Source organism: Hevea brasiliensis, chromosome 5, assembly GCF_030052815.1.
Source record: "Hevea brasiliensis isolate MT/VB/25A 57/8 chromosome 5, ASM3005281v1, whole genome shotgun sequence".
NCBI classification, from domain to species: domain Eukaryota; kingdom Viridiplantae; phylum Streptophyta; class Magnoliopsida; order Malpighiales; family Euphorbiaceae; genus Hevea; species Hevea brasiliensis.
The window spans coordinates 105,512,080-105,584,168 of record NC_079497.1 but is presented as its reverse complement, the minus strand read 5'-3'; the positions used below and the strand labels follow the sequence as shown (position 1 = coordinate 105,584,168).

The window sequence follows — 72,089 nt, the reverse complement described above, 5'->3', positions numbered from 1 at the left end:
ACATGACCTGGAGCTAGTAGCCATTGTCTTTGCCTTGAAGATCTAGAAACATTATTTGCATGGAGAGAAATGTTATATATACATAGATCACAAGAGCTTAAAGTATTTGGGTGCACAGAAAGAATTGAATTTGAGGCAGAGGAGGTGGTTAGAGCTGATAAAAGACTATGATTGTCTGATTGACTACCAACATGGGAAAGCTAATGTGGTGGTAGACGCCTTAAGTCGTAAGACCATGGTTAGTTTGAGAGTTTCACCTTTATCCATGGTACGTGGTTTGAGGGCTTTACATGCCAATTTGGAGATTAATGATGATGGGCAAATGGTAGCTACTTGGCAAGTGAAGCCAATGCTAATAAAACAAATTAAAACAGCCGCTTAAAATGATGATAAGTATGTGAAGTTAGTGGAAGAGACTCGGGATGGCAAGAAACTAGAGTTGTCGATGAATGATGAGGGCTTGTTGTTATATCAAGGCAGAATGTGCATTCCTGATAATGATGAACTGAGGCAGATCATTTTAAAGGACGCACATGATTCACCTTTTGCTATGCACCCTGGTGGAACCAAAATGTACAAAACCATGAAAGAGCACTATTGATGGAGGGGAATGAAGAAGGACATTGCAGAATATGTTGCTAAATGCCTAACTTATTAGCAAGTAAAGGCAAAACACCAAGTGCCAGCAGGGTTACTACAGCCATTGCCAATTCTCGAGTGGAAATGGGAGAGAATCACTATGGATTTCGTGATAGGACTTCCACGTACATAAAAGAATCATGATGTAGTTTGTGTTACTATTGATAGATTGACCAATTTTGTTCACTTTCTGCCAGTGAGGATGGATTATAATTTGGATAGATTGGCCAAATTGTATATTGATGAAGTGGTGAGGTTGCATGGAGTGCCAGTGTCTATTGTATCAGATAGAGATCCAAGGTTCACTTCTAGATTCTGGGGTAGTCTCTAAAAAGCCCTAGGAACTGATTGAACTTAAGTACATCATTTCATCCACAGACAGATGGCCAGTCTGAAAGGATCATTCAGATTTTAGAGGACATGCTTTGGGCTTGTGTGATTGAGTTTAAAGGTAGTTAGGACACACATTTGCCTTTGATTGAATTTGCTTACAACAATAGTTATCAGTCAAGTATTGGAATGCCTCCATATGAAGCACTGTATGGCAGGAAGTATAAAACTCCCTTGTGTTCGGATGAAGTGGGCGAGAGGAAGTTGATTGGCCCCGAACTTATGCAGCAGATGGAAAAAAAGATTAAGCTTATTAGAGACAGACTCAAGGCTACATCGGATAGATAAAAGTCCTACATTGATCTGAAGAGAAGAGATATTCAGTATTGTGTGGGTGATAAAGTATTCCTTAAAGTTTCTCTTTAGAAGAAGATAAGGTTTGGTAGAAAGGGAAAACTAAGTCCTCACTTCATCGGGCCATTTGAGGTTCAGGAAAGAGTGGGTCTGTTAGCATATAGACTTTCGTTGCTTCCGGAGTTAGAAAAGATTCACAATGTCTTCCATGTCTCCATATTAAGGAGGTATAGATCAGACCCCTCACACATTTTGCCAGTAGAAGAGATTGAAGTAAACCCAGACCTGACATATGATGAAGAGCATATAAGAATCTTGACACATGAGGTGAAGCAGCTAAGGAACAAGCAGATACCACTGGTCAAAGTGCTGTGGAACCATCATTCAGGCCAGGAGGCTACATGGGAGAATGAAGAGGATGTGAGAAGGCAACACCCACAACTCTTTAGAGACTGAGACCAGGTAAATCTCGAGGAAGAAATTTTATTTTTAAGGAGGGGAGAATTATAACATCCTGAACCTCCGGGCTCTAAATAGTATCATTTTTTGTTTGTGAATAATACTATTCAAAGTCACCTTGAGGACTAAAAATAAAGGAAAAATTTATTGAGATAGACACAATAAAAATTTAAGTGAACTAAAAATCTAAGGACTCATCGGGTATTATAAAAAAGATGGACTATAACCCGATGAGGGGCATTTTGGTCAATTCACTTCAAGAATTGATTTTTGACCAAATTGCTAATTTAATTAAGTGAAATTAAGGTATTGAATTATGAAGAAAATTTTTGAGGAAAAATTTAAGTATAAAGTGAAAAGAAAATAAAAGAAATGAAAACGTAAAATTTTAATCCCATTTTGACCTAATTAAAATTTTATGACCAATGGGCTTTGGACAACTCAATTAAATGAATTAAATAAATCAAAATTAGGGATAAATATAAAAGAGAAAAAAAAAACCCTCTTCTTCCCTTCCCATTCTTTGTCGCCCCACTCACTCTCTCCCTCTCTCTTTCTCTCTTCTTCTTCTTCCTTCTTCCACCATTGATCCCCTTTCCAAGCTTTTAATTCCCTTGAATTTTCTCCATAAATCCCATAACCCACTATAAGAAAACTTGATATTTAGTTTTGGTTGAGAGATTGAAACAAGAAAAAAAAAAAAAAGAAATTGGAAGAGAAATGAAGATTGGAGAAGTCACTATTGAGGTAAGTCGTTATCCTAGCTAAATTCATTGTGTATGCATGGAATTAAGGTTGTTTATGAGGTAATTAACTTAAGAAATTGAAGCATCATGCATAAATCTTGAAAGAGATTTTTGGCCAGGCATGGAAACCTAGGGTTTGATGTGTTTTAATTTAATTGATGATAAATTCAAGTTTAATTGAAGTAGTACACATGATTGGGGTAGTGAAATTTCATGAGATTTGCATAAATTGGAAAATGAAAGATTAGGGTTCATGAGAAATTAGGGCTTTTGTGTTATGTTATGCAATTGAGGGTTATAAGACCTAATTATGGTGTGAATTGAGTGTGAATTGACATTGGGTTGATGAAAGAAATTAATGGAATGGTATGGATTGAGAAAATTGCAAACTAGGGTTTTGGAGAATTTGGGATTTTGTGCCATATTGTGAAATTGATATTCTTATGTCCCAATATTTACCAATTGATGTACATTGAGTGTGAATTGAAGTTGGTTGTTGAGATGAATTGATGGATGGGTGGTGTGTTGAGTTGCTAAAATTCTGGACATTGAGTCTAGTGTGCTTGGCAGCTTATAAGTTGAGCTATACAACTCCAATTAGTGTGAAACTAATTGGAAATGAAACTTAAGACATAGGGCTAGAACTTTCATGAAGATATACTACCCAGAAAATGACAATAAGTTTCCCTAAATGAGCCTTGCATCTGGAAGTGACAACTCTGAACCATGCAGAATGACTACGTAAACAGTAATTTTAGAATTTTCATAACTCACTCTAGGAAACTCCAATTGACCTGATTCTTGAATCTATGGAAACCTAAGACATAGGAGAACATTTCACATGAAGAACTTAAGGCCAAATTATGAACTTAATTTAACCAAATTGCTAGATAAATTTGGATCAATAAATCTGCGTTGTACCAGAACCAAACCTGGAAATTCTGAATTTTTGCATACCTGACCAGTTTTGGTAAAAACACTATAACTTGGTCTAAAAAACTGCAAATGCAATGATTCTAAAGTCAAAATTCTCATAACACATAGAACTATAATTTTTGTGTTTTGACCAGAACCCAGATCCTAGAGCAACTTAGAGAAATTGTTAGGAAATATTAGGATGACAAAGCTGGAATTCCTGAAATCTAGCAGATTGGCCTTATGACCCCAACATGGTTATAGGTCATAACTTTATCTATAAAACTCCAATTGGAGTGATTCAAAATGGGTTGGAAACCTAAGACAGAGAGCTACAAATGGGTTGGAAACCTATGACCATATAAACAGTAAATATTCAAATGGGCATAACTCACTCTAGAAAGGTCAGAATGACTTGATTCTTGAACCACTGGAAAGGTTAAACATAGGAGCACATTTTTCATGAAGAACATAGAGCCCAATTCTAACTCTAACCTAACTAATTTGCTAGATTAATTTAGGTCAATAATTATGACCAGAACCAAAACCTATCCTGAAATTCTGGACTTTGACCTACCTTATCAGTTTTGGCAAAAATGCCATAACTCAGTCCACAAAACTGCAAATATAGTGAATCCAAAGCCAAAATCTCTATAAGATCTAGAACTACAACTTTAGTGTTTTGACCAAAATCTAGAACCGAATGAAACTTGGACAATTTGCTAGGACAAGTCAGTATTCCAAATTCTGAAATTGAACTATATAGCCAGTTGACCCCATAATAGTATTTATATCATATCTCCCATTAGGAAACTCTAATTGGGATGAGCCAAACTGTTTAGGAAACCTAAGAATCAGGACTCCAACTTTGATTGTAACTTTCCTCAAATTTTAAGTGTAAGGACCCTAAAATGAGAATCAAAGACACTGACCTAAACCTGAAATCCTGAAGGCATAGGGTTCAGGAGTCTAGGTCAGTTAATTGGCTATAACTCACCCTAAATAACCTAAAAAATTGTGATTCTTGAATTTGTGTGACCCTAAGACATAAGAGAACAACTCATATGAAGGACATTAGGCCTAAATATGACTGTAACATGTTCAAATGGCTAGACAAAGTTGGGATTCTAGAATCTGCCTACTTTTGGAATAGTAAAGAGTCAATGGACCAGTCTTGGAAAATTGATATAAATTGAGTTCTAAAACTCCAAATTGAGTGATTCAAAAAGAGAAATCAAAGTTTAAATATATATGAACAACTTTCATGAAGGAAATGTGGTCAAACAAACCCTACATATTAGCTAAATTGCTAGGCAAAAATAGGGGACAGAATCTGGGCCTAAAGAAAGGTTCAAGAAATTATTTGTTACATGATATATAAGTTACCTAAATGGTTTGCCAAATAACATGAAATTTGCTATAGAGCACTAATAGTGCATAACAAGAAATAATAAGTCTATAAGTATTTAATAACACTAATTTGCCTAAAGTATATCTAGACTTATGTATATAGCTTGGATCAATTGGTATACCAATTAGGGACTACAGATAGTAGTACTGCCCATATGAGCGATCATTGATAGATAATATATGTCTAATATGGTTATTCTACAGGCTTTGTGCCTGCCCGTTAGCCACTGTGCCTGATATGATTTATGGCTTTATGCCTGCCCGCTGGTCTTGTGTCTGACAGGACAAATGTATACATGATAAACATATGGATGTCTAACTAGTATATTTCTGTGTATCCAGTCTTTATAGTTTGTTATAGATTACTTGGGCACTGATATGAATTTAATAAGACTGGTTATGGAATAATTGAGTAGAAAAGATCCTGATAAACTTATTTGCTCCCAAAGTTCAATAAACAAGTAAATGACTCAAAATTCATGAAATAAACATTTTTATGAAATTATACATGGAATAATTATCTTTAATTAGTTAGTTTATTTCTATTTTAATTTATGCACCTATAAGCAATTCGCTTAGTGTGTTGGTTTACCACGCATAAGTATTAGAGAGCAGCAGCAGCAGCAGCAATAGTGCCCAGATAGAGATTTTATCAGATCTGCCATAGTGTGGGAGTCACCTCAGCAGTTTATTTTTGGTAGGGCCTATGTATACCTAGATTTTGTGTAACACCCTCCCTGTAGCAACTCCATACATTCTACTCTTTCGGTGACCGGTGTCGGTCTGGACAGTTAGAATGCCTGGAAAAATATTAAAACTAAAGTAAGAAATTATAATTAACTCAAATATTAACAAGAAAAATTTAGGAAAAATTTTAGAAATAAAATACAACCAAGTTAAATGAGCCTAGCGATGGGCAACCCAGTAAAAAGTTGCGATTCTTGCAACCAGGAGCCCTAGACCAGGGGAAAAATTCATAAAATAATTTTTAGGACTCCAAAGAAGGGTCATTGAGGTTCCTATGGCATTAGAATGCCAAGAAAATGCTTAGAAAAATTTTTCAATCGGTACAGACAATTTTAGTCTGTTAAGCCAAACAGAGGGCATTTTGGTCATTTTGCCTTCGGAGGTGATTTTTGACCAACTTGTCCAATTAAGTAAATAAATTACATGATATAAAATATAAATAAATATTGCTAAAAATTAAATTAGAAATGAGTAGAAAAAAAAGAAATTTAAAATAAAAATTGGACTTATGACATAAGCCATGATGTCATAAAGTTTAAATTAAATTTACAATAAATTAAAGTGCCAACCAATGGGAGCTTGACAAACATTTTAAGAAATAAATAAGGATAAAAAAATAAAAAGAAACCCAGATTGTTTCTTCCCAAATTTGGGCAGCCATCTTCTTCCTCCACCATTGAAGAGCTTCTCTCTCTCTCTCATGCCAAACCTTACCTTTTCACCATAAAACCCTAAACTTTCTTCACTAAACCTCTTCCTCACACCTTTAACCATCTCTAGGCAGCAATTAGAAGAAGAAATTAAGGAGATTTATAAGCTCAAGTTAGCTCCCAAAAGAGGTTAGTGCCAATTCCTTCTAGAAATTTTATGTATATCATATGTGGAGTAGGAATTAAGTGTGGAAATTAAGTGAAATTAAACAAAAGTTGCATGATTAATTTTTACCATTTTTGGCAGCCATGGACTTATGAGAGTTTTGATGATTTTTTTTTTTTTATTAAAAGAGTATATAAGCTGTCCTTTGATATGAAATTAACACTTAGCACCTTAAATTGTAAGTAAATGGAAGAATAGAGAAATTGAGAATTTAGGGTTTTGACCAAATTGAGGTTTTACTCCTATAATGATATAGGAACATTTTAATGGTCATTTAGTGACCATTTGGTAAGTTTTAAACTTACTATGAAGTGAATTGAGTCATTGGATGTTGGAAAGGGTAGGCTGCCTTGTGTGCTGCAGTCTAAACTCTTAGAGTCCAGTGTGTTTGGAGAGCCTTAACTGAACTTGTGTAGCTCCAATTGGTGGAAGGATAATTGAAGGTGAAACTAGATATGTAATGCCACAATTTTGGTGAAGAAACCCTGCCCAGAAAACCAAACCAAGTTGACCTAAAAATTACCCTAATCCAAGTGACTTGCATTCTGCCTGGGCAAAATGACTAAATGAACAGTGTTTAATCATTTGGTCATAACTCAATGTAATAAGGTCCAATTGACCTAACATTTTACCAGAAAAAAATTTGAGATATAGACCTACAACTTTCATGAAGAAACCTAAACCAAAATTTGATCATAACATGTTCAAAAAGTGACCTGTAGTCACTACACAAAACACTGTAGATTTGGTTAGTCCAAAAAATTTGGAAAGTTTTCAATCTGGCCAGTTATGGTGTTTAGGCCATAACTTGAGCTCAAAAACTCCAAATGGAGTGATTCAAAAAAGAAAATGTAACCAGAAAAAATAAGGAACAACTTTCATGAAGACAACTTTTCCAAATTCCTACTGTAAAAATGACCAATGGAACAGTAAACACAAGGCTTGAAATCTGAAAATTTTGAACAACTAGCACTAAGCTTAGAAATGGTATTGCAACCAATACCAACAACTTTAGAATGCAAAATGTGGTATGTTGGGAGTATTAGAACCAATGTACCGATTGCCTATGTAAAAGTCAATATTTTAGTTGACTAATAAAATGAATAATAACACCTAAACTTAAATTTCAAGAATTGTATAATTTAAAAGTGTAACATGCCCTAGTACACCTAGCAAGATTGGTTTGGATAGGTTGGCATACCAATAGGGTTCAGTTAGCAGTACTGCACATGGCATTATGCCATTCTGTGATTTTATAGCTTTTAGCCATTCTGACATTGTGTTGATACTTGGCCTTGTGCCTAATGTTATTACAGCTTATTAGTTGTTCTGTTGCACACCTGGAGATGCATATGTGACTGATGGTGTGACGGCCCGAGATACTAGATACCCAATACCAGTTTACGCGTTTATCTAGTCCAGTCATCCAGTATAGGTTACTTGGGCAACCAAAAATGGAAGTGGATAAATTTAATGAAATTATGAATATAACAAGTACAAAATAAATAAGATTAGTACTAATGATCGAAAAATTGTCTGCATAAGACATCAAGACATGCACTGCATGTAACACCCCGAACCTCCGAGTTATGAATAGTACTATTTTTAGTCTGTAACTAGTACTATTCAAAGAACTCCTTGAGGACTAAAAATAAATGAAAAATTAATTGAGATAGACACAATAAAAATTCAAGTGAACCAAAGGCCTAAGGATTTAACGGGTATTATGAAAAAGAAGGATTATGACCCGATGAGGGGCATTTTGGTCAATTTATCTCAAGAGTTGACTTTTGATCAAAATGTTAATTAATTTAAGTGAAATTAATGAATTGAGCTATGGAATAATTTTTTTTAGGAAAAGAATTCAAGTATAAAGTGAAAGAAAAATAAAAATAAATAAAAATAAAAATTTAGAATTTTAAGTCCATTTTGACCCAATTAAAATTTTAGGACCAATGGGCTTTGGACAACTCAATTAAAATTAATTAAATAAATAAAAATTTAGGATAAGTATAAAAGGAAGCCATCTTCCTCCCTCCCTCATTTAGTTGCCCCCCACACACCTCCTCTCTCTCTCTTTTCTTTCTTCTCTCTTCATTCTTCCACTTTCAACCTCTCTCAACCCTTGATTTTCTCCACTTTTTCTCCATGGGTTTTCTATCTAATTGGTAGAAAACATCAAATTATCTTTCATTGAGAGATTAGAAGCTACGAGGACAAAAGAGTTAGAAGAAATTGAAAATTAGAAGTGGTCACTTGAGGTAAGCTTCTTTTCATGTTAGATTAGTTGTATAAGTTTTGAATAAAGTTAATTTATGATGAAATTTCATGAGAAATTGAAAGGAAACATGCATGGAACCTAAACTAGGGTTTTGGCTAATATGGGAAAAATTAGGGTTTTGATGTATTTTAGTTAAATTGATAATAAATCTAAGTTAAATTGAAGTAGTATGCATGATTGGGAGTAGTAAGATTTCATGGGATTGCATAAATTGAATTATGGAAGATTAGGGTTCATGGAAAAATTGGGCTTTGGTGCTAGAGAGTGAATTTGGTATGTGTAGTATTAAATTATGATCATTTGAGGTTTATTTAGTTTGTATTGACATTGGGTTGATGAATAGAAATAACAAAATGGTAGGATTAGGGAAAATTGCAAACTTTGATGTTTGAAAATTGTGAGTTTTGTGTTAGGAAGTGCCATTAATGTGTCAATGCTAAATTATAGTGATTTTGGGTGAATTAAATGTGAATTGAGGTTGGTTAGAGGGAACAATTTAAGAAATGAAAAATTGAACTTAGGGTAGAATTTTGCACACTGAATTCAGTGTGTTTGGAAGCCCATAACATGAGCTACACAACTCCAATTGGTGTGAAACAAATTGGAAATGAAACTTAAGACATAGGGCTAGAATTTTCGTGAAGATACCCTGCCCCGAAAATAACCTTAAGCTACCCGAAATGAGCCTTGAAATGGGAGTTAAAATTCTGGAACTTGTAGAATTTGACTATATGAACAGTAAATTTTGCATGGCCATAACTCTCTGTAGAAAATTCCGATTTAGGCGATTCTTGAACCAATGGAAACCTAAGACATAGTAGAACATTTCATATGCAGAACTTGATGCCAAATTATGGACTTAACCCAATCAAATTACTGAGCAAAATTGAATCACCGAATCTGCAGAAATTTGGAAATCTGCAGATTTACCATATGAACAGTAAACTTTGCATGGCCATAACTCTCTCTAGAAAACTCCGATTTAGGAGATTCTTGAACCGATGGAAACCTAAGACATAGTAGAATATTTCTTATGAAGAATATTAGACTAAATTATGGACTTAACTTGATCAAATTGCTGAACAAATTTGGATCAATAAATCTGCTAGAACTGAATCTGCAGGATGAACAGTGACGTAAACAATAACCGTGTTTTGGTCATAACTTGAGCTACACAACTCCAAATTAGGCGATTCAAAAAGAAAAATAAAGTTAAGACCTAGATGAAGAATTTTAGTGAAGAATATCTCACCAAATTATGATCGAAAATAGGTAAATATTGGGTTCAAAGATTGGGGCACCAGGTTATCCAAAACCAAAACTATCTAAAATTTGCAAAGCTAATTTGGGATGCCTTAGACATTCATGTAATGAGTTCTTGGCAACAATTGAGATGCGTATTGAGACATTCTATTTGTGTATTTTCAGTAGAGAAAGAGGTTGGGACGGACAAGGAATAGTGAGTAAAGAGAAAGGAGAGCATTGAAGGTTTGTGCACAACTAACCTTTTCTTCATTTTTAAACTTGTAAATTGCTTGGAATGTGTTAAATTGAATGAGTGTGCTTTGAACAAGTTTACTTTGACTGAAATGTGATTTTTCTCTTGCATTTAAGAAATTTGGGTGTTACCACCTTTATATGGATATTATGATGAATTTAAATGTGTTTATTGGTTTATAAATGTGATTGTTGAGTGGAAAATTTTTGGAAACTATTTTGAAACCATAGTTAGCATGACAGTCCCTTTCGGAACTCCCTAGTAGTAACGGCTACTTGGGGTTGATAATTGATATTGATTATGTCTCCCATTAATAACGGTTAGTGAGGTAAGACTACATGAGTACTCATTAGCTAGCTGGCCCTTCCCTCATTAATAACGGTTAGTGAGGTTGAGATTGCTTTGTCGTGGTGTACAACATGGCACTGATCGTAAAATTTTGTGTCATGGCCTAAACTGTGTGTTAATGTTGGCAACACTAATGATTTGTGAATTGTGATTTATGAAGTGTGATTTCTCATTTGAAATGTTATTCCAATAAATGGCCTTTATGGACTTAGAACTATTGTGAAGTTTTCATGCTTAAGAAAAATGTGATTTATCATGCTTTGACAAATTGTGTTTTACCTTAAGTTTTAAATTTATTAGTTGTACACCACTGCGTGATATACTCAGCGATAGCTTCTTTATGCTGTCGTAGGTAAGGGAAAGGAGAAGGCTGTCTAGTGAGAGACATGAAAGCAGCATTTTGGTATTGTTTGTGGGTATTTACGTTAGGTGAACCCTTGTGATTCCTTTGGATGTATTTTGTACCTATATGTATGCATGTACGAACATTGAGCAGCTTGTACTTAAAAACACTGCATTACTAAAGTATTTTGAGTTTGTAACTATTTTGTATTTTACTTTGAGACTTATGAAAATGTAACTTTTGTAATATTTAGTCTATCATTATTTCCAATGAATATTTACATGGAATTTTAACTATTCTCATGCAGTTTTCCGCAAAAGAATTGATAAGGTAAAAAGCTATGGTTTGTTTTAAAATCCTTTATAGCATAATTAATGGGTTTTCGGTAGGTGGAGTTCGGTAATTCATTAGGTATGCTACGGGAACATGTCGTGCCTTGCAAGGGATAAGGTGTGACACTGCATATTTATTTTCTGTTATTTCTTTTTATTTTATTATTGGCACCACTAAGCATTATTGCTTAGGGCGTTGCTTTTTACCATGCGTAGGTTCTGGAGACACTGACTAAGAGCCCAGTATACCACAGACTGGGTGAGATCTTCTGCAGTCTACATAGTATCCGTGTCACCTCACCGTCATCAGTACATTGGTAGGACACTAGGTTTTGTTTTGGTATTTTGTAATTAACTTTTATTTTCTCATATGTACACTATCTTGAAAACTCCTGAGGGTAATGAGATCATAGTTGTGGGAGAAAGGACAGATTTCTTGCCCAATGACATCTCAGCCATAGTGGCAAGAAAACTGATGAGAAAAGGCTGCGAAGCCTACCTAGCACATGTTGTAACATCCCTATTTGTATAGCCTGGTATATTGCACTGTTCCGGTGACCGGTGTTGGTCCGAACAATTAAAGGGATTAGAACCATACTTAAGACAACTAGAGAAACTATAAACACAAATAATTAGTAATGTTGAATTAGTTTGTAATGTGTTAAAATGAAATAAAAATATGGGGAGGAACAAACTAAATTTTCTGGCAGCTTGGGAGGAGTATGGTTTGCATGAATATGATGCAATTGAATGAGTTTAGAAACTTTACTTAGTTAAATGATTAACATTTAAACCATTAGAAGTAGTTAAAGGCATGAAAATGATGAGTTAGGGTTTTCAATACTAGGGTTTATGAACCAAAATTTGGAGAAATGCATAAATGGCATGTTGGACCTATTGTGAAGTGAAATAATGGTCAATTATGACCAAATAACTTGTGTGGGAATGATAGGAAACTAAGTTAAATTCGGAGGTAAATGGTCATGCTGCTGGCAGCATGACCAAACCCACTTTGAAGGACCAAAACTCAAATTTTACAAGTCCAATTGATATGCCACCAATTGGAGATGAAAATAGACATAAAATAGCACAATTTTCATTAAGGAACCATGGCCAAAAACTTACCAAAACTTGGTGAAACAATTGACCAAAGTGAAATGAGAGCAGGCTGCCACTGCACCAAACTGACCAAATGAACAGTAACTGTTCATTTGGTCATAATTCGAGCTAGACAGGTCAAATTGACCTGAAATTTTACCAGAAATCAGATGAGACATAGATCTAAAACTTTCATGAAGAACACCACCCCAAATTATGCCATTAACCCATTCAAATTATTGAGCAAAGTTAAGTTACCAAACCTGCAACTTTGCAGATTTTCAATTGAGCAGTAATGTTTGGATGGCTATAACTCTCTCTAGGAAACTCGGATTTAGGCGATTCTTGAACCGACGGAAACCTAAGACATAGTAGAACATATCATATGGAGAAAGTTAGACCAAATTATGAACTTAACTTGATCAAATTACTGACCAAAATTGGATCAAAATCTGTCAGAACCCAAAATACCAGTATGAACAGTGCACGTGAACAGTAAACTTATTTTGGCCATAACTTGAGCTACAAAACTCTGATTGAGGTGATCCAAAAATGAGAATACACTTAAGACAATAAGGAACATTTTCTATGAAGGAAGTTTTGTCAAATTCCAACAGTAGATCGACCAATGGAACAGTGCAACTTTGAAGCACTAAAACCGAAAATTGGCAATTTTGCCAAAATGACCTATGCATTGAAAAAGTGACCAAAACCAACAAGTTTAATGACCAAAATGTGGTATGTGGGTGAAGTTGGAGTTCCCATACCTATTAAGCCTTAGAAAGTCAACTATTTGACTTGAATAGTGCAGTGAATAGTAACCCGAAACACAAAATTTAAAGAACGTCGAATTTAGCACGTTAGAGCTAGGTAATTGTGAAGCTAAATTTATTTTGGATTTATATTAAGTTATAGTACTGAAACATTGTAAAATTGTGTATTTCAGTTGAAAAGAATATCGGGAAGGAACCCGAGGAACCGAGTCGAGGCTAAGGGACGACTCGTTTGAGGTTTGTGCACAATAAACCCTATTTAAGCATTTTATCCTTGAAAAATTGATTTAGTACGCATTATGAATTTATGAACTTTTGTGTTGCCACCTTGTGACCAAATTATAACTTTGGAAATTGATTTGATTTTTGTATGCAATATTTGAATGAAATGTTTGAAATGGATTTTTGATTCACACTTAGCATGACAGTTACTTATTATTCCTCCTCCATTTATGGGGTTGAGATCGTTTATTTTCCTCCCTCTTTGGCTTGCCAGTTGAGGTTGTAGATCGAATGAGTACTCATTAGCTAGCTAGCCACCTCCCTCATTGACTTTGATTAATGGGGTTGAGATTGCTTTGTCGTGGTGTACAACACGGCATTGATCGGAAATTTTGTGTCATGACTTAAGTTGTGTATGACTTTGGCAACACTGTGTTATGAAATTGTTTGACTAAACTGTGTTTAATAGATTATTTGACAAAATGGTGTTATTAGGAACTTTGATAATTGTTGAAATGTGTTTGAGAAACATTTGAATTGTGTTTGGCAATGAATGATTTAATTATTACATTTTAAATTTTTATTGTGCACCACTGAGTATTTTTATACTCAGCGATAGCTTATTTTTGTCATGTGAGATAAGAGCAAGAGTGAGTCTTTGTTAAAGTAAAGTGAGGACTACTCTGACCATTTTGTACGGGTATTATTTTATACCCTTGTAGATAATCTTGATGTAAATATAAAAATGTTGTATGTATCAATGTAGTTGAGCAGTTGTAAATAAATTGTAATAATATTATTTTGGATTTTCTTCTGTAAATTTAATATTTATATTTATGAATTTCTCATTTTATGCTTGTGAATGGAGATATTAAATATTTTGAGATGAGAAATCTTGTTTTGTATTGTGAAATTATTTTGAAGTGTGTTGAACTGAGTTGATTGAGTTATTGAAGGTTGAGAGTTGTGAAATATTTTTGGAAGTGTTTTTTTTAGGTAATTGAAGAACTGTTTACTCCAGTTTTCAAACAGAACTCTGTCAAAATTTTTATAAAAATTGCGGCAAAATTTAAAATGGACAAAATTTTTACTAGTATTTAAGCTTGAATAAATGATTTTTAATTCTCACTAAAATGCTCACTACTTCCAAAATGTAAGAAAATTATTTTAAAATCCCTTGTAGGGTACTTAATGAGTTATCGGTAGGTGAAGTTCGGTAGTTCATTAAGTATTCTACGGGATCATGTTATGCCTTACGGAGGGGTAAGGTGTGACATGTTTTAGTGGTATCAGAGCATGGTTTTGCAATAAATTTTGACTATGTATGTGAATATTTCTTTGATAAGTACAACTGCTCAAGTGTCTTTAATTGATACATATGACATATTTACATCATGAATATGCACTAATGGAGGTTAACCTCCTTGTGTTTGATCTCAGGAAGTAGAAAATTGTGAAAAACGGAATGGAAGGAGGAGACCATTCCGAAGAACAATCTGTTGAGGCTGAGGTTCAAGGGGAAGCCCCAGCACTCCAGAATGTGAGTGGGTAAGCCACTCCAGCTCCTGCTCTAGCACCGCAGTTTCGTGCTCAATTTGTACAGCAGATGGCTGCCTTCTTTCAGCAAATGGCGAGCAATGTGCCACCCCAAGCTCAGATGCCAATACCTGTAGCCCAACCACAGCCCTCAGCTCGGCAGTATGAAAAATTGATGAAATTTGGGGCCACTGAGTTTAAAGGCACTGTGGATCCACTGGAGGCAGAACAGTGGTTGGAAAGAATGGAACGAGTTTTCAGGAAGCTACGATTATGCTGAGAGGAATTGAAGTTTGAGTATTGTTTCCTTGTTGCAAGGATGCGTTTGAATGGTGGAAGACCATCCCCACACTGGTTGAGCCACTGTCGACATGGACAGACTTTTGAGGAGTTCCGGCGTAAATGGATTCCCGATGCATATGTGGATATGAAGTTGCAAGAATTTTTGAGTTTGAAACAAGGGAACCGAACTATAGCAGAATATGAGAGAGATTTTTCGAGGCTAAGCCACTATGTTGGAAGCTTAGTCTCCACCCCCAGAGACAGATGCAAGAGGTTTGAGTTTGGGCTAAGGCAGAGTCTGAGAATGCAAGTTGTGGGTTTCAGACATCAGAATTTTGCTGAATTGATCTCACAAGCCTTGGAATTAGAAAGGATAGAATCAGAAGGGGCAATGAAGAAGGGTTCACAAGAGAAAGAGAAACCTGAAAAGACTACTGAACAAGCATCTGGAAGTGGTTCTGGGAAGAGGAAACAGTTTGGGGGATCTAGCTCTTGTAGAGGCAGAGGCAGATTTTCTGGCCAAAGACCACCCCGGTCTGGTCAGCAGACCCAGTAGGCACCCCGAGGATCTCTATCGGTCTGGCAGTGTGAAACGTGTGGTAGAACTCATGGTGGGGTTTGTTTCAAGGCTATTGGTGCATGCTTTAATTGTGGAGGAAGCGGACATTTCGCTAAGGATTGCACTAGTCCGCGCCGGTCTGGATCTTTCACTACATCTGAAGGATCAGCCCAAGTCTCTGCACCCCGAGGGTCACAGTCAGCTGCTAGAGGCAGAGGCAGAGGTAGGGGTCCTGGTAACACCCCTAGAAGTCAAAGCACTGTTAACTAGCCAGTACCTAGTGGCGCACCAGTTAGAGTGTATACCATGCGTCAGGGGGAAGAGGCTGAAACATCAGACGTAGTAGCTGGTATTTTCTCCATCCTTGACCAAGATGTGTATGTGTTATTTGATCCTGGCTCCACACATTCATATGTTAGTGCTAGTGTGATGTATTCTACTGCTATTCAGTGTGTACCAATGGACTATGATGTGCTAGTAACTAGTCCATTAGGCCAGGAGGTCAGGGTAAATAGGCTATATAGGGACTGTCCTTTGGTGATCCAAGGACACACTTTTTTGTCTGATTTAATTGAAATGCCCTTCAGAGATTATGACATTATCTTGGGCATGGATTGGTTAGCCAGGCATTATGCTATGATTGACTGTAGACTGAAGACAGTCACTTTTGGTCTTCCTCAATATGGTGATGTAGTAATACATGGGGAGAGGCAGTTATTGCCTTCAAACATCATTTCAGCTGCACTGGCCAGAAAAATGAGTAGAAAAGGGTGTGAGGCGTACTTGGCACATGTGATAAACACCCAAGTGGGGAGTCCAACATTGGAGGACATTCCTACTGTATGTGACTTTCCGGATGTATTTCCTGAAGAATTGCCAGGATTACCTCCAGAAAGAGAAGTGCAGTTTGAAATTGATGTTATGCCTGGTGTGGACCCAATCTCCATAACACCATACAGAATGGCACCTGCAGAATTGAAAGAGTTGAAAGTGCAGTTGCAAGAACTGCTTGACAAGGGCTTTATCCGCCCTAGTGTGTCACCTTGGGGAGCGCCAGTGTTGTTTGTAAAGAAGAAAGATGGCACTCTTCGTTTGTGTATTGATTATCAGCAGTTGAATAAGGTGACAATAAAGAATAGATATCCATTGCCCCGTATTGATGACTTGTTTGATCAGTTGAGGGATGCAGCTGTGTTCTCCAAAATTGACCTAAGATCAGGTTATTATCAGCTGAAAGTACAAGAGCATAGTATTTCTAAAACTGCCTTCAGAACCCGCTATGGCCATTATGCCATTCGGGTTAACTAATGCTCCGGCTACTTTTATGGATCTGATGAACACTATCCTCAGACCATACCTCGACCAGTTTGTTGTGGTATTTATTGATGATATATTAGTCTATTCGAGGAATGCAGAAGAGCATGATAGACATCTGTGGATTGTACTGCAAACTTTGAGAGAGAAACAGCTATATGCCAAATTGTCGAAGTGTGAATTTTGGCTGAAGGAGATATCCTTTTTGGGGCACATAGTATCAGCAGAGGGTATTAAGGTAGATCCTAGCAAGATTGAAGCTGTCCTTAATTGGAAGCCACCCAGAAATGTCACAGAGATTCATAGTTTTCTGGGTTTAGCTGGATACTACCGTAGATTTGTGAAGGGATTCTCCATGTTGGCATCTCCATTGACCAAGCTGCTTAGAAAAGATGTAAAATTCCAGTGGACGAATAAATGCCAACAGAGTTTTGATGAATTGAAAAGATGTTTGACAGAGGCTCTAGTCCTGACTTTACCCACACCGGGTAAAGAATATACAGTTTACAGCGATGCTTCTCATAATGGGTTAGGTTGTGTGTTGATGCAAGATTGAAATGTCATTGCCTATGCATCACGCCAGCTGAAACCGCATGAGAGGAATTATCCGACACATGATTTGGAGCTTGCAGCCATTGTATTTGCTCTTAAGATCTGGAGACATTATTTGTATGGGGAGAAGTGTTATATCTACACAGATCATAAGAGTTTGAAGTATTTGGGCACCCAGAAAGAGTTGAATTTGAGACAGAGGAGGTGGTTAGAGTTGATAAAAGACTATGATTGTCTGATAGACTATCAGCCAGGGAAAGCTAATGTTGTGGCTGACGCTCTAAGTCGCAAGACTATGGCAAGTCTACGGGTTACTCCTTTGTCTTTGGTACATGAGTTGAGGTTATTACATGCCAGTTTAGAGATTAATGATGATGGGCAGGCAGCAGTTGCATGGCATGTACAGCCAGTGTTGATTGATCAGATCAGAATGGCTGCTCAGAATGATGAAAGGTATCAGAAGCTGTTGGAAGAAGTCCGGCAGGGCAAGAAACCAGAGTTCTCAATCAGAGATGATGGTTTACTGCTACACCAGGGTAGAATATGTGTTCCTAATGATGTTGTTTTGAGGCAGATCATTTTGAAGGAAGCACATGAGTCTCCTTTTGCCATGCACCCTGGTGGTACAAAAATGTATAGAGGGCTAAAGGAGCATTACTGGTGGATGGGTTTAAAAAGAGATGTGGCAGAGTTTGTATCCAAATGCCTGACTTGTCAGCAAGTAAAGGCAGAGCATCAAGTACCAACTGGGTTATTACATCCACTGTCAGTGCCAAAATGGAAATGGGAAAGAATAATGATGGATTTTGTAATGGGACTTCCAAGGACACAGAAGAGTCATGATGCAGTAGGGGTCATTATTGACAGACTGACTAAGTCTGCTCATTTTCTGCCAGTCCGAATGGACTACAGTTTAGACAGATTGGCCAGGTTGTACATTGATGAGATTGTGAGACTTCATGGAGTGCCAGTATCCATTGTATCAGATAGAGATCCTAGATTCACTTCTAGATTCTGGGGTAGTCTGCAGAGAGCCCTAGGAACTAGATTGAACTTCAGTACTGCATTCCACCCACAGACAGATGGCCAGTCTGAGAGAGTAATTCAGATTTTGGAGGACATGCTACGGGCTTGTGTAATTGAGTTTGAGGGTAGTTGGGATACACACTTGCCTTTGATTGAGTTTGCTTACAACAACAGCTACCAATCAAGCATTGGGATGCCTCCATATGAAGCTTTGTATGGCAGAAAATGTAGAACCCCGTTGTGTTGGGATGACGTGGGTGAAAGAAAAATGATTGGACCCGAAATTGTTCAACAGACTGAAGAGAAAATCAGGGTGATCAGAGATCGACTTAAAGCTGCATCAGACCATCAGAAGTCCTATATTGATTTGAAGAGAAGGGATATTGAGTATGCAGTGGGTGAGAAAGTTTTCCTCAAGGTTTCTCCTTGGAAGAGGATTATGAGATTAGCGAAAGGAAACTAAGTCCTCGTTTTATCGGGCCATATAAGGTTCTGGAAAGAGTGGGTCCTTTGGCATATCGTTTGGCACTACCTCCAGAGTTAGAGAAGATACATAACGTCTTCCATGTGTCGATGTTGAGGAGGTATCGATCAGACCCATCTCATATACTACCAGTAGAAGAAATTGAAGTGATTCCAAACCTCATATATGAAGAAGAACCCATAAAGATTCTGGCTTATGAGGTGAAGCAGCTACGGAACAAGCAGATACCATTGGTAACAGTGCTGTGGAACCATCATTCGGGCCAAGAAGCTACTTGGGAACGAGAGGAGGACATGAGGAAACAACCCCCACAGCTGTTCAGAGATTGATACCAGGTAAAATTTCGAGACGAAATTTATTTAAGGGGGGGAGAATTGTAACACCCCTATTTGTATAGCCTGGTATATTGCACTGTTCCGGTGACCGGTGTTGGTCCGGACAATTAAAGGGATTAGAACCATACTTAAGACAACTAGAGAAACTATAAACACAAATAATTAGTAATGTTGAATTAGTTTGTAATGTGTTAAAATGAAATAAAAATATGGGGAGGAACAAACTAAATTTTCTGGCAGCTTGGGAGGAGTATGGTTTGCATGAATATGATGCAATTGAATGAGTTTAGAAACTTTACTTAGTTAAATGATTAACATTTAAACCATTAGAAGTAGTTAAAGGCATGAAAATGATGAGTTAGGGTTTTCAATACTAGGGTTTATGAACCAAAATTTGGAGAAATGCATAAATGGCATGTTGGACCTATTGTGAAGTGAAATAATGGTCAATTATGACCAAATAACTTGTGTGGGAATGATAGGAAACTAAGTTAAATTCGGAGGTAAATGGTCATCTTTGTGGCAGCATGACCAAACCCACTTTGAAGGACCAAAACTCAAATTTTACAAGTCCAATTGATATGCCACCAATTGGAGATGAAAATAGACATAAAATAGCACAATTTTCATTAAGGAACCATGGCCAAAAACTTACCAAAACTTGGTGAAACAATTGACCAAAGTGAAATGAGAGCAGGCTGCCATCTTGCATTAAATCGACCAAATGAACAGTAACTGTTCATTTGGTCATAATTCGAGCTAGACAGGTCAAATTGACCTGAAATTTTACCAGAAATCAGATGAGACATAGATCTAAAACTTTCATGAAGAACACCACCCCAAATTATGCCATTAACCCATTCAAATTATTGAGCAAAGTTAAGTTACCAAACCTGCAACTCTGCAGATTTTCAATTGAGCAGTAATATTTGGATGGCTATAACTCTCTCTAGGAAACTCGGATTTAGGCGATTCTTGAACCGACGGAAATCTAAGACATAGTAGAACATATCATATGAAGAAAGTTAGACCAAATTATGAACTTAACTTGATCAAATTACTGACCAAAGTTGGATCAAAATCTGTCAGAACCCAAAATACCAGTATGAACAGTGCACGTGAACAGTAAACTTATTTTGGCCATAACTTGAGCTACAAAACTCCGATTGAGGTGATCCAAAAATGAGAATACACTTAAGACAATAAGGAACATTTTCTATGAAGGAAGTTTTGTCAAATTCCAACAGTAGATCGACCAATGGAACAGTGCAACTTTGAAGCACTAAAACCGAAAATTGGCAATTTTGCCAAAATGACCTATGCATTGAAAAAGTGACCAAAACCAACAAGTTTAATGACCAAAATGTGGTATGTGGGTGAAGTTGGAGTTCCCATACCTATTAAGCCTTAGAAAGTCAACTATTTGACTTGAATAGTGCAGTGAATAGTAACCCGAAACACAAAATTTAAAGAACGTCGAATTTAGCACGTTAGAGCTAGGTAATTGTGAAGCTAAATTTATTTTGGATTTATATTAAGTTCTAGTACTGAAACATTGTAAAATTGAGTGTTTCAGTTGAAAAGAATATCGGGAAGGAACCCGAGGAACCGAGTCGAGGCTAAGGGACGACTCGTTTGAGGTTTGTGCACAATAAACCCTATTTAAGCATTTTATCCTTGAAAAATTGATTTAGTACGCATTATGAATTTATGAACTTTTGTGTTGCCACCTTGTGACCAAATTATAACTTTGGAAATTGATTTGATTTTTGTATGCAATATTTGAATGAAATGTTTGAAATGGATTTTTGATTCACACTTAGCATGACAGTTACTTATTATTCCTCCTCCATTTATGGGGTTGAGATCGCTTATTTTCCTCCCTCTCTGGCTTGCCAGTTGAGGTTGTAGATCGAATGAGTACTCATTAGCTAGCTAGCCACCTCCCTCATTGACTTTGATTAATGGGGTTGAGATTGCTTTGTCGTGGTGTACAACACGGCATTGATTGGAAATTTTGTGTCATGACTTAAGTTGTGTATGACTTTGGCAACACTGTATTATGAAATTGTTTGACTAAACTGTGTTTAATAGATTATTTGACAAAATGGTGTTATTAGGAACTTTGATAATTGTTGAAATGTGTTTGAGAAAATTTGAATTGTGTTTGGCAATGAATGATTTAATTATTACATTTTAAATTTTTATTGTGCACCACTGAGTATTTTTATACTCAGTGATAGCTTATTTTGCTGTCGCAGATAAGAGCAAGGAGAAAGCAGCAGAGTGAGCTGCTGTTAAAGTGAGGACTACTCTGACCATTTTGTACGGGTATTATTTTATACCCTTGTAGATAATCTTGATGTAAATATAAAAATGTTATATGTATCAATGTAGTTGAGCAGTTGTAAATAAATTGTAATAATATTATTTTGGATTTTCTTCTGTAAATTTAATATTTGTATTTATGAATTTCTCATTTTATGCATGTGAATTGAGATATTAAATATTTTGAGATGAGAAATCTTGTTTTGTATTGTGAAATTATTTTGAAGTGTGTTGAACTAAGTTGATTGAGTTATTGAAGGTTGGGAGTTGTGAAATATTTTTAGAAGTGTTTTTTTTAGATAATTGAAGAACTGTTTACTCCAGTTTTCAAACAGAACTCTGTCAAAATTTTTATAAAAATTACGGCAAAAGTAAAATGGACAAAAATTTTTACTAGCATTAAACTTGAATAAATGATTTTAAATTCTTATCAAAATGCTCACCACTTCCAAAATGTAAGAAAATTGTTTTAAAATCCCTTGCAGGGTACTTAATGAGTTATCGGTAGGTGAAGTTCGGTAGTTCATTAAGTATTCTACGGGATCATGCTATGCCTTACAGAGGAGTAAGGTGTGACACATGTGGTGGATACTAGGCAGGCTAAGCCAGATCTATGTAACATACCCACAGTAAAAGACTTCCCAGATGTGTTCCCTGAAGAATTGTCTGGCTTGCCACCAAAAAGGGAAGTTGAATTTACTATTGAGATACTGTTGGGTACAACCTCAATCTCTATTGCTCCTTATAGGATGGCACCCACAAAATTGAAGGAACTGAAAATCCAGTTACAGGAGTTACTGGATAAGGGGTTCATACGCCCCAGTGTGTCACCATGGGGAGCTCCAGTGCTGTTTGTAAAGAAGAAAGATGGGACTTTGAGGTTATGTATTGATTACCGACAGTTGAATAAAGTGACAGTGAAGAACAAATGTCCGTTGCCTAGAATTGATTATCTGTTTGATCAGTTGAAGGGAGCAGGAGTACTTTCCAAAATTAATCTCAGATCAGGATATCATCAGTTGAGGGTGAAGGATGCAGATGTGCCAAAGACTGCATTCAGGACCCGGTATGAGCATTATGAGTTTCTGGTGATGCCCTTTGGCCTAACAAATGCACCAGCAGAATTCATGGACCTTATGAACTGTATCTTCCATCTATACCTAGATCGATTCGTAGTGGTCTTTATTGATGATATTTTGGTGTATTCCAAGACCAGGGAAGAACATGATGAGCATTTGAGGATTGTTCTACAAACCCTGAGAGAAAAGAAGCTGTATGCTAAGTTGTCCAAGTGTGACTTCTGGTTGGATGAAATTGCATTCCTTGGACACATAGTGTCAGCAGATGAGATTAGAGTAGATCCCAAGAAAATAGAAGCAGTGATGGAATGGAAGCTTCCCAGAAATACAACTGAGATTAGAAGTTTCTTGGGGCTAGCTGGGTATTACAGAAGATTTTTGAAGGGATTTTCCTTAATAGCTGCTCCAATGACCAAGTTGTTACACAAGAATATCATATTTAACTGGAATGACAAATGTCAGACCAGTTTTGAGAAGTTGAAGGCTATGTTGACAGAGGAACCAGTGTTAACACAGCCAGTATCGAGAAATGACTTTTGTGGTCTACAATGATGCCTTTCATAATGGGTTAGGGTGTGTATTGATGCAAGAGGGGAAGGTGGTTGCTTATGCTTCCAGGCAGCTAAGGCCATATGAACAGAATTACCCTACCCATGATCTAGAACTTGCAACAATTATCTTCGCACTGAAGATATGGAGGCACTACTTGTATGGTGAAAAGTGCTACATTTACACAGACCACAAAAGTCTGAAATACTTGCCAACCCAAAAGGAGCTCAACCTTAGACAAAGGTGATGGATTGAGTTCCTAAAGGACTATGATTGTGTAATTGACTATCATCCTAGGAAGGCAAATGTAGTTGCTGATGCTTTGAGCAGAAAATCCATCACAACTTTGAGATCATTGAATGCCCATCTATCTTTGGCTCGAGATGGAGCTATTTTGGCTGAGTTGCAAGTGAGGCCAAACCTGCTACAACAGATTTTAGATGGGCAGAAGGTAGATGAGAAACTAAAGGCTATTATGAGCAAAATCCTAGAAGGGAAAGAAACTGACTATGAAGTGAAAACAGATGGGTGTCTATACTACAAAGGAAAATTATGTGTACCAGATAATGGGGAATTGAAGGCCAGTATTCTAAAAGAGGCACACACTAGTGTTTATGCTATGCACCCAGGAAGTATAAAAATGTATCATGATCTGAAGCTTTAGTATTGGTGGCCTGGTATGAAGAAGGACATAGCTGACTATGTGACTAAATGCTTGACATGCTAGCAAGTCAAGGTAGAACATCAAGTTCCATCGGGTTTGCTACAGCCTATATGCATACTTGAATGGAAATGGGATCGGGTCACCATGGATTTTGTAAGTGGTCTACCTCTCACCCAGAAGAAGCATGATGCAGTATGGGTGATAGTAGATAGATTAACGAAGTTAGCATACTTTCTGCCAGTTAGGACTGACTACTCACTGGAGAAGTTAGCAGAATTGTATATCAGTGAGATAGTTACACTGCATGGAATTCCACTTTCCATCATATCTGATCGAGACCCAAGGTTTACATCGAGATTTTGGAAGAAATTGCATGAATCCTTGGGTACACAACTCCACTTCAGCACAACTTTCCATCCTCAGATGGATTGGCAATCAAAAGAGTAATCCAGGTAAACAATTGAAATCAATTGAACTAATACAAATATTGAACTGAAATGATAATAATAACATGAAATATATAGCAGGTCCTTGAGGATATGCTGAGGAGTTGTGTCATTGAGTTTGAGGGAAGTGGCATAGATACCTCCCACTGACAGAATTTGCATACAACAATAGCTACCAAGCTAGCATCCAAATGACCCCGTATGAAGCATTGTATGGGAGAAAATATAGAACTCCAGTGTACTGGACTGAATTGGGTAAAGATAAACTGGTAGGGCCAGACCTGGTGAAACAGACTGAGGAGAAGGTAAAACTAATCAAAGCTAATCTAAAGGTTGCCTCAGACAGATAAAAATCCTATGCCGACCTGAAGAGAAAAGAAATAGAATATGCGATTGGCGATAAAGTGTTCCTCAAGGTGTCACCGTGGAAGAAGGTACTGAGGTTTGGAAGAAAAGGTAAATTAAGCCCTAGATTCATTGGCCCATATGAAGTTATTGAACGTGTGGGTCCAGTGGCCTACAGGCTAGCTTTACCACCAGAGCTGGACAAGATCCATAATGTGTTCCACGTATCTATGCTAAGAAGATACCGCTCAGATCCTTCACATGTTATCTCCATGGAAGAAATTGAAGTACACCCAAATTTGACATATGAAGAAGAACCCATACGGATCCTGGCTCGGGAAGTGAAAGAGTTGAGGAATAAGCAAATTCCACTGGTGAAAGTGCTTTGGAGGCACCACAACACCGAGGAGGCAACTTGGGAAAGTGAAGAGACAATGAGGCAACAGTTCCCTCAACTATTTGCATCAGGTAAATTTCAAAGACGAAATTTAAATTAGAGGGGAAGAGTTCTAACACCCTCCCTGTAGCAACTCCGTACATTATACTATTCCGGTGACCGGTGTCGATCTGGATAGTTAGAACGTCTGGAAAAATATTAAAACTAAAGTGAGGAACTATAAATAATTCAAATATTAACAAGAAAAATTTAGGAAAAATTTTAAAAATAAAATATAACCAAGTTAAATGAGCCAGTGCCCTAGCGATAGGTAACCCAGTGGGAAGTTGCGGTTCTCGCAACTAGGAGCCCTAGACAAGGGGAAAATTTCATAAAATAATTTTTGAGACTCCAGAGAAGGGTCATTGAGGTTCCTATGGCATTAGAATGCCAAGAAAATGCTTAGAAAAATTTTTCAATCTGTACAAACAATTTTAGTCTGTTAAGCCAAACGGAGGGCATTTTGGTCATTTTGCCTTTAGAGGTGATTTTTGACCAACTTATCCAATTAAGTAAATAAATTATATGATATAAAATATGAATAAATATTACTAAAAATTAAATTAGAAATGAGTAGAAAAGAAAAGAAATTTAAAATAAAAATTGGACTTATTACATAAGCCATGATGTCATAAAGTTTAAATTAAAATTTACAATAAATTAAAGTGCCAACCAATGGGAGCTTGACAAACATTTTAAGAAATAAATAAGGATAAAAATATAAAAAGAAACCAGATTGTTTCTTCCCAAATTCGGGCAGCCATCTTCTTCCTCCACCATTGAAGAGCTTCTTCCTCTCTCTCATGCCAAACCTTACCTTTTCACCATAAAACCCTAAACTCTCTTCACTAAACCTCTTCCTCACACCTTAAACCATCTCTAGGCAACAATTAGAAGAAGAAATTAAGGAGATTTATAAGCTTAAGTTAGCTCCCAAAAGAGGTTGGTGCCAATTCCTTCTAGAAATTTTATATATATCATTAGTGCCAATTCCTTCTAGAAATTTTATATATATCATATGTGGAGTAGGAATTAAGTGTGAAAATTAAGTAAAATTAAACAAAAGTTGCATGATGAATTTTTACCATTTTTGGTAGCCATGGACTTATGAGAGTTTTGATGATTTTTTTCTTTTATTAAAAGAGTATATAAGCTGTCCTTTGATATGAAATTAACACTTAGCACCTTAAATTGTAAGTAAATGGAAGAATAGAGAAATTGAGAATTTAGGGTTTTGACCAAATTGAGGTTTTACTCCTATAATGATATAGGAACATTTTAATGGTCAGTTAGTGACCATTTGGTAAGTTTTAAACTTACTATAAAGTGAATTGAGTCATTAAATGTTGGAAAAGGTAGGCTGCCTTGTGTGCTGCAGTTTGAACTCTTGGAGTCCAGTGTGTTTGGAGAGCCTTAACTGAACTTGTGTAGCTCCAATTGGTACAAGGCCAATTGGAGGTGAAACTAGATACATAATGCCACAATTTTAGTGAAGAAACCCTACCCAAACAACCAAACTAAGTTGACCTAAAAATTACCCTAATCCGGGTGACTTGCATTCTGCCTGGGCAAAATGACCAAATGAACAGTATTTATTCATTTGGTCATAACTCAGTGTAGAAAGGTCCAATTGACCTGAAATTTTACCAGCAGAAAGCTGAGATATAGACCTACAACTTTCATGAAGAAACCTAACCCAAATTTTGACCATAACATGTTCAAAAAGTGACCTGTAGTCACTGCACAAAACACTATAGATTTGGTCAGTCTAGAAAATTTGGAAAGTTTTCAATCCGGCCAGTTATGGTGTTTAGGTCATAACTTGAGTTAAAAAAATCCAAATGGAGTGATTCAAAAAATGAAATGTAACTAGACAAAATAAGAAACAACTTTCATGAAGACAACTTTGCCAAATTCCTACTATAAAAATGACCAATGGAATAGTAAATACAAGGCTTGAAATCTGAAAATTTTGAACAATTAGCACTAAGCTTAGAAATGGCATTGGCAACCAATACCAACAACTTTAGAATGCAAAATGTGGTATGTTGGGAGTATTAGAACCAATGTACCTATTGCCTATGCAAAAGTCAACATTTTAGTTGACTAATAAAATAAATAGTAACACATAAACTTAAATTTCAAGAATTATACAATTTAAAAGTGTAACATGTCCTAGTACACCTAGCAAGATTGGTTTGGATAGGTTGGCATGCCAATAGGGTTCAGTTAGCAGTACTGTACATGGCATTATGCCATTCTGTGATTTTATGACTTTTAGCCATTCTGACATTGTGTTGATACTTGGCCTTATGCCTAATGTTATTACAGCTTATTAGTTATTCTGTTGCACACCGGGAGATGCATATGTGACCAATGGTGTGACGGCCCAATGTACTAGATACCCAATATCAGTTTACCAGTTCATCCAGTCCAGTCATCCAGTATAGATTACTTTGGCAACCAAAAATGGAAGTGGATAAATTTAATGAAATTATGAATATAACAAGTACAAAATAAATAAGATTACCAATAATGATCGAAAAATTATTTGCATAAGACATCAGGACATGCACTAAATATTTATTTTCTGTTATTTCTTTTTATTTTATTATTGGCACCACTAAGTATTATTGCTTAGCATATTACTTTTTGCCACGCGTAGGTTCTGGAGAGACCGACCGAGAGCCCAGTAGACCATAGACTGGGTGAGATCTTCTGCAGCTCTGCATAGTATCAATGTCACCTCACCGTCATCAGTGCATTGGTAGGACACTAAGTTTTATTTTGGTACTTTGTAATTAACTTTTATTTTCTCATTTGTAATTAAGACTTATTAATGTATTTTAGTATTGATGTAAATTATGAAAATTGTGTTTATGAATGAATAAGTAAATATTTATTTATGACTTTTATATGAATGAGAATGAGAGTATATATAAGAAATATTGGGATTTTGTTGATGAAATGGAGTTTGGGATTGATTGAAAATTTTTGAAGTGTTTTTCACAGGTTCCGAAGAACTATTTTCTCCATTTTTAGCCGGTACTCTGCCGGATTTTCTATAAAATTTGCGGAACCTCAAACAAATTGATGTTTTCCATAAATGACTTAAATAAATTATACTTCACCAATTGTACTTCATAACTATGATAAAAATAAATAAGGAAGGATAAAAAGGATTAAAATAAAATAGGGTATTCTGGTATACTGTGTGACATATCTTACTCGGCTATACTATAGACGGGTAAGGGGTGTCACATTTTGTATTTTGCTCATTGTACATAAATGGGACATGTAATTAAATTTTGAGATTGTATAATGGTTTGTAAAAATTGTACATAATTTTATATGAATGAAATGAAATGTATTTACTTGAAATGAATATGAGAAATTTATATGAGCAAATGATGATATGATATGATACATGAAAAAATAAGATGGATATGAAAATGTTTTAACAGGTGAATAGTAAAATCCACCAAACGCTAATAGAACAGAAATGACTCTGTCTGGGTCTCCACAAAAATAAATTGTGATAAAAAAAAATTTCAACACATGGGATAATATGAATAAATGAAATTTAAATTAATAATGTGCATGACAATACAAGATAGGGTATTCCGGCACTGAATGTGGCACGTTTTACTCGGCTACACTGTAGATCGGGTATGTCACGACCCAACCTATGGGCCGGACTGGCACTAGGACCTGGGCCAGCCTAAAGCCCCCGAGGCCCGTAGTAAGCCTTAACTATTCATTTACCCAACTCTAAGGCCCATTTGGGCCCAATTTCAAGAAAACAAACGGACAGAGTCCGGCCATAAAATGGACTTACCAACGGGGAGTTTTCGACTCACCCGACCTGTAAACACAATATATAGTCAATTGGGGAGCTCAGCTCACCCTCCACATACTCATCAACATAATAATAAATGGGAGCTCAGCTCCCTCATCCAATCCATCAAACATGCATATCATTAAACGTTTATAGGTCCAACATGAAAATAATATTACAGACCATAATCAAATAAATACTTCTAACACATGCAGAAATTCTAGGAGTTAATAAAATTACACAAACATTGATAAACAACCTGCGAGGAAAGGGAGCAGGTTAACCTCAAAAATATCCTCCTGTGGCTGAAAATATTGAACAGGAGTGAGCGTTCGACTCAGAGAGTAAAATATCAATTTTAACCATAATCTCTATAACTATCTAAATCTAATGCACCCTGTAGAGTGAAATGCAACATCCACATCATTTTCACATCATAACATCAAAAAGGTAATTTGGAGCACTCACGCACCCTGTAACATCAATCATAATATATGGGAGCTGATCCCCTATACAGCTCTCTTAAATCCAACCTGGTGCCAGTGAAGAACTCAGCTCGGACTTCCACTTAATAACCAAATCGGGGTCCCAGCGAAGAACTCAAGCCGTGTCTACCCCGAAGGACCGGGTCCCAGCGAAGATCTCAAGCCGTGTCTACCCGTCCTATCCATAGTCCACACCACATCACACGCACGCCAACGCACGCACACTGCTCCAAATTACCACAACAACATCCATGGCACGCTAACAATTATGAATGCAACATAAATCGTGCCTAGAGTTTAACTACATAAATATTTGCATATAAGTGATGCATGAGCATGCTTGAAAATATAATAATATCGAAATTACAATTAAAATTAATATTTTACTCACAGACTTGACGGTGGTCACTGAGGCGGCTGGGCGGAGGAAGAAGGCTGTCCCGGCTCACCTGACAATTATATTACAATTATTTAATACAATCTGACTCAATACAAACAAAGAAAAAGACCAATTACGTCCTAAGTCGTGCCGAAAATCCGGCAGAGTCTCCCCTATACCTAGGACCTACCCAACCTGCAAAGGGTTCAAAACACACTTCTATACTCACAATCCATATATTCACAGTTCAATCATATCACACAGCCCCTCCTGGGCCCATCAAATCAGTCATCCATCACAATACGCAAAATTTCAATTTAGTCCTTATTATTGATCATTTTTGCAAAAACTGCCCAAACAAGCTCTAAAAATTATAAAACTTTGCCCTGCGGTCTTTAGCAATATTACTAAGCTATTGCAAAAAGAATCGTAATTTTCCAAGCTACCACGAATATTTTATGGATTTTTAATCTTATTTAAGCACTAAAAAATTACGAAAAAGCAAGGTTCGGGTTTACCTTTGCCGATTCCGACTTCAGGAACGCGCTCGGGACGTCTGACAATGGGGGGCTAGCCAAAATCTCGGTCCAATTCGGAGACTTTTCCGGTAACGGTCCGTTCGCCCAAATTTGCGCATCTTGGCCAATCGTCGAATTTCCGCGAATCGAGGATACCTACACGAAGCCCATAACACGGGGGTTAGTACATAAATTTTTCAGAATTTTCTAAGCTCATTAAATGCTCGGAAAAACACTGCGAAGTTCCGTGGGACCCACCGAAAAACGATGTCGGAAAAATTCGAAATTTATGTCGTTGCGAAGCTCTCGACGAATGGAGCATGCTGGTGGCCTCGATTTTCTCGTGAGATTCACGGTTTTCGAGAAATCTAGCCCAAAAGTCGAAATGGGCTAAAATCTTCCCGAGCAAAAATCGGACAAACCGCTCGATGGATTTCGGCGTTCTTGGTGTCTATGGAAAGCTCTCGCCGAGTAGATGATTTTAGACACAAGACCCGGTCCAATTGGTGGCTGGATCGGGAAGTTGGCCGAAGTCAACGGCAGGGGGAGTTTCGCGCGCGTTTTCCATTGTTTGGCGGCACCGTCTGGGAGGGCTAGGCAGCCGGCCGGGGTCAAGGGGCGGTGGGTGGCCGGGGTGGGGAGGAGAGAGAAAAGAGAGAGAAAAGGGAGAGGGACGACGCGCGCGGGGAAGAAAAAGGGAAGAAGGAAAAAGGCCGGTCCGATTTGACCGGTCTGATCCGGTCCGGTTCGATTCGGCCGGTTCGATTCAGAATACAAAATTTTGAATTTTTACTCTGCCTCGGGACCGAAAACGAGGTTCAAAAATTTTGAAAAAATTCCAGAAAACTCAGAAAAATACGTAGACTCCAAATATATTTTTAGTTTTCCCACATGGTCTTTAAATTAATTTAAAAAAAATCATCAAAGTTTATATTTTCGGAAAATCGAACCCGATTTTTAAAATCCGAAAAATCTCAAAAAAAATTCCAAAAATTTAATAAAATTAAAATACTTAAAATGCTCATAAAATTAAAAATTTTGGGGTGTTACATTCTTCCCCCCTTACAGAAAATTCGTCCTCGAATTTTACACAAGGCAGAATAAAGCACATGATTATACATTGAACAAATAAGGGTACTTGCTACGCATGTCCCGTTCTGACTCCCAGGTGCACTCTTCCACCGACTGACTCCTCCACAAAACCTTAACCATAGGGATCTGTTTGGATCTTAGCTGTCTCACTTGGTAGTCCACTATGGCTACAGGTTGCTCCTCAAATGTCAAGTTCTCTTTTAGCTCTATCACATCCGGCTGCAGTACATGAGAAGGATCGGGAATGTATTTCCTGAGCATGGAGATGTGAAACACGGGATGAACGTGAGAAAGGTTGGGTGGTAGCTCCAACCGGTAGGCAACTGCTCCAACTCTATCCGTAACCTCAAAAGGTCCAATATACCGAGGTGCCAACTTGCCCTTCTTTCCAAATCTCATGACTCCCTTCATTGGAGAAACCTTCAGGAATACATAGTCGCCCACTGCAAACTCCACATCCCTCCGTCTGGGGTCTGCATAACTCTTCTGTCTACTGAAAGCTGTCCTCAGTCGTTCCCTGATTAAAGGAACTACCTCTGAAGTGTACTGCACTAGGTCTACATCATGCACCTTCGCTTCCCCCATTTCTGTCCAACACAGAGGAGACCTACACTTTCTTCCATATAATGCCTCATAGGGTGCCATCCCTATGCTGGAGTGGTAACTGTTGTTGTAGGCAAACTCCACTAAAGCTAGCTGCTCATCCCATTGACCTCCAAAATCCAAGACACTCATGCGAAGCATGTCTTCCAGTGTTTTGATTGTCCTTTCGGACTGTCCATCTGTCTGAGGGTGGAAAGCCGTACTGAAGTTCAACTGTGTGCCAAGTGCCTCCTACAACTTTCTCCAAAACCGAGAAGTGAATCAGGGCCCTCTCGGATATTATGGAAGCCTAACTCCATGCAACTGACTATTTCGAATGTAGAGCCGCATACTGTGCCACAGAGTATGTAGTTTTTACAGGTAAGAAGTGAGCTGATTTGGTCAAGCGGTCTACAATTACCCATATCGAATCATATCCTCACGTGGTACGAGGCAACCCAGTCACAAAATCCATAGTGATCATTTCCCACTTCCATTCTGGGATAGGGAGCTCTTGCAGCTTCCCTGACGGTCTCTCGTGTTCAAAATTCACCTTCCGACAAGTCAAGCACTTGGACACAAAGTCCGCTATGTCTCTCTTCATACCATTCCACCAAAGAGCTATCTTTCACATCATGGTACATCTTGGTGGAACTCGGTGGACACTATACAAAGGTGTAGTGTGCCTCTCGCATGATTTCATTCCCGAGGTTGTCCACATCGGGCACACATATCCTAGAACCTTGCACTAGGGCGCCATCATTGGCAAATCCAAACTCACCACCTTCACCTTGTCAGACTCTTTCTATGATCTTCATCAATTGTTGGTCTCTGTGCTGGGAAACTCTAACTCTGTCCCTCAAGTCTGGCCTCATTGAAAAATGAGCCAACAATACCCCCTCTCTTGACAGATCTAGGATTAAACCTTGATCCATCAACTCATGTACCTCCTGAATCAATGGTCTCTTCTCTACTGAAATGTGCGCCAAACTGCCAGAAGATTTTCTGCTCAAGGCATCTGCCACAACATTGGCTTTTCCAGGATGGTACTAGATGGTGCAATCATAGTCTTTTAGAAGCTCCATCCATCTCCTCTGTCTCAAGTTCAAGTCCCTCTGCTGGAAGATGTACTTCAAACTCTTATGGTCGGTGTATATCTCGCACACTTCACCATACAGGTAATGTCTCCAGATTTTTAGTGCAAAGACTACAGCCGCCATTTCCAAATCATGGGTGGGGTAGTTCTGCTCATGCCTCTTCAGCTGCCTTGAAGCATAAGCCACTACCTTTCCATTCTGCATCAAAACACACCCTAGGCCAACTTTGGAGGTGTCACAATACACGGTGTATCCTTCACCACTCACAGGTAGTGTCAACACAGGGGTAGTGGTTAGACACTCCTTAAGCTTCTGGAAACTCACCTCACAGTCATTTGTCCAAATGAATGGAACATTCTTCCTGGTCAACTTAGTTAGGGGAGCCGCTATCCTGGAGAAATCTTGTACAAAACGCCTATAGTAGCGCCTAAACCTGTAAAACTTTGCACCTCGGTGGATCGTTGTAGGCCTAAGCCAATCGGGCCATACTTCAATTTTCTTGGGATCCACTTGAATGCCGTCACTAGAAACCACGTGTCCCAAGAATGAGATGCTTTCTAGCCAAAATTCACATTTTGAAAATTTGGCATATAGCTGGTGCTCCCTCAATGTCTGCAACACCATCCTCAAGTGCCACACGTGTTCTTCCTCGGTCCGAGAGTACACCAAAATGTCATCTATGAATACGATGACAAAATGGTCCAAAAATGGCTTGAACACCCTGTTCATCAAGTCCATGAAGGCTGCTGGTGCATTAGTGAGTCCAAAAGACATCACCAAGAACTCATAATGACCAGATCTTGTCCTCAACGCCGATTTGGACACGTCCTCATTCCTGATTCTCAACTGATGGTAGCCTGATCGCAGGTCTATCTTGGAAAAGAATCTAGCTCCTTGGAGCTGATCAAACAAATCATCGATCCGAGGAAGTGGATACTTGTTCTTCACAGTGACCTTGTTCAGCTGTCTGTAGTCGATACACAACCTCAATGACCCATCCTTCTTTCTCACAAATAAAACAGGAGCGCCCCAAGGTGAAGTGCTCGGACGTATAAAACCCTTGTCCAAAAGCTCCTGTAGTTGCTCCTTCAGCTCTTTCAATCACTGGTGCCATCCTCGTAAGGTGGCATCGATATGGGGTTTGTACCCGGCACAACATCAATGCAAAACTCTATTTCCCTTCCTGGTGGCAACCCTGGAAGCTCCTCAGGGAAGACATCCATGAATTCTCTGACAACAGGAACATTTTCCATGCTGACACCTTCTACAGATGTATCTCTCACCAATGCCAAATACCCTTGGCATCCACGCCTCAACATTTTTCTAGCACTAATTGCTGACACCAAATTATATGGAGCCACGCTCCTGTCACCATCAAAGCTAAACTCTTCCACACCAGGTATGTGGAAATACACCTTTTTGTTCCTGCAGTCTAAAGTGGCATAGTGAGTTGACAGCCAATCCATCCCCAGGATTACATCAAAATCCATTACTGGTAAAGGAACCAAGTCTGCTGGGAGGATCTTTCCATCCACTACCACCGGGCTACCCGGAAAAACCATATCTACATCTATGTTGTCACTAAGTGGGGTAGCTACTGACAAAGGGCACTCTAAAGTTGTAGGGTTTCTACCCAACCTCATGGCAAACACAGGGGAGACAAATGAGTGCGTAGCACCCGGATCTATCAAAACACGAGCCTCATAAGAACAGACCAGAAGAATACCTACCACAACTGCATTTGAAGCTTGAGCATCCTGGTGGGTCAGGGTGAAAACTCGAGCTTGACCCCTACCCTGAGTGGCAGAACCCTGATACTGACTTCTACCTCCTGATCTGCCTCCAAATCCACGTCCCCCTTGTCCTCGGCCTCACATCGAATCGATCGCCGCCATGTTGGAAGTACCGGATACAATCGCAAGGAACATTTGCAATAACCTCGTGGACTTATCCGTGGTTCTTGCCCAACATGGGGCATTCTCAGCAAAGTGACTCGTTGGCCACACTGAAGCATACTCTGAACCCATCAAACAAGGTCCCAATGTCCTCTTCACACTGCACAAGGTGCCAAAGAGGATCTCGAATCAACCAGAGCCGAATCGCTGCAGACTTCGAATCAGCACATCGCTGATCCGCACTCGTCCGAACCCTCGGATTTGTGTCTAAAACCACTTCTCTTATTCCTCGCTTCTTCCTCTGTAAGTAGTTTGGCCACCACTATCCGTAGTACCCATGTGGGGACACCAAGAACCCTCCGCTCTGCTTTTCTTTGCTCTACCGCTATCCACAAAGATAGCTAATCTCAATCTGTCTGCTCGATCAACCACCACATCAAAAGACTGATCGACATCATGGCTGTGTTCGCATACCTCTGTCAAGCCCCTTTAGGAATCTTTTCACCTTCATAGTCTCTCAGAGATACTCTGTAGGGGCATATCCGCTCAATTCCGTAAATTGCAGAGCATATTCATCTACTGCACTGCCATTCTGTCTTAAGGCCTCAAAGGCCCACTGCTTCTGATCTCTGAAGCTTTCTGGCACAAACCGATTGATAAAAAGTTCCACAAACTGAGCCCATGTCAATCCCTCCATCCGGGGTAACACGTAGTCATTCATCCATTGTCTAGGCATAGGCCCCATGACATGCTGCACACACTCTATCAGTCTTCTATCACCAATCAGACTCTGCTCTCGCCGTCATAGAATCAAAAAACCGATATTCATCGTCTGACACATCATAAGTTCCGTGCACCAACTTCTTAAAATTTATGATCTGCTTGTAAGATTCCTCTCTTGGTGCGTGGATCGCTGCCGCTGTGTGGAGGGTGGACCATATATCGCGCCATCATGTCGATGGTTCTCTCGCATCCGGCTAGAGTAGCTGCCATGGGGTCCATGGGACCCTGTGCCATAAAGGACTGATCCTGTACTGGGGGTGGCTGCTCCTCTACTTGAGCAGCTCTAGGCCTCCTACCCCGCCTCCTCGGGGCAGGCGCCTCATCCTGTGCCGACACCTCGTCAGGCACATCTGGTTCTGGTGCAGTGGCAGCTCTCCTGCTTCTACGCATTTTCCTGAAATTCAGCAGCATTAGCCCACAAAAATTCAAAACTGCTCATTACATAGCTCTATAGACTCATATTTATACATAACATATGGAGCAGAAACTAGAAGCAAAGATGACAATGCAAGACGAATGTGGACCCTATATTTCCGCATGTGACTCCAAGTAGACTCTTCCCAACACTTTAGACAACATTCCCTAAGAATCCGGAGCCTAAGCTCTGATACCACATTTGTCATGACCCAACCTATGGGCCGGACCAGCACTAGGACCTGGGCCAGCCTAAAGCCCCCGAGGCCCGTAGTAAGCCTTAACTATTCATTTACCCAACTCTAAGGCCCATTTGGGCCCAATTTCAAGAAAACAAACGGACAGAGTCCGGCCATAAAATGGACTTACCAACGGGGAGTTTTCGACTCACCCGACCTGTAAACACAATATATAGTCAATTGGGGAGCTCAGCTCACCCTCCACATATTCATCAACATAATAATAAATGGGAGCTCAGCTCCCTCATCCAATCCATCAAACATGCATATCATTATACGTTTACAGGTCCAACATGATAATAATATTACAGACCATAATCAAATAAATACTTCTAACACATGCAGAAATTCTAGGAGTTAATAAAATTACACAAACATTGATAAACAACCTGCGAGGAAAGGGAGCAGGTTAACCTCAAAAATATCCTCCTGTGGCCTGGAAAAATATTGAACAGGAGTGAGCGTTCGACTCAGAGAGTAAAATATCAATTTTAACCATAATCTCTATAACTATCTAAATCTAATGCACCCTATAGAGTGAAATGCAACATCCACATCATTTTCACATCATAACATCAAAAAGGTAATTTGGAGCACTCACGCACCCTGTAACATCAATCATAATATATGGGAGCTGATCCCCTATACAGCTCTCTTAAATCCAACCTGGTGCCAGCGAAGAACTTAGCTCGGACTTCCACTTAATAACCAAATCGGGGTCCCAGCGAAGAACTCAAGCCGTGTCTACCCCGAAGGACCGGGTCCCAGCGAAGATCTCAAGCCGTGTCTACCCGTCCTATCCATAGTCCACACCACATCACACGCACGCCAACGCACACACACTGCTCCAAATTACCACAACAACATCCATGGCACGCTAACAGTTATGAATGCAACATAAATCGTGCCTAGAGTTTAACTACATAAATATTTGCATATAAGTGATGCATGAGCATGCTTGAAAATATAATAATATCGAAATTATAATTAAAATTAATATTTTACTCACAGACTTGACGGTGGTCACTGAGGCGGTTGGGCGGAGGAAGAAGGCTGTCCCGGCTCACCTGATAATTATATTACAATTATTTAATACAATCTGACTCAATACAAACAAAGAAAAAGACCAATTACGTCCTAAGTCGTGCCGAAAATCCGGCAGAGTCTCCCCTATACCTAGGACCTACCCAACCTGCAAAGGGTTCAAAACACACTTCTATACTCACAATCCATATATTCACAGTTCAATCATATCACACAGCCCCTCCTGGGCCCATCAAATCAGTCATCCATCACAATATGAAAAATTTCAATTTAGTCCTTATTATTGATCATTTTTGCAAAAACTGCCCAAACAAGCTCTAAAAATTATAAAACTTTGCCCCGCGGTCCTTAGCAATATTACTAAGCTATTGCAAAAAGAATCGTAATTTTCCAAGCTACCACGAATATTTTATGGATTTTTAATCCTATTTAAGCACTAAAAAATTATGAAAAAGCAAGGTTCGGGTTTACCTTTGCCGATTCCGACTTCAGGAACGCGCTCGGGATGTCTGACAATGGGGGGCTAGCCAAAACCTCGGTCCAATTCGGAGACTTTTCCAGGTGCAGTCTGTTCGCCGAAATTTGCAAACCCGGTCAACTGTCGAATTTCCGCGAATCGAGGATACCTACACGAAGCCCATAACACGGGGGTTAGTACATAAATTTTTCAGAATTTTCTAAGCTCATTAAATGCTCGGAAAAACACTGCGAAGTTTCGTGGGACCCACCGAAAAATGATGTCTGAAAAATTTGAAATTTATGTCGTTGCGAAGCTCTCGAAGAATAGAGCGTGCTGGTGGCCTCGGTTTTCTCGTGGGATTCACGGTTTTCGAGAAATCTAGCCCAAAAGTCGAAATGGGCTAAAATCTTCCCGAGCAAAAATCGGACAAACCGCTCGATGGATTTCGGCATTCTTAGTGTCTATGGAAAGCTCTCGCCAAGTAGATGATTTTAGACACAAGACCCGGTCCAATTGGTGGCCGGATCGGCCGGATTTGGCCGGGGAAGTCGAAGCACGCCTTGCAGGCGTTGCGCGTTCCGGCCGTTTGGCGGCGGCCATTTGGGAGGCTGGCGGCCGTCGGTGGTCAAGGTGGTGGCGGCGGGTGGGAGGAGAGAGAGAAAAGAGAGAGAAAAGGGCGAGGGACGACGCGAGGAAGAAAAAGGGAAGAAGGAAAAAGGCCGGTCCGATTCGACCAGTCCGATCCGGTCCGGTTCGATTCGGCCGGTTCGATTCAGAATACAAAATTTTGAATTTTTACTCTGCCTCGGGACCGAAAACGAGGTCCAATAATTCCGAAAAAATTCCAGAAAACTCAGAAAAATACGTAGACTCCAAATATATTTTTAGTTTTGCCACGTGGTCTTTAAATTAATTTTAAAAAAATCATCAAAGTTTATATTTTCGGAAAATCGAACCCGATTTTTAAAATCCGAAAAATCTCAAAAAAAATTCCAAAAATTTAATAAAATTAAAATACTAAAAATGCTCATAAAATTAAAAGTTTTGGGGTGTTACAGGGTAAAGGGCATCACATAGCATCTAGGGTAAAGGGCATCACATAGCATCTCGGGATGAGATCCGTAAAGCAACATTTGCTATTCATCCTTACTAAAGCTCCTGGAATTGATGGCTTAACTAGTTTGTTCTTTCAAAAATTTTGGGACTTCATTAGAGAAGATGTGTGCCTTGCAATTCAAAGCTTCTTTCAATATGGAGAAATGCCTAGGGCTTTTAATCATACATCGATCTCCCTTATCCCCAAAGTACAATAGGTAAAATCTATGTGGGATTTAAAGCCTATTGGTTTGTGTATAATTTTCTATAAGCTCATTGTAAAAGTTTTAACTAATAGAATGCAGCCAATTATGTCATCCATCATTGGTGGAGAGAAAAGTGCATTTACTAAAGGGAGATTAATCTCTGATAACATTCTTCTTTGTCATGAAATTATGCACTATTTGAAGAACTGAAGCCATTCTAGAAAATATGATATGGCTTTCAAGCCAAACATCAGTAAGGCCTATGAGTGTGTGGAGTGGGAATTTTTAAGACATAGTATGTTGAAGCTCGGCTTTCATCAACAATGGATTTCTTGGATCATGACTTTTGTTTCCACTGTTTCCAACACTCTTCAATTCTGGCTAGTTATATTATGCCTTTGAGAGGGTTAAGGCAGGGAGACCCTTGGTCCCCCTATTTATTTCTTTTATGTGCAGAAGGCTTCTCTCATTTACTGGCTTCTTCATATATACATGGTATTGTCATTGCAAGGCATAGTCCTTTAGTCACTTATCTCACGTTTGCTGATGATCCAGTAATCTTCTCTAAAGTAACTACTAGAGATGCTCAATCTATAAAAGGTCTCTTTTAGGTCTACTCTCTAGCAAGTGGTCAATTTGTTAATTATGCTAAATCCTTGCTTTTCTTGAGTAGAAATACTCCACGTGATATCCACATGAGTATTTCTAGACGTCTTGGGATCCATAATTTTGGAGATCAATAAAAGTTTTTAGGGTTGTCTTTTGTGATCTTAAGGAGGAAGAGAGGTTTTTATAAAGGTAGTGGCTTCTGCTATTCCAGTTTATGCCATGGCATGCTTCAAACTACCAATGTCACTTTGTCAAGAAATTAACAAGATGATGGCTAAATTTTGGTGGGGACAAAGCAAAGCAGGAAAAAAGCAACACTAGATTTCATGGGCTAGTATATGCTATGGCAAGTCTCTTGGAGATTTGGGTTTTAGAGATCTTTAGAGTTTTAACCAAGCTCTTTTAGAAAAATAGGGTTGGAGGATAATTACTAATCCTAATTCCCTACTTGCTTGGGTGCTGAAGGGTAAATACTTTCATACTTCCTCATTTTCACAAGCTTCAATTAATGGGAATCCATCATGGGGTTGGTGTAGTCTCTTGTGGGGAAGTGAAATTCTTCATCATGGTATGAGATGGCAAGTCAACAATGGGAATTCCATTTTATGCAAGGAGGACAAATGGATTCCATAATCCTTCCCCAACCTTCCTCATGTGAAAGTTGATGCAAATCCTTATATTAATTGGGTTTTGTAGTTGATTGATAGACCCAATTGTAGATGGAATTATCAAGCTCTTAAAGATGTCTTTCGTGAGGATGAAATCAATAATATTATGGCTATCCCAATAAGCATGGTAGATAGGGAAGATAGAATTTCTTGGCATTTCACCCAAAATGGTACCTATAATGTCAAGTCAGGTTATCACATAGCTCATGCACTTAAAATGAGCAGGATTATGGAGAATGTTGTGGGTCCAGGACCAAATTCCCAAGCAAATCTTAACTCCTTTTGGAAGAAAGTGTCAAGTGTCTAATTACCCCCTAAGCTTAAAATATTTCTCTAGCGTCTCCTCTAGGAAAAACTTCCTTCTAATGCACTGCTACATGCAAGATTTTAGGATACCTTAGAGGAGTTCTTGGTTTGTGGGGAAAAAGAAACACTTAAACACATTTTCTTTGCATGTGCAAAAGCAATAGAGGTTTGGTTACATTCTCCTTTGCAATTGAGATCTTCTTTGCTTTTGGGGGCTTTCTTTAGTGGATTTTTGGACGGAATTATGTGAACCTCTTATTAACTTGAGCAATGGAAATGAGTTGATCCCTCTCTTAATTTTCATTCAATGGCATTTATGGAAGAATAGAAACAGGAGGACTTTCAATGGTGTAGATTTCTCCTTTCACCGAGTTATATCAGCAGCTCTTTGTCACTTTGAAGAATTTATGGCTGCTCAAAATCCTCCCCAACCTCATTTGACTACTATAGTATCTGAACATAATTGGTCTCCACCTCCAATAAATGTGGTTAAAGTTAATTTTGATGGTGCTACCAATTCTAACAGGAATCTAGGAGCAGTGGCTGTAATTGCTCGAGATCACATTAGGCAACGTCTAGGATGGTCCTGCAGAAGAATTAACGGTACCTCCAATCATCTTATCCTAAAAGGGCTTGCTTGTAGAGATGCTGTTATACTAGTTAAGCAGAGAAGGTTTCATCACATCATAATTGAAGGAGACTCGCAAGTTTTAATCTGTAGTTTATATGGTGCAACAACTCCCCAAGAGTTTTAAGGAATAGTTTAGGATATTATCCACTTTGCCCATGAACTTCCTCTAGTCTCTTTCACTTTGTTAGGAGAAATGAGAATAAGGCAGCTCATGTTTTAGCCTCTAAGGTAATTAAGGATGTATCTTTTCTTTTGACCCCATTATCTCAACAATCTTTTGTATTTTCCACCTTACCCTTGTGAGGTCTTCAATGAATCAATAATCTTTTTTATAAAAAAAAAAAACCCGCAAAATTGTAAAGTGACAATGAATTACATAAATATATTACAATCTTCACATGATTCTATTATCTCTTTACATAAAAATAGAGAGGTCTCATTTGATTCAACAAAAATTGACCTAAGGATGGGAATGATTCCCTCTGTTAGTTGTTTTTTTTTTTTTTTTTTAATTCCCATTCCCTCAAACTAGGGAATTCAATTCCCACAATTAAGGGAATCATTATTTCTCTTTTCAACTTGGGAATCAAAATACAGGGATGAGAATAATTATCCTGTTAAAGGCTAAATGCTCAATATTACCGATATATTTATTGGAATGTTTTAATTTTTATATTTTCATATTATTAATTAAAATAAAAATATAAAAATAATACGTTTATATTTCAAATAATTAATTAAAATTAAAAATTATAATTATCATTATAATTGTAAAAAATTATAATAATTAAATAATTATAATAACTAAAATAATTATAATTATAATTATAATAATTATAATAATAATAAAAATTAAAATAATCTTATAATTAAAATAATTAATTAAAATAAAAAATAAAATAATTATAACAATAATTAAAATAGAAAACTATTATTTTTATATTTCCATATAAACCATTAAAATTAAATATTATAATTATAATTAATTATAATAACTAGAATGAAACACAGTAAAAATATAATTTTATATGAAAGGGAAAAAATATATTATTTTTTTAATTATAATTAAATAAAATAGAAACACTATAATTATAATTAATTTAAATTAAAAAAATATAAAAAAATATTATTTTTATATTATCTTATAATAATTAAAATTAAAAAGTAAAAATATAAAAGAAGAATTTTAAGTTTATTTTTATTTAGTATAAAATAAGTTTAATTTCAATTATATAATTTATATATGCAAATCAAACACTTTGAAAAGAAATTTAATTTTCATTTTGCAATGAACCAATTATAAATAAAAATTTATAATTATATTTTTGATTTTGCTTGATTTTGATTCTAATACTTATTTCGATTTCAATATGTGAATCAAACAGGTCCAAAATTTCCTTCCTTGGATTATTCTTCCACTTTTGTCCTTTTACTCAAACAGGGGTTTTAGATTTTTGGCTTCGCTCAAAGATTTCCCCCTCTAAACCTTGCCAACACAAGCACAAGGTCCAAAATCCAATAAATACTTCAATTAATTTTAGATGAGCCGGGTTAATCCTATAACATATGGACACATTGATTTTGAAAATATAAAATATAAATAAAATAAATATAAAATTATATTATTAAAATAAAATCATAAATAATTCACAAAACACGTAAACAAGACGATGATTAGTATATATTTTTTAATTTGAATTGGGATAATGTAAAAATTTAACTTTTTTGAACATATGAGGCCTAATAGAGCACAACTGCTTATCTCATAATTTGAAAGTAAAAAATATGGATAAAAGCATAGCATTTTAAAAAATCGATTCACCAACATGGCATGCTATACGCTTATCACATTCTCACACACGCGTGCTTCACACATTCTGAATTTTAGTTATTATTTTACATTAAATAAGAATGGAATTTATCTAATATCACAAAAACAATTGTATTATTAGCGTGATAAAAAATCACAATACAAAATAAATCACAAATTAATTGAAAAAAAATTAAAAGATTTTTAAAAGTTTTTACATTTTAAAAATAATAATTGAAATTCAACAAAACCTAATGAAATCAGTATTTAATAATTTTTTTCATATAAAATAAATTTATTCTAACTATATTTGTATCACTGAAACAGTTTTTATTATTATTTTTAATTAATATTATATTTAATAACAAAAAAATAAAGGAAGAGATTCCTAAAAATAAAATCAGAGATTGATTATATGAATATTCACCAACAAACTATAGTTGACACCAAATTCAACAAAATTAATCACTCTCATTTAATCAAGTTTTTATTTTTATTTTTTTTTTAGTTTTTGCATATTAATTTAACAATTTTTTTTATATACTTTTTATCAACATTAATTAATAAATATAGGAGTTCATCCCACAAAATACATAAAAATGTTAGTAGTACTACTCAGTATCACATCTCTTCTTGAATAGCTGAATCAATGATGGCCTTTATCAGGTCAATGGGAGTTCATTAAATATAGAATGCCCTGCAAGTAGCACAAATATAAGCTATTGAAGCTTTCCATGTGTCTTTTTGAGGAAATTTTCAAACAAAATTGTAAAATTTCATTTTGTTAATTTTCAATTAAAGCTAAAATGTTCGATTGAAGAAACGAAAATGGACTAAATTGAAATATTTCATAGTTCTAAGTAAATTATAATAGTGGCACTAAGTTATCGAGTTTGAATATTAGTTGGAATTAATTGCATTAAAAAAATTATAATATTATGTACTTTTAGAAATTTATAATTATAAATACAAAATTTTGGGATAACTGTCAAAAAAATCATATATTTTTCAAATTTTTGCAATTGTACTTTATACTATCAAAATTACTAATTAAACCTTCAACTTTTTAACTCTTACCAATTTTACTTCACTATTAAGAAAACTGTTATTCCATTAATGGAGACGTTACATAACATGCCATGTAAGCATGATTTAGTGGCAATTAACATAAAAGAAAAAGATATGCCTTAAAATGAAAGGAAAAAAAGTATGTTTAGTTCAATGTAAGCACTTTATTTTAATATATATTTGACAAGTTGGCACTTAAACAATTTTTTAACATTGATAGATGAAACAAAGATATGGGGTTAGGATACTTGAAGAGATTGGAAATATGTATTTTTAAGTATAAACATATTATTTTAATATACTAACATTCTTATTTGGCGTTTACATGGTGTCTCTATTAATGAGATAATAATTTTTTTAATGGTTAATAAAAATGTTAGGGTTAAAAAGGTAATTTTTATAGTATGAGATAAAATTATAAAATTAATGTTTATAAAATTAATTTTCCCCTTCCCACATTTATATATAGTATAGGTAGATAAATTAATTCCGTATATATGTAATTATGTGTTTACTTCATGGTTTTATTAGGAATCTATTTACAAAAAAAGAAAGAAACAAATTTAATTCAAACTTAGGAATCTTTACAAGATTTCATAAAACCCTCAAATTTATAATGGGCTTTTGTTGTCTTATATTGGTTTGGGATAAGAATTTTGTACTATATATAAGATTTGGATAAATCTTCTCCTCTTGAGTTAGCTTTTGAGATGGAGTTAATTTCGACCTATTTTCCCTATATGATATCAGAGCAAGTTTAGTTCGGTTCAATTTAAGTGTCAAAGTTTCCAATGTTACCGCTGCATCAATTCAAGGTTTGAGGGGAGTATTTCAAGTTTCAAGCATCAAACCAAAATAGTTGTCACTTGAGGCGGAATGTCAAGAGCACACATATAACATATAAAGATTATAAGGAATTGAAAGGGCTTCTAAGGGTATAGGGCTAGCTATCTAATTAGTTAGTTATAACCTTTTAGCAATAATAGTAAGTCACTTGGACAAATTTTCTCCTCTTAAATTAATTTTTCTGATACAGTTAGACCTAGTTCAACTCCGCCTAAGTAGTTTGCGCTTAGCCAGTCCCAAGCCCGAATAAAGGAGGAGGGTTGCGGTAGGTGACAATCAGCATAAAAATTTCATCACACCCTATGATATAGATTCAAATGATATAAATGTTGGGGCATCCTCTACTAACGACGCACTACATCGGAGCCCGGGTGTAGTGAAAAATATGCAAGGGTGTAGGGCATTCACTGAAAGCGACGCGCCATGCCAGTGCCCGGGTATGGTGTTAAGTGAGCAAGGGTTCTCACATCATGGACGAGTGTGGATAAAGAAGTTAGTTCATAGGACAGATAGTAGAATAAATAATAGAACAGAACACAAGATAGACATAGAAAACAAAAGAAGATATCATAGAAGGAGACCAATTAGGAAAGAGTAGGATAGGAGGAGGATCAGGGTTGGTACTTGGAATGTTGGATCACTTACAGGAAAATTAATGGAGCTTATGGATACCTTGGAAAGGAGAAGGGTGAATATTGCTTGCATTCAGGAGACTAAATGGGTAGGAGAGAAAAGTAAGGAAGTAGGTAATTCAGGGTACAAACTGTGGCTTACCGGAAAGGAGAGAAACAAGAACGGAGTGGACATAATCATAGGCAAGACATTGAAAGACGCAGTAATAGCTGTGAAAAGAGTAGGAGATAGAATTATAGTAGTAAAGCTAGTACTAGAAGGAGAAACAATAAATATAGTTAGTGCTTATAGCCCACAAATAGGACTAGACAGTGAGAGTAAATAAAGGTTTTGGGAAGATATGGATGATTTAATGCAAAGCATACCGAATGAAGAGAATGTTTTCATTGGTGGAGATTTGAATGGACATGTAGGAAGTGATAGACAAGGTTATGAGAATGTTCATGGAGATTTTGGTTTTGGCAGTCGACATGAGGAGGGAAAAAGCATCCTGGATTTTGCTATGGCATACGACCTAATACTAGCAAATACCTACTATATAAAAAGAGAATCACATTTAGTGACTTTCAAAAGTGGGCAACATAGAAGCCTAATCGACTTCCTCTTAATCAGGAAGGCAAATAGAGCTCTATGCAAGGATTGCAAGGTCATTCCATGAGAGGCTTTAACAAGTTAACATCGACTGGTGGTCTTGGATGTCAAGTTTAGGAACAATTCAAGTAAGGTCAGAAGAAATAGTGTAGCTCGAACAAAGTGGTGAGAGTTCAAAGGAGTAAAGCAAGTGAAGTTCAAAAATGAGCTTCTCGAGTCTGAAGTATGGAAGCTGGATATGGAGGCCAATGATATGTGGATACAGATGGCATCAAAGATTAGAGAAGTAGCTAGAAAAGTACTTGGAGAGTCTAAAGGACATGAACCACCCTCAAAAGAGAGATGGTGGTGGAATGAGGAAGTACAAAAGGCAGTGAAAAGAAAAAGGGAATGGTATAAGAAATTACCTAAATGTGATAATAATGAGGCATATGAATAGTACAAGATAGCAAAGAAAGAGGCAAAAAAGGCAGTTAGTCAAGCAAGAGCACAGGCCTTTGAAAAGTTATATGAGAAACTTGGAACTAAAGAAGGAGAGAAAGATATTTATAGATTAGTAAGGAGGAGAGAAAGGAAATGCCAAGATCTCAATCAAGTTAGGTGTATTAAGGATAAAGAAGGAAAAGTGTTGGTGAAAGATGAGGACATTAAAGAAAGATGGAGAAATTATTTTAATGATCTCTTTAATAATAGTCAAAATGGTAATAGCGTGAATATAGATTATAGAACAATAGAAAAAAAATGTGAATTATACTAGAAGGATTAGATCTTTAGAAGTAAAGGAAGCACTTAAGAGAATAAAAGTGGGTAAAGCCAGTGGACCCGATGAAATACCAATTGAAGTGTGGAAGTATTTGGGAGATATGGGAGTGGCATGGTTAATTAAATTATTTAATAAGATTCTAAACTCAAAGAAAATGCCTGATGAATGGAGGAAGAGTATTTTAGTACCTATTTTTAAAATAAGGGAGACATATAGAGTTGCTCAAACTATAGGGGAATTAAACTCATGAGCCATACTATGAAGTTGTGGGAGAGAGTTGTGGAGCATCGACTACGTCATGATACTTCTATCTCTCTCAATCAATTTGGTTTCATGCTTGGTCGTTCAACTATGGAAGCGATCTTTCTCATTAGAAGGTTGATGAAGAAATATAGAGATGTGAAGAAAGATCTACACATGGTTTTTATTGATTTGGAGAAGGCTTATGATAGTGTTCCAAGAGAGGTCTTATGGAATGTGTTAGAACAAAAAGAGGGTATCTATTAGGTACATACAAGTATTGAAAGATATGTATGAAGGAGCAACTACTATTGTGCGCACAATAAGAGGGGACACAAGAGATTTTCCGATCTCAATTGGATTACACCAAGGATTAGCCATAAGCCCTTACCTTTTTATATTAGTTTTAGATGAACTGACGAAACATATACAAGAGAGTATTCCTTGGTGCATGATGTTTGCGGATGATATTGTTCTGATAGATGAGACACGAAAAGAAGTCAATAGAAAGCTAGAACTTTGGAGAAGTACTCTAAAGTCAAAGGGTTTTAAGTTAAGTAAAATAAAGACGGAATACATGCATTGCAAGTTCAGTAAAGGCCAAATTGGTGATAGGGAAAGAGTTAGTTTAAATGGAGTGGTACTGTCCCAAAGTAATCACTTTAAATATCTAGGCTCAGTCCTTCAAGTAGATGGGGGATGTGAGGAGGATGTTAGTCATAGGATTAAAGTCGAATGGTTGAAGTGGAGACGTGCCACGGGAGTTTTATGTGATCGTAAGATTCCCAATAAATTAAAAGAAAAATTTTACCGCACAGCCATACGATCGGCTATGTTATATGATAGTGAGTGTTGGGCACTGAAAGAGTCGTATGCATCTAAGATAAGAGTTGCAGAAATGAGAATGTTAAGGTGGATGAGTGGCCATACTAGACTAGATAAAGTTCGTAATGAGAGTATTAGAGAAAAGGTAGGAGTGGTGCCAATTAAAGATAAGTTGAGAGAAGGGAGATTGAGATGGTTTGGTCATGTGAAGCGTAGACATACGGAGGCTCCAGTTAGACAAGTAGAGCACATTAGGTTAGAGGATAGAAAGAAAAAAAGAGGTAGACCTAAATTGACTTAGAGGAGAGTAGTACAACATGACCTAGAAGCATTACATATTTCTGAGGATTTAACCCAAAATCATTCAGAGTGGAGAAAGCGAATCCATATAGCCGACCCCAAATTTTTGGTATAAAGGCTTAGTTGAGTTGAGTTGAGTTGTACAGTTAGACCTAGTTCATTTTCTCTATAGCTTTTTCAGAGCATGGCCCATAAAATAACCGGTGTAAATAACTATAATTTTGTGGTAGGATTATTAAATAGAATGTGTAAAATAAAATTGTCATTTATAAATAATTAAGAGTTGCATGGAGGAAGTATGTAACTTTCGAGTGTGGTCAAAGTAAGTAGTTATAAGAAATGTTTATAGTTATTTAGAACTCTTTTTTTTTTCTTTTAAACAATACATACGTTATATAATTATAGAAAATTTTGATTGCCAATAATGTTTAATGTTATATTTGATTGTCTTTTAACTAGTGTCACTAATGCTTATATATATATATATATAAAGTTGATTTATTTTAATTTTTTAATTAAAATTTACTTTATTATGTGAATTATATATATATATATATTTAATCTTCATTAAGGGGATGTATGTGTATATATTTTATAATCTAAAAAAAATCAGTTTATTAGCTTAGCTAATACTATATGCTAATTTGAGAAATTTATCTTTTATAGCAGCTTCTTATATTTAATTAATTATTTTTTCAAGAGAAAAACTCTATTAATATAATTTTAGTAGCTTTTAAAAATTTGATCAATTATATCAAGATTGAAAAGATGGGATAAGATTATCAAAACACCATAAAATTTAGTGTTTTTTAGTCAATAGGTCATTTAACTCCAAAATTAAAATTTTTAAAATAAATTTCTTGATTTTTTGATTTAGACAAAAATCAAGAATGTTAATTTTTTTAATTTTTAAGTTAAATTTCTTGATTTAACTCAAAAATCAAGAAACTCAATTTATTATTTTTTTATTTTTAAAGTAAATTAAGTTTCAATTGAAATTTATAAATTAATTTAAATAAAAAATTAAAAATAATTAAATTTTACATCCCAATAAATAAAAAGGGTAAAATTGAGCGTTAAGTCATTAATTTTTATATAAGTTAACTCATAGAGATTGGTAGGAAAGCAAAAACTCAAGAGATGGACTTGTGTTGAGATTCCAAACAGAAGAATATGTGAAGGAAAACACCAATAAAGATAAAGTTGAGTTCAAATGTCAGAAACAGTTGAATATTTGAATTGAACTCAAACAAAACTGCCGTGCAGGAGAAGTTGGTCTCCAGTTCACACAAGGTCAGGCCATGCTCAGCCACCATAATAGGCTAGGAGAGAGGTTCATTGTATGGAAGAGCCTAGGCCATAGCAAAGAAGCCGAATAGTAATTAAAGTAGGAAACTTCCATTCAATGTGGTTGACAGCTGAAACAGAAATCCTAGAAAAGAGTTCTTCTTCCATATCAATATTTACTATTTTTAGAAACTGGGAAAAGGGTTTTCATGGCCATGGACCCCACTTCAAAATTTTGTGACTTTTATGGAATATTAATTTATTATTATGCATCAAAAGCCCATATTGTCCCTCAAATTAGGGGTCTGTCCTATTTGAACAAAGCAAACCCATATGAAAAATTTTCAGCTTTGATGCTATAAATAGCAAAAACGTTATCTCCACCACCCTCCCTCATCCACAAGATCTAACTAAAATTTTCATCTTTAAGTGAAGCTTCAGGAGAATCCTAGCCAAACCGATTTCCCATCTTCTACTAACAAATACAACGCATTCATTGCATTGTAGGAAATTAAGATATAATATATATATATATATATATATATATATATATATATATATAATATGAAATTTATAAATAAAAATTATATTAAATTTATAATAAATCAAATCTGGATAAATTTTTTCTTGCATGATATATTTTGTACAAAACATAAATGAGTTTAGATTTATCTAGCCTAATGTCTAAAATTAATTAGCTTAGCTATCTTACTCATCCCTCCAAGGAAAATTTTATCTAAATTTGATTTATCATAGACTCAAGATATATTATTTATAGTGGATTCACATATTAAATAAATAGACTTATATATTTACGTTTTGAGTATATAATGAACCACGTAAAATTTTTCCATTTATATATATTATCTGTCTCTATATAGGCTCAACTCAAATTGTTTAGCATAGCAAGATTTTCCTTATGTGGTGAATTGATGCTCTCCTATCATTGGTGTATCTAGAGAATTTTTTCTATGATCAATATATAAAAAATAAATTATAATATATTACTAAAAAATATAATACCAATATCTTATAATTAGATTGATCCTGAAAAAAATTAAAAATTACAAAATTATTAATACTATTAAATATATATATTTTTATATAGATGACTAAATAGTCACAATAATCAAATGATTGCTCATGCCATTATGTAATTTTATCTTAATAAAATACTATATATTTTTATTTAGTTTTAAATTTGATAAAAAAAAGATTCAATAATTATATTTATTAGAGATCAATTTAAATAAATACATACACATGTAAATTTTTTCTTTTTTTAGTAAAAAGGGGGTCATTTGACCCTCATTTGTGTGCTTGGATCTGCCAATGTCTCCTGTCTTAGGTGTTCCAATCTAACCAGAAATTACAATCCTGTTTAGTTCAACGACTGTGAAAAGCATGCGCGGACCACAGATCCATAATTTAGGAAGCTAATTAAATTCGTTTTAAGTGTCTAACCAATGAGTCTTCTGCGGGGATAAAGATTAGGAGTTGATTTAGTTTATAAAAATAATATAATAGAGAGCCATCATCAACACATGGGCAAAATTAGGTGAACACGAAGGAAGCAGGTGTATTTGCAAACATGAATTCTAATATTGCCACTGCATATTAATTGAGTTGGTCATAAATTATATATGATTATGATGATATATGGTCCATCCCCAATAAACAACATTCCCTATTTAAGGCAAACAAGATTAGGCATACTATATACATTATTAATTACTTTACATGCGCTATTGTTAAACAAACCATTAATCAAGTTCAACAATACAATCATGTGGGTTAAAGCATAAGCAATGTTAACATATATTATTGGTGAGCATACATAGGGTATTGATTTCAGATCCCTTAATCCATTGTTACGGCGAGAGTTATAAAAGGGAAAGTGTTATCGTGCACAACAAAATTCATTTAGTATCATTAATTATGAAAGAAAAAACAAAAAGAAATAGTTAGTGATATTAGAGTCGTCTTTAAAGATGATAAAATTCTAAATTCGAGTTATTATAATTAAAATATTAATGAGAAAATCAAAGAGAAAGGGTATATTATAGGAGAGGAAGTGGAAGCCCTCACTAATCTATATGTATATAAGATTTGACTTCAAGTGCGTGGGTGATGTTCTCAGTTTTTACAACAGCATCCTCTCATATAGTCTTCACATTAACTACAACAATTTGCAAGCCAGCAAGTTACATTGTCTATTAATTAACAACTAATGTCTGCAATTTTTGTTTGAAGCTTTTAGGATTAATTCATATATAATTGATAAGGCGTGCTTAGTTGACCAAATGTTCAATTTACAAAGTCAACCATAAAGGAAATTAATGGTAACGAGTTATATATATATAAGAAAATTGAGAGTCAATGAGTAATAATAAATTTCAATATATGGAAAGGAGTAGTATACATTGAATGTGATCATCGTGTCTAAGCTAAGAATCATTTGTTAATTACTGCAAATAATTAGAGAAGTCTGATATAATGTCAAAGAATAAGTCAATCTAATTAAGTTTATAGGAAGAGCTAATGAATAAGCTTTTTTAATATTACAAAGTCATTAAAATATTATATTTTATATATAAATTAAAATATGCAAATCTCCTCCAGAAAATATCATTCCTCTATTATATTAACAAACAATTTTCAAGATACTAAAATTGGGTGAATTAATTTTGTACTGATAAGTAATTTTTACCTATATTCAGCCAATTATAAATTATCATTTTAATTAAAATTATAGTAAATTTCATATAAAAATTCATATATATAGAGAGAGAGGGGGAATCTAATCATTACCAATATCATTAGTCAATTAGCTCTAGTTTAATGGTATTAAAATTGTCTTTAAAACTGTAAAATCAAATTATCTTTAAAACTATAAAATTTTGAGTTCAAGTCTCAATAAAAACAAATTCCATTTCTATTTTATGAGTTTTCATTGATCTTTTCTTTTTTCGCTGAAAAAAAAAAGTCTTAAGTTGCTGCAGGGAAATTGAAAAATTGCAAGGTCTACTTATGACCATTGTTATTAGTTAATCCTTTTAAGTTTTTCTATTCTTAATTTTTTTTACAATATATAATTAATTTAATAATCAAAATTTAGCATTTTTATTTTCTGTGATATATATATTTTAATTTTTTTTAATATAAAATCACGGAAATTTTCATCAAGCTTTAGAATTTTACTCATATATATGAATTAATCAAAGTATGTCTAAAATTAATTCCAATATCACTTAATTTTATTTAATAATAAGAGATTATCTCGATGGAAAGTGTGTATTTTTTGTTTTTTTTACTGGATTGGATTTTATTCTCCATATTAAACTTGATTTATTAAAATAAAAATCTAATATGATATATATTAGAATGATTCGTAATATCATTAAGAATGGGATTTACAAATAGTTGGATAATATTATGTGATTGCAATAAACAATTTTGCTTTGTGGATGTGTTCTGATACACCTAATCCAAAATAAATCTGTTTTCTTCCTCTGATTTCATTTATATATTATAGGAGTTCATTGTCTTTCTCAAGAGGAAGGTTTTGATTAATAAAAAATATAATTAATTTAGTAGAATTCAAATCATGTTGCTAATATATTAGGGGTTTAATTTGTACCTCTTTTTTTTAATTCTTTATTAATAATTTAAACAGAAAAACTTGTGGGATAATGACAGTTTTGATTAAGAAATTAATATTACTAACCAACAAATTTTTATATGTGTTGAAATATAGTTTGGGAGAAGCAAATTTAAGTATATATATACAAAATTAAGAAATTCATCCAAATAGTCAATGGCATACCAAATAAACTGTTCAAACCAACATTATTCATGCACCAAAGCCAACAAATTCAATTCAACTATTAGCATTGTCAAACAAAACTTTCAATTATTCTTAGTACATTCTAAAAATTTATTTGATTTTTGGTCTGCGCGCATATATAGTGTACTTTTTTTAGTATATTAGGGTATTCTCTATATTCATTCTAGGGTTTACAGAAAACTAATTTCTTTTTAGGATTTATGGTTACTTTTTCTAATAATATTTTCTTCAAAAATCAAACCTGAATTCTATTTTGAGAGTGCAATGAGTTTTACTATTACAACTAATACTTGTTAGTCGTATATGATGTATTTTGAACATAAAAGAAAAATATGTAAGTTTTGGAAGAGAAAAAAAATGATGCTTTTATTGCAAAATAACCAAGTCAAAAAGTCCTTAAAATATCTCTTTCATTCAAAAAAAAAAAAAATCTACAATCACATATTTTGATAATGATCAGGTTGGACTAACTAGTTTTGAATTAGGAATTGGCCAACAATTTTGTTTGATTTATAATCTCTGGTTGACTAGCTTTTAACCTGATCAATGTTGAAGAAAAATTACTGATGAATTTCCCAAACTCGATCAATAAATAAAAAACATGGTTTCTTGTTTACCCAATATAGTTCAGTTAGTAATGACGGTATGGAAGAGTAATTTAAAATTATTTAAAATTAATTTTAAATACGTTAATTATGCCAACTGATTTGGGAGAATAAACTATTGATTGAAGAAAAAAAAATTTTTATTATGTGTTGAGAACTCTTACAGTAATAATAATAATAATAATAATAATAATAATAATAATAATAATAATAATAATAATAATAATAATAATAATAATAATAATAATAATAATAATAATATGATGTTTTGATTAGGAAAAAGAATTTATAAAAGGAAACTTAAAATATGAGAAAGTTCAAATAATTTAGCCTTTGTGTTATTTTGCCTTAATATTTAATATTATATTAAGAATTTTTATTTGTTTAAAATTTGAAAAAATGAAATGATAATATTATTAAATCATCAAGTCAAACCGATTGAATTGAAAATCAAACATTAAACCTAATCATGTTTTGGCCTGAGATTGCTAAAGATAAAACGTCTTGCTATACATAGTTATCCTCATTTTGTGTAGTCAATAGTTGAGGTTAATCCTCTCCTAAATTCATCTACATATCTGTATATATATTATAATTAATACAAGAGAACACTGGTTTTGCCCTATCCATCACATGGTATTAGAGACTTACACGTTTCATTATGGCTTCCACACAAAGTTTAATATCTACTTTTCACTTCCTCTTTGTCACCTTCTTGACTGCATCTCACCTAGTACCTCCTTTATTTTTTAGTAGAAATCACTCAGTATTCGAAACTTACTAGCCTGATAAATCTGGATTTGTGCCAGGCAAGCCCACAAAGGACGGCAAAATTCTCCCTCCCAAGTTTTAAAAATACACCATACCTAGGCTCGAACTTGAGAGAAGAAGAGACTCCTACCATTCAATCTCACCCCTTGGGAGTTCACCTAGTACCTCTTTGATAAACTCAGTTCATCAAACTATTTGCTATGGTACAACTACTATCATTCACCGTGGTCAATCTCTTATGTCTACTAATAATGCATCCTTTATTCTTGATAACATCTCCTTAACTGACATTCAAGAAACTTGTTTTTAGTTTATGCATTTACTTCTCAAAATAATGTTTCAATTGAATTCTTTTGTAAGATTTTTGTTATCAAGCATATCCACACAAAACGGGTTCTATACTGCTACCAAAGTAAAGACGATCTCTGCACTTTGCAACTGTATCGGACTCCATCTCGACAAGTTAATTTTATGGAACTATGTACATGCCATGCTCCTTTAGGTGATGCCAATGATCGGACAGTGAATCATGTCTTGTCCGGTCAAAATTTATCTTCTTCCAATAGATCTCCCTATGCATAAATTACCATTGGTCAACTTCACATAAGTTGAATACTGTGAAATTGGAGTAGCTACCGCATAAGTCACCTCGCTACATTCCCTTTTACAAGATCTGTCTTTGTTACCATCTCAAACTCCCACACCTTGGTGCGATAATGCGGAAGCAATTTATCTAACGGCAAATCCAATATTCCACGCCAAACTGAAGCATATTGAAGTAGATTTTCACTTTGTGCGTGACAAAATTACAATAATAGAGCTGCAAATGCGCTACATTCCCTTCAAGGATCCAATTGCCAATATTTTCACAAAAGCTCTTCCATGAACCAGACATGATCTACTAAAACACAAGCAGACAATTCAACCAGGACCTGGTTAGAATTGAGGGCCATGATAAGGTTTATCAATTAGGTAGCTCAATATCTTTTTGTCTATATTTATTTAACCTCATCTTGTGTATACAAAGTTCAATCCTCTTTTAAACTCATCTACACAACTGTATATATATCTAGTTGATACAAGAGAACACAGATTTTGCCCCATCCATTATAGCTAAAAATATAAGTGTAGCAACAATTAGACGAAAGAGGAGAAAGAAAAATTGCGTTAGGTCAAATATATATATATATATAATTCATATTACATTTGGATATATTTTCATAGACTTAAATTGTGATTTGATCCGAAAGTTTCTCGCTGCGATCTAATTGGGATAAAAAGTGAGATCTGCGATGGTAGCTGAGGACATGGGCCTCCCACAGTATAGATCAGTATAAATATTACAATATTCTGCCATTTACCGTAGAGTTGTGAGATATTAGAGAAATACATTGGAGTTAGAATTTGAGAGTTCTGAGTAATTGTATCTTGTTTTTTTTTTATTATAATGAAACATTTTCTTTCGTCTTTCCTGTAGATGTAAACCTTATGGTCAAATTCCGTATTATTTTTTTTTGCTATTTTATATTATGTGATTATGCGATTTGTGTGTGCTTTAAAATTATGTGCTTATTATAATAGATGCAATGGTCATCCGTGGTAAATTAAATAATGATTGAATCTACTAATTATATTATTTAAGTGCAACCTGATTCAACGAAATCTACCCACACTCGAAACTTTCATATTGGAATACATCACCCATGGGATCAAAAACTCAACAATCAAATATCATGAAGCAGCTGATCGATTTCTTTCACTCTCCCATATTGTTACATCAAGATATCATATTTTTATTTGCTTAACCAAATCTAAACATTTTCAAATCTTGAACTTTGGGACCTTTTGCACTTTGTGGGTTTCGTTTGGCTCTTGAGAGGAACTATTAGCCATTTCAATGTCGACCAAATGATTTACTTACGGATGAGTAGCAATAATATATGTAGTCAGCATAGTTATTTACTAGATGATTATATATATATAAATGAAAAAAAGATAAATTTATCATTATAAATAATACAATAAAATATTAAACTCAAATAAAAAGCCAATTAATTAACATTTTTTATATGATTTAGAATCAATATATCATTTATATATATAGGCTCCATTTGTTTTGTAAAAAAATAACTTATATATGAAAAATACTTTCTAAAAAAATTATTTTCTATGAAAATATTTTCCGTTCTTTAATTGTAATGTAAAATTAATTATATGTATTTATATTATGTATATATAAATATTTTTACATTTTAGTAAGATTATCAAAACCTAAAAAAATAAAAAAATGACTTTCTCTTTTAACTTAAAATGATTTAATTTTCACTTTAATTTAGAAAATATTTTTCATTTCAAATACTAAAATATAAAAAATATTTTTCAGAAAAATATTTTCAAACAAATTGAGGGATAGTGAAAACTCGCATGATAATGAAAGTAATATATATAGTTCAAACTTTTGAATGGGCTACATAATTCAGTTTGAAAGATATAATAAGATTTTATTGTCAAAATTTACTTTGTTATGCATAGTCAAAAGGGTATTTATTATTCTATAAAAAAAGTATTTATTTATAAAAAAATATTAAGCTTAAATCTCTTATCTCTCAACTATTTATAGAAAATAAAAAATAATGATCTAAGGTTTCGTTTATTTTTTAAAAAATAACTTATGTATGTTTTCTTAAAAAATATTTTTAAGAAAAATATTTTCTATTATTTAGTTACAATATTAAATTAATAGTATTTATTTATATTATGTAATATAAGTATTTTTTCATTTCAATAAAATTACGAAAGTTTAAAAAATGAAAAAAGATTTTCTCTTTTAAAACCAGGAAGTCATTTTCTTTAAAAATACCTTAATTTTTCTTTAATCGAAAAAATATTTTTCATTAACTCATTTTCCTGAGTGTTCTAGTGACACAAGTTATAGCCTTAATGTATTCTCAATGCATTATAACCTAATCCCCCCTTATTTATATCTTTCTAATTTTAAATCAAAGAATTATTAAGCCTTCCTTTATTATCAAGTAATTAAATAAAATAATCTTTCATAAAATTATAAAAAAAATAACTGAATCAACTAATTCATAATGAGATAAGTTATTGTTCAACAATATTAATTTAAACAAATATAATAACATGTTATTGTTGTTATTGCTTCCAACAAGTAGCAAACCTTTCTATTTTAAATTATGATGAGTAAAATAATTGGAGAAAAAATATTAAATTATTATTAGAATTTAAATCCTTAATTATTCCTATATTATAAGTTAATATATAATTATTTATCATTAATTTCAAAATAAGTAATATATAAAAAAATTATTGAATGTTTCTATTAATAGCTACAAAAATATTTTCACTATAAAATATATTTTATATAAAATATATAATTTTAAAAAAATAGATAAAAAATTTTATTTGATTTGGGAAAAAATAATTTGGAATTAGTTTTAATTTGCAGCAGAAAGAAAAACGTAAGAGAGGTTGGTGGTCCTCTATCAAGAAAATGTGGGTGCCCACAAAAAAATAAAAAATAAAAGACTGTTTATATCATTTTCCATGCGGTTAGCAGACAATTCTTTGTATATGGAGTGGTTGGAAGTAAAAAATCGCGGGAAGGGTGGTGGGCCGGTTTACATGGGTCCCACCCATCTCCATCACAAAAGAACTCTGAAATCTGTAGCCGTCCGATTGTTGTCGATGGGTCCCACCTGCAACGCTCCTTCTAATAGAAATGGGAAGACTAGCGTTACACGTGGTTTACGGTCAACGGGCCTGATTGTATTCTTTGGTTGACAACTGCCTAGAGTAATAGCTGTGATCGTTTCTTCATTGACCGTTCTACCCTTCTCTTGCCACTGTAACGCCCACTTCAAATTGAATACTTGCCTTGAAGATTTCTCGCCTTTTTTAAGAAAAAAAAAATAAACAAAAACATTATTTTTATTTTTTTAATTAATCAGTAATATTAAAATCATATTTAAAATTGTGAAATTCAAATTCAAATCTTAAAATATTAAAAAAGAATCTGTTTTAAAAAAATAAGAAAGATTTTTAATTTTTATTTGTTTATGACAATGTTCGATAATAGTTTTTAAGGTAGCGTTTAGTATTTTGACTATAGTTAAAATACTACGTCTTTTATTTATATTATTTGGTGGTATAATATTAATATTAGTGTTTAGAGATTAAGATAGTGATTTATGAAAAGTTACCATTCGTAATTTTTAGAAGTTAAGGAGCATTTTGATCAGGTTAACAATATGATATCACTATCTTTACATTCAATAACTAATCCAACAAATATTTTTATCAAACACTACTACTTTAAATCACTATATAAATAATTAATTACTAACAGCTAATATTTAACAATCTTGTTTGATAATAATTTTTAAAGTAACATTTAGTATTTTGATTATAGTCAAAGCACTACATCTCTTATTTATACTGTTCGATAACATAGTCTTTATAATAGTAGTATATAGAGGTTGGGGGAGTGGTTCATACAAAACTATATTTTTTAACTTTTAGAGATTAAGAGAACGTTTTAACCACGGTTAATAAGATTATACCACTATTTTTACACTTAACAACTAATCTAACAGTTATTTTACTGAACACTTTTACTTTAAAACACTATATAAACAGTTAACCACTAAAAACTAATATGTAATAACTACTAAAATAGCTAACAACTAATATTATCGAACAAGGCTAATGGCTAACAGCTAGTAAAATAACTGACAAATACTAAAACAGTTAACAACTAATATTATCAAACAAATCTTATAAATTAAGTTATTTGCATTTATTATAGATTAATGGGGATAATTATATAATTTTATTATAAAAAAGTTTTTATAATATTATCTTTTAGTTAATTATCATAATTAATATACGAGTTTGTTAGACAATATTAGTTATTTTATAACTGTCAACTGTTTTACTAAATGTTAATTATTATATATTTGCTATTAATAGTTAACTATTTATATAGTAATTTAAGGTAGAAGTATTCAGTTGAATTAACTGTTAAATTTAAAAATAATAATATAATCTTTTTCACTCTAATTAAAATACTCTATCAATATCTAAAAGTTAGGAAATGTAACATTTCATTAATAACTTCTTTAGCTTCTAAATACTAGTATAAACATTATGTCATCTAACAGTATAAATAAGAGAGATAATATTTTTATTATAATCAAAATATTAAACACTATCTTAAAAATCATGGTTAAAAAAATCTTAAAAGCAACATAAATTTGTTACAATGACGAAATGAAATTCCACATACTAAAAAGTAACATAAATTTGTGGGATTGCTTAATGTTAAAAGGTTTTATATTCCATTTCCATGTCATATAACTTGTGATATTATTACAAATGTGGTCATCATATATGTTGGAGAGTTCTAAAAATTTAATGCCATAGTAATTAACTATCGAACTAGCATTTATAATCATGATTAAGAATTGGTAATTACACTTTATTTAACTAATTATTAGTTGTGTCTTAATCTTCTAGAACGTTGGCTTACAAAACAAAGGCCTTTTGGGAAACCTCAAGTAGAGAAGCGGCCATAAACAAATGGGGAGAAGTCCTAATATAACCAAATTATTGTTTTTGTAAAAATATAATTAAGTAGTGGTAACTCTCATCATCTGAAAATAATAATTCATACTCATGACGTTTTGCAATGAAGTATTAAATTAGTAGTGGCATTAATTAAGTATTAGACGTTAATAATAATAATAATAATAATAATAATAATAATAATAATAATAATAATAATAATAATAATAATAATAATAATAATAAAATTATGAGGAACCCATCGAAGACATTAGATTCTCAAGTTTAATTTTACTGACTTTATTTGGTTTAATTTTATAGTAAAATTTATTTCATTTGTGAGTTTATTTGTAAATAAATATTTTTTTGTATATTTTATATTAATGAAATGAATTTTGTGTTTAAAATAAATAAAATAAAATGATACATAATAAGAGAATAATTTTATTACTTAAAATATATATGATTTTAAGTTTAGAATTCATTTGTAAATTTATTAATTTTGATGGAATTTGGTTTAGTTATAATAAATTATATATAATTGATTATTAAGAATTTTAAATGAATTTTCCTTTAAACTAAACGCTAAAATTTTATATTTATAAATAAATTCTATAAAATTTATTTATACCAAATATCACTTTAGGATTCATCAATTTTGATGCTTATTTTACTATCATTCCTCAATTTTAATTTATATAAAAAAAATACATAAATTTTAATTTAAAATCACTTAAACTCTATCCGAATAGATTTCATTGTGTACTTCAACCAGAAGCTTTGGACATGCTAGCTAAACTCTGCCACATGAAGAAAATAGTCTCTTAGACATATCTAAATCAATTACTAGTTGGGATATCCAGTATAATTTGTTCAAACCGATTTTGAATAATATTAAATTAAAATTTAAGTATTTTTTAATATAAATTGAAATTGAGAGAAGATAATGAAATAAATCTTAAATAGATGAAATTAAACCTAAATTGTAATCATTGACTAACGAAAAATGACAAAATTAAAAAAGAAAGGGGCTGGTTTTAGTAATCGGATAAAAAATCATTGTGGGAAAAAGAAAAAGAAAAGGAAAAAGAAAATTATCCTCAGCAAATTAGAAGAGAACAACCTAATGGCTATAGAAATGAAAAACAGCCGCCTCATTGTCTACGTGTAAGTTTGCATGGAAATCTAAACAGTGAACTTCCAAAACAGCTGAGGACATTGTGGTCATTTTATCTCCAAAAAAATTTAGACTAAGGAAAGGAAACCAAAAGCGGTTTTGTCAAGGTCTTGGTGGTATTTCTATCCCACAGGAGAAATGAGAGAAAAAATTGAACAAGATATCTCAAGACCGCTTTATCTGAATATTTTTGGTGCTCTCAAAGTCGGTCTATTTTTATAGATTAGAGAGAGAGAGAAAATATAAAACAGATTTGTCTTTTTATTTCTTTGCATTCAATTCTTTCCTTTCTTTTTCTCCTCCATCATTCTTTCTTTCCTCTCTCTCTCTCTGTCTCTCTGTGTGCAAGCTACAGAGATGATCTTGAAAGGAGCAATAACGAGGCTGTTATGCCATTAATGGGGTTTTCAAGGGTGTTTGGAGGGCAAGTTCTTGAAGAAGAAGAAGAGCAATTGGAAGCAAAGCTTTTACAAAGCCCTTTCATGGCTACCAATAAAGTCATCAATCACTCAACTCAACTAGAAGAGCAGCAACAAAATCAACATCATCACCACCATCATCAACATCCACAACAGCAGCAGCAAGAACAACATCTTCAGATACAAGAGAATCATCACCATCAGCAGACTCCTTATGGAATGATGCAATCATCGTCATCATCCTCAATCCCTGGGACCTTCATGTAATTTCTATACTTCATCAAAAACCCAATTAGATTCACTTCTTATTCTTGTTCTTCTTCTCTTCTAGCATCATCACTTACAAGTCCAATTAATGAGAGGTTTATGATACTGCAAATAAGCCATATCTGCTTTTTTTTGCATATAGACTAAATATTTATTATTATTATTATTATTTATGTACTTTCGGTGTCAGCAGAAGCAAAGATGCTGGAGCTTATGACTTGGGAGACTTGGATCAAGCTCTTTTTCTTTATCTTGACGGACAAGACCCTTCCACTGTTCAAGACCAAAGACGTGAGCTCTCTCTCTCTCTCTCTCAAGATTTCATTTTTCGTTTTCTTTTTCTTTTTGCTTTTGTGTTTCTGTTGCGAAGATTCTCTTTGGAAAGGGTTGTTTGGATCACAGGGAAAGCATGTTCAGCAGATTAAATCTTTCGGTACTTTCTCTTTGACCAGATCCTTGCACCTGCAAGAAAGAAAGAGGAATGATTTCCTTCTTTTCTATTTAAAAAGAATTTCAGACTCTAACCAGAAGAGAATTTCAAACTCAAGAACAAATATTTAAATGCTTAATTATCCTTTTTTCTTGTCGAATATATTTTTGTTTCTTGTTGTTTGGAGGTTGGACCATGACATCTAAGAAACCTACGCATGTATCATGAATTACTCGCTAATTTCTACAAGTACTGCAAAGGGTACGAATAGGGTATGGGTTTTCTTCCCTTTCCCACTTTGCTTCCTGCTTTTTTCTGTTTTCATGGCAAAGAGCTACAATCGCATGACGAATTCCTATCCTTCTACTCATGGCTCATACCTCTCTTGCCTTGTCTCCTCTTCCTTTCTCTTGGGTCCCTCTTTAATGAGTCTCTCTCTCTCTCTCTCTCTCTCTCTCTCTCTCTCTCTCTCTAAACTTTACCTATAAAGAGAATTAATGCTTGTGAGAATTTGTGTGCGTTTGCAGAGAGTTCTGGAATGAGGCCTCCAACTCTGAACATTTTCCCTTCTCAGCCTATGCATGTAGAACCATCATCAGCAAAGGTATAATCTAACCAAACTTTTCATAGCTTAATTATATGCTTGTTTTCTTGCCTGTGTTTTGTGATACCTAATTTTATAATAATAATAATAATCTCTAATGGGTTTGTTTGGATTTGGTAGGCTAATACTCCAGGATTAGTTTCTCCAATAACTAGTGGTTCTAAGAGACCATCAGAACCGACCGTGGAGTTGGCCAACGCAAGAAATGATGCTGCATCTGGGCCTGAACCAGCCAAAGCTATCAAGGTAGCTAGATTAGGAGTACGTATAGTACTTAAAAAAATATTGTAAAAAGACTGCAATATTTAAATGGAGAACCACCAAAGTCTCTCTCTCTCTCTCTCTCTCTCTCTATATATATATATATATTATAGCTTATTGAAAACTGAGATTCTCTTGTTTGCAATTTGAATTATAAAATGTTGATTCTTGTCATGGCAGCGCGAAGGGAACCGTAAAGGTCCAACAACTTCTAGTTCAGAGCAGGAAGGACCCAAGACTCCAGACCCTAAGGTGATAACTTGTCGTTTTGGTTCTTTTTCTGCTTTTGTTCCAACGTTGAACGTTTTACTTTGATAATTTCTGTGCAGACACTGAGAAGACTTGCTCAGAATAGAGAAGCAGCGAGGAAAAGCAGGCTTAGAAAAAAGGTCGGTCCGCTGAATATATTTTTCCTCGTATAATTATTATTCTTGTTATTCTAAAGTTTCCAAACAATGATTTTCAACCCATAAAATCAATGAGTTATGCTTCTTTTTCTTATTTCATGATTGCAGGCTTACGTTCAGCAGCTAGAGTCAAGTAGAATTAGACTAACCCAACTGGAACAAGAGCTACAAAGAGCCAGAGCTCAAGTAAGTTTCTATTAGCTAGGTATATATCAAATATCATCAAAAGATCTTCTCAAGATCTGAACCTTTTTTTTGGCTTAATTAGGGTCTATTCTTCGGTGGAGGAGGTCTTCTAGGTGGAGATCAAGGCCTTCCTGTAGGTATCAGCAATATTAGCTCAGGTATATTCTCTCTCTTTTGTTTTGTTTTGTTTTTTAATTTAGTTTTTACATTTCTCTGCGTAAAAAACAATGAACCAATCCTTCATTTCGTTTTTGGACTTGGTAGATGCTGCGGTATTCGACATTGAGTATACCAGATGGCTGGAGGAGCACCATCGTCTCACATGTGAGCTTCGAGCAGCTGTGCAGGAACATCTACCTGAAAACGAGCTTAGGCTCTTTGTGGACAACTGCTTAGCTCACTATGATGAGGTGATGAGCCTCAAAGGCATGGTTGCCAAATCCGACGTCTTCCATCTTGTTTCTGGCATGTGGAAGACTCCTGCCGAGCGTTGCTTCATGTGGATGGGAGATTTCCGGCCTTCAGACCTCATCAAGGTACTCAAACCCTACCAGTTTCATTTTCACATGTAAACTTGAAAAAGATGTTCTCCCATTTCTTAGCCATTACAAGCAGCAATATTGCAGCAAATGACATTGACAACATATGTGACAAGAAAATGACAAAAACATGCATTAATTAACTGTAAATTAGGTGAAGATATATAGCTAACAGTCAAGAAGCAAAAATTGACATTACAGAACCTAATAATTCAATGGAAAATTCTTGCGTAAACCCCATCCATTATACCTAAGTGTAATATAAGCAAAAGCTTGATGTTACTGTCATTAGTATATATTGTGCTCGAGAGGCATAGGACGTTATTATTGCATGGTGCAAGTTGTCGGTAGTATTGGAAAAGAGAATAGATAGGCAGCAAGAAAACAAACAAAAAGATCAATATCAATGAATGACGAAAGGTACCGTCAAGGTTTCCACCAAAGGGTAGAGTTAGGTGTCAATCAAATAAAGCTAATGTCTGGTAATAGAACTTATAGTTACACTACCATAGAAAAGGGTGGATAAGAATTGCACGGTTTTTCTACTCCATGTCTTCTCCTCTCACTTTCTTGTTGATAGTTACGATGGTCTTGTTTTTATTTTCATCTCTTCTTTTGGTTTCTAGTAAATAATTCACTATGCTTTCTAGGGTATCAATTTGATCTTCTTTATAGATCCCCTCGCAATAAAGAAAGAAAGAAAGAAATCGCTTGTCTATTTCATACTACAGGAACTTATGCCTGTTGTTAATTATTTGCAGATAATATTGAACCAAATCGAGCCCTTAACAGAGCAGCAAATCTTGGGGATATGTGGATTGCAGCAATCCACACAGGAGGCTGAAGAAGCTCTATCACAAGGGCTTGAAGCTCTGAATCAATCTCTGTCAGATACTATAGCGTCTGATTCATTAAGCTGCCCTCCTAATATGGGTAACTACATGGGCCAAATGGCTGTGGCCATGAACAAGCTATCCACACTTGAAGGTTTCGTTAGACAGGTATGACACATCACTCTCTCTCTCTCTCTCTCTCTGTTCCTAACTCCAATAGCTGCTCCATTACTCTTCAATCTGTTTCTGGGACCCATTTATAGAGTGGCCCCCAGGAACAGGAATCTGTTGCTATTTTGGGTTGGGAAAACCTGCCCCAAACACATGAAACTTCCCCATGTCTAGCTGCATATATATATATATATATATATATATATATATATATATATATATATATGGTATTAAAAAATATATCTGCTACTCAGGAAAATGTTGGGTTATGATAGATGGGTCACAGATTTATATAAACTGAGTTTAATAAGTAAATATGTTATAAATTTTAATATAATATTAAATTCAAATAGAACCTATACATTATCACCATTAATGCCCTAAGTAAGTATGGATAGGATAGCATATAGAAAGACTAGAGATAAATATACCCATAGTTCCAACAAAATCATAATTTACCCATGTCATTACGAGAAATTATAAGATATATTTGATATATATTATCTATTTTACTTTTATTTTTATATTATAAGGGGATTAATTTTTTTATGTGAGAAAAAATATAATTTTTTAATATTCTCATATCTGATAATTTGCCTGTAATTACTCATCGTGATGATGGTTACTAGGTCTAATGGCAAATGCTTCCCACGTGGCAGTAGACAAATCAACATCTGATAATCCCATGTTTTTATGATGTAATGGTCGTAACCGTTTGACTTAAAACGACAAATGCATTCCCTTCTCCATAACATCATTTTTGACTGTTGAAAACCGAAACCCACCAAGCATTCATCACTTAACTCTCGATAGGATCTTTTCTAATTAACATTTTCGTTTTACCATTCACCCGAGTTAACTCACCTTGGTTACAAATCTAAACAGATTATATATATATATATTATTTATATATTATTTATTATAGATTTAAGATATAAAATAAATAATAAAATCTATTCATTAAATATATTATCTTACATATTTATCTTAAATATATGATAAATCGAGTTTAAACAATAATTTTTTATCATGCAAAGTCTACTCTTTATATTATAAAAAATATTTATATTTTTATGAAAAAAGAAATACTATTTTCACGTGCACTGAAACCATTATAATCTTCTAGAAATCTAAAGCTAGTCAAATATTTTTTTGAAGTTAATTTTCTTTCAAGGTTGTTTACTTTGACAAGAAATGTATATACATGTACATTGATATTTCACTTGAGATATTTTGTTGAATTTTTTTAATAAAATGGCATGTCAATGACTAACAAGAAGGGGTTAATTAAAGGATAAAATAAGACATCAATTTCTACACTATGGTTTGAAGATATAAGGTAAAGTGGGGCCAATGGTTGGAATGCTAACCTCAAAACCTTTGAAAATTAACACCTTGAGTAGGAGGGAAAATTAAATATTATAATTTAATTAGATATAGTTTTTGTGGTATTTTTATTTTAATTAAAGAAATTCACAAAAATATTAGGAATTCATCTAAGCCTTTAAATATTAGAATTTAAATGCAATGATTTTTAGTCAAGATCATTGTCAATTAGAATTTTCACCAAGAAATGTAAGAAATTATAGTGTGGAAAATCATGGTAATTAATTCTAGCAGATTACTTGACCACATTTAATTTCATACTTGTTGACTTTGTAGTGCTTTGAATTTACTGTTCAATTAATTTGGCCTAAATGAATGCATGAACATCATTGTTATCTATGGAATTTTCTTAACTTAATCAGCTATGGAAACTTTTTCTTTAAATTATAATATATTAATAAAATCAAGGAAAAACTTTAGGTTCAAGCTATTTTAAGTAAACAGACTCATCTCATACACCAAATCTAGGATCTAAAATATTAAGTGAAAATTTTTCATAAAGGAACATCATTAAAGAGTACATAATGAAGAAAATGAGGGATAACATTTAGGGGAATTCTTATTTAGATTCGGTCTATCATAGACTCGAAATATAAATGTATAAGACCTATGTATTTACTAGAGGGACTCCCGTACGTCTTATATTTTGAAAATATGATAAACCGGGTTGAAAAAAAAATCATAACATCCCAACTCGTAAAATTAGCATGTGAAAGCAATGCTATGAGTCTCCCTATTAACTTGCCTCTTTACTCAAGAAGTTAAAAAGCCTCTCCCTTGATCTTAACAGTTATTTACAACAAAACTTAAAATCAGAGAATAAGATTATTAGAATTGACCATTAAAATAAGTTCCAAATTAATTAATTATTTTAATTTTTCTAAATAATATTATTACTTATATAGTTTTGTCCCTATCAATTATCAAACTTCCACATTTACTTTTCAATATTTTGTTTCTTCCTTTATCCCTTTTGACAATTAAGACCCTCTACCATCATAAAGTCATGGTAGATAGCCATTTTAATCTTAAAAATTGAATAATTCAACCTAATTATTCTTAATGTTGCTCCTAAAGTCAATTAATTAAGGGTAAATTGTTTTCTTCCTCCATTTTTATTTATTGCATTTGAATTTTTTTATTAAAATTATTTATTGTATTTAAAAATAAATGAGTATTAATTTTTGTTTAATTTCACCTTTTATTTTTATTTAATATAATATATATTTATATATTTTTTAAATTAGATAAAACATAATTTAATCAATTATTAATATATTTTTATAAAAAAGAGGTTATCAAATAATTTCTTTAATGACAGACACATGCATTTATTTTGTTTAAATATAAGCATTAAGATTTAAATTTCACAAATAAAAATAAAATGTTATAATTTTTTGTATGAGATAAAAATTAATAAAAAAAATTTATGTTATAAAAATTAATAGAATTTATACTTACAGGCAGATAATCTGAGGCACCAAACCCTTCATCGGCTGCATCAGATATTGACAACCCGCCAAGCAGCGAGGTGTTTCCTGGCGATTGCCGAGTACTTCCATCGTCTCCGAGCACTGAGTTCCCTGTGGTTGGCTCGTCCCCGGCAGGAATAATAGAAACCTAGAAGCAATAGCCACTTTTATATCTTTATTTAGTATTTCTATCTCTTTTCTCTCTCAATTATTAAAATATGTTTTCTTTTGATGATATTTCTTTTGCTTACTTTATACAGAGATGTATAGATCATAGACAAAAGGTAGATTGAATTTAAAGCCGTAGAACTTTCTTTCTTTCTCTCTCTCTCTCTGTGCATTTCTTTCTTGGATTAGGAAATTCGGAGAAAGCAATGATTTGGCAGCTATTTTTGACTAGAAATAGAATGAAGGAGGAGTAAAGAAGAAGGAGAAGAAACAGACCATTGAAAATAGAGAAGAAGAAGAAGAAGAAGAAGAAGAAGAAGTAGGAGGTTGAATTGATCTACTTCTGCTGTTGTTTGGGTTTGAGAGAGTGAAGACAAAGTGTTCAGTTGGAGATAGAAAAGAGAGAAGACAGGTGTTAAAATTTAAACGTCCATTTGGCCTAGGTGTAGCACTGTAGCTCCATGCATTGCTTCTTTTTAGGTCATGGGCTTCTGATCAAAAACTGACAATTTTCCAAGCTTTTTACTTTTTCATTTTTGGCTTTTTTAATTTGAGATTTTGGTCATTACTCATAATTATAATTGATAATGTAGTTTTTAGTTAGTTGTAATTGTAAGGTATTATGATAATTTTTTTATTATATTATAACTATTTAATTATTCTTCAATTAAACATTATAGAATTGTAATTGAATTCGAAATCTTCTTTAATAATTTGACCCATAAAAATATAATTGAAGATCATATAATTATATAAATATATATAGATCTAGCCACGAACCCGTTCTTTTTTTGTGTATAAACCACAAGTTTGGTTGATCTCACGATTTGGACTGATTTCGATTCAAGACGATTTCAGTTTAATTTTGATTCGACCCCAGGCATGATCAATTTGATACACATTTTTAGATATCATTTATTTAGTTTTTAATGTAAAAAAATTAAAAGGACCCAAAATATAAACACAATATAGATTAAAAGAAAAAAATAAACAAAACTAATTATTTGAATTGGGCCAATTTTGATTCGGAATTGCCAGTTCGAATCGACAAATTCTGATCTTGGTTTAAAAGGAAAAGCACATAAATCGACCCCTTTATAGGATGATTCCAGGCTGATTTATGAATTGAAACCATTTATACGATCTAATCCTGGAGATTTAACCTGATCAATCTCAATCAGATTCATGATTCGAATTGGTTCGCGGCAAGGTATATAATTTATATGCACATTCCCCATAGTAAGGTAAGATTTATTCACAGACCTAGTAATCCATCAAACTTATAAAATAGTCAGTTTAAATTAAGTTATGTTTGATTTAGGGAGTTTTTTTTTTTTCAGAGATAAGATATTCATTAAAGGCCCTTAACTGGGTAGAGAACAAGATACAAAATGAACATTTATTGACCTATTCAATTGTTGACGTTCAAAGATTATTAGTTTAATATTAACCATTAGCAATTTTAATCAGAAATAGCATATATCATAGATGGAATCAAATGTTACATAGTTCGTAGTCCAGAACTGAGCCCATTACACTTAGAGATTGTGGCTAACTTTAAAACTCGTATCAAAAGCCTAAGCCCATTTTTCACTTGTAACCTTAACCAAAACAGCAAAGAAAAGAAGGAAGGAACCTTCGTCACTGCATTAGGATCACTAGAAGCCACAGAGTCGTTAGCCACAGAAAGAGGAAAACTCCACCATCATGAACGAACATGCAGGCTAAAACGGCCCCATCCCCGACTGAAGCATGGAACCCCAACACAAATCAACTCCAAGGCACAGGCAATTAAAAAGCCAATCTCCAAGCCGAAATTGATAAACTAGAACCATGGATGCTGGTGAACCGAGAGAGGCTTAGTAGTGATCAGGCTTCTCAATCTCATATAGCTCATAGGGATCAGAGATCAGCAATCACTTGAATGGCACTGGATCTACCCTTGATATGCCAGCTAGCAGGGAGAGCCCTAGGAAACCAACTCTTACTTCTCACCAAGTAGCAAAGAAAACTGGTACAAACTGTTTTTTACTTCTTGAACCTATTCTGATATGAGCTTAAGGGAAAAAAAAAAAGTAAAGTAGGTTTAATGGAGGAAACCAAGGCCTCAACGTCAAAAGAACGTTTAAGTTATTTCTCCCTGCCTTGGACTTGATTATTCATTCACTTAAATAGCAGTATAGCTAACAGAATAGCTATTTACATGGAAGTAAACTCTGCTAGTCAACAGCAGCAAAAAGGGCAACTAATTAACAAATAAAACAAAAAATCAATTACTTAGACTTATTCAAAGAGTAGAAAGGGTCACGTGACATTCCCCTCCCCTTAAACAACTCTCTTGTCCACAAGAGAAGCATCTGGAAATTTCTGTTTAATCTTACTTAATTCCTCCCAAGTTGCCTCAGCTGGAGATAAATTGTGCCACTGAATCAAGACTTCTCGCTTCCTCCTTTTGGTTCTGCTGTCTAAAATAGCTTCTGGTTGCGGAATTAATTCACCACCATCATCCAAGAATGGCAATTGCTGCTGTATTGTGCTTTTAATTCCAACATGCTTCTTGAGAAGAGATACATGAAACACAGGGTGTACCTTGGTTCCGGCCGGCAGTTCCAATTTATAGGCAACAGCACCAATTCTCTGTAATACCTTGAAGGGCCCATAATACTTGGCCGCTAATTTGTAACTCTTTCTCAAAGCAAGAGTCCTCTGCTTGTAAGGATGCAGTCTGAGGAACACTAAATCACCCACAGCAAATTCTCTCTCTTGGTGCTTTAAGTCATAGACTTGCTTACTACGATTTTGGGCCCATTGTATTTTTCCTTGAGTTCTTGAATCACAAAGATCACGGTCAACCAGCTCTTGTTCGAGTGCCGGAACCTTAGCTGTTCCTGTAACATATGAAAGCAATACAGGTGGAGGTCTCCCATAAACTACCTCAAATGGAGTTTTT

General features: G+C 34.5%; 1 protein-coding gene and 1 long non-coding RNA gene across 5 annotated transcripts; one reads left to right on the top strand and one right to left on the bottom strand.

Moving 5' to 3' along the window:
- Window positions 1-62,163: 62,163 nt before the first annotated feature.
- On the top strand, window positions 62,164-69,289 carry LOC110663529 (bZIP transcription factor TGA10-like). Of its 4 annotated transcripts, none has more exons than XM_021822871.2 (11): window positions 62,164-62,678; window positions 62,873-62,973; window positions 63,640-63,716; window positions 63,837-63,977; window positions 64,158-64,229; window positions 64,307-64,366; window positions 64,493-64,570; window positions 64,653-64,728; window positions 64,835-65,106; window positions 65,871-66,110; window positions 68,963-69,289. In XM_021822871.2, exons 1-11 carry the CDS (start codon window positions 62,386-62,388, stop codon window positions 69,110-69,112), a joined length of 1,560 nt encoding a protein of 519 aa, XP_021678563.1. In that variant the 5' UTR covers window positions 62,164-62,385; the 3' UTR covers window positions 69,113-69,289. The 4 variants fall into 4 exon arrangements, with proteins under 4 accessions (XP_021678563.1, XP_021678564.1, XP_021678565.1 ...); XM_021822872.2 differs by having other exon boundaries at window positions 62,166-62,678; window positions 62,876-62,973; XM_021822873.2 differs by having other exon boundaries at window positions 62,167-62,678; window positions 63,837-63,962.
- LOC131179956 (uncharacterized) lies at window positions 64,509-69,099 on the bottom strand. The gene is made up of 2 exons (XR_009148961.1): window positions 68,961-69,099; window positions 64,509-65,117 (listed from the first exon to the last, which is right to left on the bottom strand). It is a non-coding gene; the product is annotated as an uncharacterized LOC131179956 (long non-coding RNA).
- Window positions 69,290-72,089: the final 2,800 nt, after the last annotated feature.

Bases quoted from the DNA above. Each gene is read 5' to 3' on its own strand.
- LOC110663529 (XM_021822871.2), top strand. From the start codon at position 62,386: ATGCCATTAATGGGGTTTTCAAGGGTGTTTGGAGGGCAAGTTCTTGAA. The intron at 63,978-64,157 runs GTACGTATAGTA...TTGTCATGGCAG, and splicing joins TCAAGGTAGCTAGATTAGGA to CGCGAAGGGAACCGTAAAGG. The intron at 66,111-68,962 runs GTATGACACATC...TTATACTTACAG, and splicing joins TTGAAGGTTTCGTTAGACAG to GCAGATAATCTGAGGCACCA.